The following is a 72,089-nucleotide window of genomic DNA, read 5'->3' as shown; positions in this document are numbered from 1 at the left end:
ACCATCCAGAATTCTATTAATAAATTCTACAAAATTTCTACAGAAAATTGCTTTTCATATATGATATCAATTTTGAAAATTAGCCCAGCAGCAGGACACGGAGGAGCACTGAGTTGTTAGGCCTCTATGAAAAGATACAATTAATTTTTCCTCCTTTGTTCTCTTTTATACAAAGCATATCAGCAGACCTGAAGACACAAGAGAGGAGGCAAAGCTGAAATGCTTCAATAACCTATATACCAGGAAATCAATTCATAAGAACTAAAATTTAGCTGAACCAGCTTTTAAGACATATAAAATATCCTTCCTTTTCCTGTGATATAGTAAGATAATTTATATCTGTTTTTACTTAAAGAAGTATTTATTAAGGGACAATATTATTTAATAGTTCAGAATAAGAACTCTGGAGTTAAACTGCCTGAATCCAAATCCTATCTTTGTCATCCACTTGCTTAAGTCACTTCTCTATGCCTCAGTCTTCTCACCTGTGAAATGAGGGCAATACTACGATCTACTCAGTAGGGTTTTATGAAGATTGTCTGAATTCATATGCACAAAATACATGGAAGACTATGGTACAGAAATGCTACCCATTACTGTTTTTATTTTTATTTATTGCATTTTGTTGTTTCTGTTCTCAACATTTATGAGTATTTCCACTTAGAAGAGAGCATGGCTACATTCTGGATGAATTTCTTCTCCCTGCTCAGCAGGTCTCTCTTATGCAGCTTCCTTCCCATTCCACCTGCCACACTGGCCATACTCACTTCCTCTCTTAACCCTTTCACTCATACTGCTCACAACTGAAGTTCCTAGTCTTGGAAACTGGTCTCATCAAGAGCAGAACCAGGAGAGGAGAGGTGGAGAAGCCAAGACCTCGAAACAGTGGCTCTTTATCTACGTTTCCAATGCTCTCTCTGCCCACCCCGTGAGGGAAGGGACTGTGTCTTCCTCGTTCACATCTCAGTGCCAAGCCCCTAGAACAATGTCTCCTAAACAGAAGGTTCCCATGAAGATTTATGGAAAGATGGAATAAAGTGCACAGGGAAGCAGAGGCTAGTGTGAGAGGGAAGCATGAGGAAGGAGTGCTGAGTGCACCAGCAGCTGCTCCTCTGACCTCACAGTCAATGATCAATATGGAAAACGACTACACCAGCACATGGATTGTTGAAGACAGCAGCAGAAGGTGACAGTGAAGCAAAAATTAGGGCATGACTTTCTGGGGAGAATGGCTTCAAGGTCAATCTTGGGAATATTAGAAGTTTCCAACTCCAGACATATACATATAAATAAAGGCACCAGCTAATTAGATCAGAATCACATATATTACTCTTAATTTCAGGTAAATAAGCACCATTTATACTTAATTGGTCAGATAATTTCTCATTCTTCTGGTGTTTGGCAATCGTTTATGTAGCTAACCATTTATTTGCAATTATTAATTCAAAATAAGCCTATGAAGAACATATTCAATACCACACATGCTACCACAGATGGGGCAATCTTTAAAAAAAAAAAAAAAGGGTAGCATGTCATTCCTGCTCCTGTTCTGAAGGAAAGCCACTTGAAAGAGTTATTCAGAATGACAATGTAACATGCTAAGTGCTAATCGGGGCAAGGAAGAAAGGTCATTAGAGAACAGAGAAGGGAATTAGTATGTTCTCCTGCAAAGCAGACATCCGTGATGACTTTAGGAATAGAAGCTATTCATTGAACTTGGAAGCTGAAATCTGCCAGCCAGTGAAGGTGTGAAGTGCAGGTCAGACAGATGTGGATAGGGTGAAACAAAGCACATTTTGCAAATGGCAAATGATCTGAGTGCCTAGAATATAGAAATCATACTGCATGGCAGCAGAAGCTGAGGTAGAGAAGAAGATGGCTGAGGCCAGATTGGTAAAGATTTAGCTGGCAAATGCACTGAAGTCATCACAGAAACTGTAAGGAAAAGAGTATTGTGTGAATCCCAGATAATTCAACTCTGATGATTTAGGGAAATTCCCTGATTTCTGTTTCCATAGAAACAGAGCTTAGTTTCCTCACCTGTACAGCACCACAAAGGTGCCTCTCACTTACATTGCTGTGAGGACTGAATGAGTTAATATATGCAAAATATTTAAACATTGCAGACTCAATGCAATGTTTCTCAAGTAGTTGAGAAAACTTATCTCTTATCACTGTCTCCAAGAGTGACCTTCTCCTGTTAAGACATAGCTGGAAGATCTACCATTTCCTTACTCCTAGGTCACACAGAACAGTGCACTAACAAAATATATGCTCTGTCTTGAGTACTGTTCTGTCAAGACCCCATGCCAAAGTAAAAGCCGTGTTTGCTGAAAATACATCAGGGTGCTGAGAGCCCAGTGTGTGAGATGACAAATTATGGGCAGAACCAGCTATTAATCACTCATGCCAAACAAAAGAGAAGGCTGTCTACAAGTTTCTGCAAGGTGATTCCTTACGCCATTACCTAAACCAATATTATTTTATGCTGTGTTTTGCTCCCTTTAGGATTTCCTTCTGGAACATTTTTTGAAAGCAATCTTGCTCATCAGATTTGTCATAATTTTTAAAAACCTTCCTCCTCTGATGTTTTTCATCCTGCAGCTATCCCTGAACATCCTGAGTGCCGAAGTTCTAGGGATTGCCAGAAGAGAAAATGGATTTCCTTTATTATATGAAATCTGACCTTTAATTTTCCCCCTATATTATATTGGTATTGGATGTGGTTTTCCATTTTTGAAAGCACCAATATGGCAAAAAGAAAGTATCAGTGTCTGATATGCTAAATGCCAATTCTGGGAATTGAGTGCCCAGAGGCTAACCTGGAAATAGCTATCTTTGTTTACTCACTGCAACAACCTCAAATGAGAAATTATCTCATCATACTGCCCATCTAGGTTATAGTCCAGAGAGTGGTCCCTTAAAATGATTAAGCCTTGAAATAATTTGATTTTGGCCCAGAACATTTATATTGGCCCACATCAATATGCCATGGTGTTCCCCTTCCTACTCCACTCTGCTCTGCACAAGGTCAATCAATAACACCAAAGTGCCACCTACTTGCCTTTCAAAGGGCCCTCAGTATCCCCCTTAGTCTGGATTTCACAGAACTTAAGTGATTTATTCATAAATTAAGAAGTGAAATAATGTCATTGCCTGGATTATTTACCTGATAATGTTAGAATGGACTAGATTTATACCAACTTTTGTGTAAGAGATCCTTCAAAATCCCTAACAGACAAAGGAGAGAGTACAGCTAGCTGTGGATGCATACATGACACAGATGGATACAAAGTGCATTTCTAAATACAACCTCTAGGGGCGCCTGGGTGGCTCAGTCAGTTAAGCAGCTGCCTTTGGCTCACATCATGATCCTAAGGTCCTGGAATCGAATCCTGCATCAGGCTCCTTGCTCCGCAGGGAGCCTGCTTCTCTCTCCGCCTCTGCCTGCTTGTGCATGCTCTCTCTCTCTCTCTCTCTCTCTGACAAATAAATAAAATCTTCAAATACAGCCTCTAACTTTTTTACTTCTGTGCCACAGGTGAAGTGGATTAGCAACAGGACTATTTTGCTCATTCATTCAATCACCTATTCATTTACTTCTTTACTAAGTTAATACCTGAGGAGAGCCATTCTATCACTGCATGCTTTCTTCTCTGTATTCTTATCACTCTTTGTAAGTCACTTATAGCATAATTCATTTTTAGTAGGTAACTCCTAAATATCTCTAAACTTAAGGAAAAGATGCACTGAGAATTTTTTGTGATGCTAAGATTAATGTCCAGTTAATTTAACTGTGGTATTTTTTACAGTAAAAATGTAGCAACAAACTAAATATTTAGCAGTGGAAAAATTGTTAAATAAATGATGGCACATGTGTAGATTCCAAGTGCTGTAAAATCAGCTCAGTGCTCATGTGAAATGTTTAATGATGGCAAAATATTGGTCATATGTTAGTAGAAAAAAAAGATATAAAAAACTTTTTTCTCATTCCTCAAATAATTCAAGTTATAATTAAATATTCATGAATAAAATATACCGACATGTTAAGTGATCATTTCTGAATTAGACAATTAAGACTATTATCTGTTACCTTCTTTATATATAATAAGCATATATAACTTTTATAATCCCAAAACAAAACCACAGAGGGTTGCTTTTCATGTACGTGTGTGTTTTCAGTAAGCCCATTATGTGTATGATACTATGTTGTCTCTGTAAGGGAATCAAAAGAAAAATAAAATAGGCTGATTCTCCTGGAACTTATAATGGGGGACACCAAAGAGACAAATGATTTTTAAAAATAGCACCACAAAAGAGGATTAAAGCTGGAACCGATAAACATATTATAGAGTGCTACCACTGAGAGAATTAAGAAATGTGGATTTTGTGGGGGCTCCGGAACAGGAAATATTGCACGGAGGCAGACACAGCTGGCTCTGAATAGGTGGAAGAAATGAGGAGACTAGGGAATGCATCAAAGCATGGGGTCAGTCCCTATTTTTTCTTCTTTAGGAATCTTTATTAGAGAAGAGTTTATGTTACATAGTCAGGGCTCAGTTAGAAAAGCCAGAAAAAGAAAAAAAAGAAAAAGAGAAGCCATTCCATGTATTTTAAACAGAAAAGGATAGAATACAGGAAATTAGGCACTTATGAACTACAGAAAGGCCTAGACAAAGTCAGATCTAGAGGTTAAGAACCTGCAGAAAACCAATAACACTTCATAGTTGCTCCACACATCCGGGGAAGGTAAATAGCAAAGGAAAACAGAGGTCATTATAAACCTCATCTCTGTAAAGCCCTAGTCTACTATGAAAGTAAGAATAAAATAGCTTCTGCCTCCTTTCTTTCCAAATCTTGTATAAGTGTGTCTACGAGGCAGAAGGTCAAGCTATCCAAAACACTAGAGACAAAGTAGTCTAGAAAATGTACTTCGCAGGCTTGTAGCCTTTGCCACAATGAATAAGTCAGAAAAACACATAATGAATGAATGCTGGGTAGCTAACTCCTCACCCACATATTTACCACATATAATTACAAAAAGCCCTGAAAACCAGGGGAAAGAGTTTATCCTCAAAAATAAGCAAACAAAAAAAGTTTCCTTAAGCAGATGGAAAAAGACATACTGTGTTGTGAAAGGGAGTTTGTTAAGAAAAACTATCTTACTATGGCAAGTGTATTTCAGGTTGCTTCACTGTCACAGAGTACCATGAAAAATACCAACAACCTTCAAGAACCAAAAGAAAATCAGAAGGAAGTCCAAGTTATATGGGGTCAAGTTAAGGACCATGTGCCCAAATCTCACTATGGGTCTAGAGCTGGTTTACACACACCGTGTGTAAAAAAAAAAACCCTGACCCTTTCAATAGGTCGGTTTGTTCAAACAATAAATTCAGTATGAAAAGCAGGAAATCCAGCTGGTTTTTTAAGTGTTGCTCTGATAGCAACACAGACCCAACTTATAGCTTCTACAGTCAACACTGGTCAAATGAGAACTGTCGCGGTTCTGTGCTCTAGTCCTCTGTAGTGATGTCTGCACTTAAATACTATTTTTCCTATCATTGCATATCTTATTTTCAACATTTCTGCCTGCATGGTTTAAGAAAATTATATTTCAGATCTTTAATGCATTATGAATAGAATGATTTTAATATGAATTCTCACTTGCTGAAAGATAATTTCTGTTTATAGCAAATTTCAAATGGCAAAAAAACCCCCAAAACCCAAAATGTCAGAACCCTCAAACTCTTCTCACTTGTGGGTATGAGTGGGGTAGGTCATTCTTTACAATGGAGAAAGTCATGAAGAATTCTGAACAAGTTACCCTTCTTCCCTACTATCCTGTCTTTATGACCTACTGGTCTGTAAATTCTTTGGATGCAGATGGTGTGCTTTATGTTTCCCAATACTACTGACCTCAGACACTTGCCTACAGCTCTTGTTTGGTGAATAAATCTATTCTAATCGCCTCCATATCATTGCTGTTATATCACAAGTCTGCATGGAGACCTGAAATGATGAAACTTTCTTAGCTTAGAATTTTATTTAGAAGCCATTCAAAAGCAGCACTAAAGGAGAAGGAGATGGCTGAAGAGGAGGAGGAGGAAGAAAGCAAGCAAGAAAGAAGAGATGAGAGCCACTTGGGTGGCTCAGCGTGTTAAGCCTCTGCCTTTGGCTCAGGTCATGATCCCAGGGCCCCGAGATCGAGCTCTCTGCTCACCAGGGAGCCTGCTTCCTTCCCACTCTCTCTCTGCCTGCCTCTCTGCCTACTTGTGATCTCTGTCAAATAAATAAATAAAATCTTTTAAAAAAGAAAGAAAGAAAGGGAAGATTATGAGAGGGAAGGAGGTATGATACAAAACTTCTACCAAGGGACTGAAAATAGCTTTCCCAAAGGAATTATGGTGAGAGCTGGACGAAACATACAGTAGGGCAGGTGGAATCATATATGGTCTTGTCGAGACCCCATTATAAAAGATGTGTACTTAATACGCCCATATTTAGAAACCAAAGCTGAGACTATGGAAGATGTGTAGGTAGCTCCTAGAGTATGTTTATAAAGATGCTCTGAACCACGACAAATCTCTTGAGGGGAGGCAAATAGGAAATTCTATATAAAAAAATCATGTAAATAGTGTTCTCTGTGATCTATAATTTCCTAAATTGATTGATTTTTTTTTGGTAAGACTGCTCATATTATTAACAATATATATGTCTTATGATCTTAGCTCCTCAGCTCAGCTACCAGGAACTATGATCAAAGTAAGCACTTTTGCTACTTTTGGAGAAATCCTTTCAAGTCAATTTTCCTTGGATCAGCTTTCAACATAAATTTTGTCCCTTGTGGAGAAATTCAGTACAATGTATGCAGGCCCATAAAATAGGAAAGCCTATTTTCATCAAAGAAGTGGGGCGCTGCATATTTATGCACAATGCCCCATGTAAATCAAGAAACCACAAAACTAAAGGCATGAAAAACTCCAGGTCTTTCCACAGAATACTGTGGTTGGTGCATTTTTATATGAGAAGAAGTTAAAACGGAGACTCAGATTCTTCTGAGTGGCTGCAGTGTTTTGCCTTAATAAAGATCTGCAGCCAGAAAGAATTGCCATCAATTCCCAACATATTTTCCTTTCCAAAATTACATTTCTCTTATAAATATCCCTGGAAAACAACCTTAAGAATCCAATAAACTCTGAATCACTTTACCAGTGACCTTCTTTCTGGTTAAATGTTCTCGTCAGCATCCTGGAGGAAAAATTGAAATTTGTGATCTTTTCATGAGCCATGCAGATGAAACCTGTGATTGAGAACTGAGGGTTTTGAGATACTTTCTAAGCAGGGAACAGGGTTTCCATGTCCAGAATCCTATAGAAGGCCTATCTGTGCACTTTGTCATTTTGTTCCTTTTTGGTTACTCCACAGGCTCGGAAGAATTTGTGTGGTAATAGTATAATTAAACAGCAGGTTTAGGTTTAAATGCACCAGGAGGGATTTTTGTCCCCCCCCCTTTCTCTGACCCTCTCCTCCCAAACTTTTCCACCCCATGGGCAGCAGCTTTGCAAAGCTCACCTTTACTGTCCACTTGGTTTGTATTTTTATCTGATTGGGAATGATGTACCTGCAGAGGTTTTGCTTTTTATCCTCTCCTATATTTCAAAGCTTGTTCCTCCCTCAGTCCTGACACTGGCAATCCTTTGTGGTTTTTCTTGGACCTCAAAGGCTTAATGGTCCAGCACAGAACTTGAATCTTCGGAAATCTATCCCAACCACCCCTAACACCAGCTTCAGAGAAGTTCAGGGAGCAGTCAGTCAGAAGAGCAAAAGTGGTGCCCATGGTTAAATGTTCCAGGGAGGTTTCTGTCTTTAAAATCAAGTGACTATGTTAAAAGATTGCTTTAAAACCCACTTCACTACAGGTATGAAGATGAAACAGTCTCAAAGTTAGTTAGCTCTCTTCCTGAATGTTTGGTGGCCCCTTTCCCAGGGAAGGGAGTAGGGAAGAGCATGACTTGGGGGAGGAGAATTCCAGCTTGAGACCAGTGCTAGGGAAGTGGGGTAGCAGTAGATGCCTAGTTGTCTCACAGCACAGACAGTAATTCAATAAATGCAGTTAAGCAGATATGACTAAAAGAGGGATTCTATAATGCTCATCAAGGCTCCTCTTTAATACTTTCTTGAAACTTCAAATGAACTAAGCTACTATTTCAACTCCTTGGAGATTAAAACTGCTCGTTTCTTTGTCATGGGTTACCTCTTAGGGAAGGCCTGATGTGAGGGACAGGGGGAGAGAGAAAAAAGAAGAAGTAAAGCTAACATCTGTGTGTTACCAATGTGTCCAAAACTCTTCTTACAAATATTAACTTATTTAATCAACAACCCTTTGCACAGGATTATTACTCCCATTTTACAGATGAGGAAATGGAGGCACAGAAAGGTCCATAACTTGCTCAAGCATGTATAGCTAGCTAGTCAGTGGCAGAGCAGGGTTTCCAACCCAGGAAGTGTGACCTTGGAGTCTAAGCTCTTCAGCAACTAGATTTCTGAGGGCTACATTAGGGCTCTGTTTTTAAGGCCTGCTGGGACTAATCACACAGACATACCAACAGACAGACAGACACACACACACACACACACAAACACATAGGCTTCCCAAATCTCAATTGCTTAAAACCAGAAAAGTTAACTCCTCATGCTGGGTCCAGTGAAGGTTACTGGACAAGCTCTGGTCCTTGTGTCCACTGAGGGACTCAGGCTGTTGGGAGGCTTCATCTCAGCATGCACTTCCATAAAAACCACTGCAGCGAGGGCAAAGGTGGTGGTGGGGGCGGCTCACACCACAGCTCTTACAGCTACACATACCACTCTCATTCACACTGTATTTGTCACTGTAAGTCATATGGCTACACCCAGTCTGAAGAGAACTGAGAAATGCCATCCTACCGTGTATCCTTAAGGTAGGGGGACAGTAGGTGGGGGAGGTTAACCAAATACATTGGATGAACAGCACTAATGAAAGACAGCAGCACACCTCTGTGGGACCCACCCAGGTCTCTTATCTCCCCCATTTCCCTCTATATCTTTCTGCCCTTCCAGTGGGAAATGATTTTGAAATCTCTAAGGGAAGACCCACATTCCTTAAACTTTGGGTTTTCTAGTGCATGATTATTTATTGACAATATCTTTGTCCATGTTACCTTGAAGCCCAAGGATTTTTGAACTCATGATCCAGAAAGAGACTTAAAATCGATGGGCTTTCTGCTCTGCATTTCTTCCTTGTGGCAATGCGTATAGGCTATTATCTGCTTGAAAGTGAAGACAAACAGAAGTTAACATTTCAAAAATATTAATCTATCACACTACTAAATGATAATAAAATCTGAGAGCTCAGATATTCGTGCAAAAATTTCTTTACTTTTTCAGTCAAATCACCTTTCAGTCATTAAATTAAATCTCAGTTGGGATTTAATTCATCTCTGCTTCTTCCTAGTCTTTCTCCCTCTCCAGTCTCCACGTGCACTTTCTACGCCCCACGTTCGACTAGCATCACAGCCAGGATTCAAGCTCTTAACATTCAGTTCTGAGGGCCAAGGGCAGACCTTTCATATGCATCATTGATGAAGGGTTTGTCAACTTCAGAGTGAAATCTTCTAGGGCAAAAACAAGCATGTGTCATGTCAATAATGATAGTCTTTTGCATAGCGTTCTTCCACTGTTGTATTAGCAGGATTTCTATCCCTTTCCTCCTATAACCAGGATACCAGTCCCAGGAGGGATGAGGGAACACTAAACCTGCATCCTACCATTGACATGAGTACTTAGCACGTCCTGGGTACATGACAAACTGTCTCCCAGACCCATTAGTGGTCTCATCCCTTTAACACTAGCACCTTTCTGAGCTAGTAAGTAACTGAAACATGGGTGCTGTCTAAATCTAATATCTAGTAGTACTGCCTATATCAGTACTTTTAAATATGCCTAGGTCAGCAGTTTGTAAATATGAGGATTCCTTTCAAAATAAAAATATAGTTGAAAAAAGATATACAGATGGAAAGTATGCACATGAATAGATGTTCTACGCATCATATGTCTTCAGGGAAATGCAAATTAAAACAACAATGAGCTACAACTACATACCTATTAAAATAGCCAAAATCCAGAACACTGACAACACCAAATGCTCGTGAGGATGTAGAGCAACAGGAACTCTCATTCATTGTTGATGGGAATGGGACAGTCACTTTGGAAGGGAGTTTGATGATTTCTAACAAAACTAAATATAGATCCAGCAATTGCACTCCTTGGTACTTATCCAAAGGAAATGAAAATTTATGTCTACACAAAAACCTACACACAGATGTTTATAGCAGCTTTCTTCATAACTGCCTCAATGTGGAAGCACCTAAGGTGTCCATCAGTAGGTGGATGAATAAATAAACTATGTTGCACCCAGACCATGGAATATTATTCAATGCTAAAAAAAAAAAAAAAAAAAAAAAAAAAAAAAAAAAAAGCTATCAAGCCATGAAAAGACACGGAAGAAGCATAGTTGCATATTACTAAGTGAAAGGAGCCAATATGGAAAGGATTTCATGATTTACACCATGCTCAAATGCAAAGCTTTGGATGCAGCAGCTCTTAATCTAGAGATCTATGAACTAAAAAAAAAAAAAAAAAAAATGCAGGATATCTGGCCCCTCTTAAACTTAAAGTAGAAAGTGAATACAGTTTTTATAAGGAATTGACAATGTTCCAACACCCAGAGTCCAATTCATTCAAAGTCCAGAATGTTTTTCTTGTCATCAAACCAAAATAAGCTAGCAGTATAAAACTCTGCTAGTTGCTCTTATACTACCTTTTTTGTTTTTTGTTTTGTTTTGTTTTGTTTTGTTTTACATCCAAATTCCTCCTGGTTTTATTATTCACTGAGATGGGACATGATAGAGCTGAGTGTATTTGATAATGCCCAACCATTTCTATTAGAAGGGCATGGACTATAAACTAGAGCTAATATTACCAGCCACCACTTGCTATGAGGTCCCCAGTATAGGCCGTTCCTTGGAAGGCTACTAACAATCATGACACTAGGTACAGAGGAGGCTCTTGGTACTAAGTTAGGGAGGAAAAATAAAAACTTCAAAAATGAACGTGGATCCTAAATTTCTAGAGAGTAGTTGTGTTTATAAAGACTTTGTTAGACTCCTAAAACTCTGTTTTAACACATTTTTTTAAGAGGAAAGAAAGGATTTAGCACAGTTAGCTCCATGGTATAGCTGTTATGTTTAACAGAGGTGCTGTTGTTTGATGTTACTTGTGGGTTTATTGATCCTTTTCAGTTACTGTGGTAGCTCTCTGTGAGAATTTTAGAGTTATTTCCCAGTTACCCACTGAAGCCTTATTCATCCTTTGTTCTTTTTTTTTTATTATTGCTTCCAAACACAATATATTTTCTAGCAGTAAGAATGGCATTCTGTTGGAAAAAATAACAAAAGTGAGAACTAAATTATTCTCAATAATTATTGGTAAGCAAATGGGTAACAGAGTCAATAACATCTGTTAAATTTTCTGTGTCTCAACCTGGAATTCATTCCCTTGCAAAACTGAAATCCAGGAGAGTTTTCCTGAAACCAGTACCACAGTACTGCAATGGAGAGAACACAATACCACAGTACTGCAATGGAGAGAACACAAGTCACTCTTCAGTGGTAGTCATTTATTCTACTATGCATATGTTGGCCAGGAAAGAGTGTGTCTCTTAAGCTTCAGAATTACTAGAGCTCTGCTAATGAGAATGGAACATTCTAGAGTTATACAAAGAGTTGATGGTCTCAGAACAGGAATAATTAAAATAATAGTGAAAAAAACAACACAAAATGAAACAAAGCCAACTCCTGGACTTTAAAAAAAAAAAACTCAAGCCTAATCAATGAAAGTAAATCTCAAAAACATGTCGAATAAAAAATAAGTTACACAGAAAACTATATACCATGGGATATAATTTATTTAATTGTCAAATATGTAACTATGCTATATTTATGAATACATACACACGGAAATATATATACACCAGCTTTAGTGTGGTGGCCTTCTCTGAAGTGGGAGCAGAGTGGTTCTGCAAAGCATTAAGAAATGATTTCAATTATACCTATAACATTTTATTTATTTTATTTATTGGATGCCTGCAATATTATTCCCCATACTTTCCTATATGCTTTATATATTTCATAAGTTAAAAAAATTTACAAAGATTCAGAGTGCTTTCCAAATAATATGCCAACCCTGTAATAAGGAACTGGCAATGACTGCAGACTAGCATAAAACCTAAAAGAAAAGTTCACAAAAAGTAACCAAAGAAGAACGTGGGTGCGAGAAGGATAAGAATTAAGAGAAAGTGAATTCTATGAGCCTGTCCCTCTATAGGTTTCACCAATGCCTAAGAGTCTTTGCCAAAAACCAGAGCACCAAATAAGAGTTTCTACACAACTGTCTATCTCATTACTCATTCTGGATTGCCTTACCCTTAAACATTGCTTAAGTTTGTCTAATATACATGCCCGAAGGGTGATCTAGACCTTCCCACCCTGACGCATCACATCCTCAGGTGCTTTATACTTGTTGGGCTGATGTTGCCACCATTTTCAATATCTGATTAGCACTGAGTGTAAAGGTATCAAAAGACAGTGAGTTCCCTGAAATTTAGATCTACTCCTTTCTGTCCTATTAGCACGGTAATAACCCTAGATCTACACTGGGATACAAGAATAAAAACTAAGCATAAGGTGAATTTACCCAACTAGAATGGTAATTCCTTTATTTGCTGGTTCAGTAGCACAAGGAGCCCAAAATATCCAAGTGGAAGTCACAGCTTCAAGCTCAATGGATGTGTTACTATATCCCTTGGTGAAAGCATCACTTCACCAGTCCTGAGGATAAGGACTTTTAATCTAGCACACTTTAAGACTGCATAGATGATAAACACGATTTCACAAGGGGATCCCTGGAAGAGATGATGAGAGAGCCAGTCCTACTTCCACACAGTTCCCGAATCCAGGTGGTTTAGCTATTGAGTACATAACATTTGAAACACTGATCATTAGTTCAATGTATAAACTCCAACCTTGTGAACAGATCCTGTACCTTGTGGAGAATGATACTCTAGCTTGTACCTTAACTGAGCTTTTAATAAGCCCTTCTATCATCCTACAAGGCAAGTTTTCCCACACGATGTGGATAAGGCAGTAGCAGTGGATCACATGGGTGGTCCTGCACCCAGAGTCATACCTTCTTTATGAGATAGTTTCCCAGGCATTAAAAGCCCTTAAAGGATAGTGTTGGCAGAGTCACTACCAAGTTATGAAACCAAATCCATAACTAAGTTATCGGATAATGGTTAACAATTCCAGGGTTGAAACAGATCTGGTATAATCAGCCTGCCCCTAAATGGTTATCTGGTGTCTCTAAGGGATGATATCCAGTCAAGAAGTTGGACTCAGTCAATTTGGGCTAGCAGAAGGGCAGCCAGACATCCTCAGCGTTAGTGATAGCCAGCCTCTATGTCCACCCACCATGATCACTACTCTGTTCACAGACCCATTATGTAAGTAGAAAGACTGGCTAACATCTGCAAAATGAGTCATCCTACACCGCAGATATACAGTGACTCTCTGAGGTAGATGTTGGTGGGATGTGAGACCTACCTATTCACAATTTCTGTGCCCATTATCATCGGTGTATCCATGTGTCTCTTCCTTAAACTTCATCATTGCTGGTCTTCTAATCTTGTTCTTTCAACATCCCTAAATAACCAAATAATTGATCATACCTTAGATCAATTCCTCACTCATAGAGTACAAACATTCAAGTGCATGCTTGCAGTTCTACCCACGGGTAAATGTCCCTTCCTAACTGTCTTTCATGTCCACATCTGAGAAAGCTGTCATGTAGTGGTGACTCACTCCTTCCCAGCAGTAACATATTGAGCTCTGCTGGTTGTTGAAGGAAACTTCACAGAAACCATAAATTTTTTGAGAGCAGTGACAGGAATGTGAACCACCTGTTCGTGTGATTTACTTGTGCCTCCTGCAACTGTGTGAACGTTTCTATCATAAAAGGATTCCTGATGTACCTGCCTGGCATCATCACCTTAGAAGATCTGTTAACACCCTGATCATGATGGGTGCCTCTGGTGGCATATTCATATAAGGTTCCTGCATCAGACTTTTAATCTCTTCTAGGGCATGGTAGCACACCACAAGCTGCTTTCAAGCAGTGAGTCATATTCTTCCCCAGAACACACTTAGAGGTCTGCACTGTGACTCTCTTGTGGGGGCTTTCCAGACACTGTGCAGAGCATCCCCGTACCCCTGTAGCACCACTGAACTTGCGGGGCCACATAATCCACCCAAGACACAGGTTCCTTAAAGAAGAGATTGAACAGGGATCCTTTTTCACATGGTGTATTGGGGAATGCTCCTAGAAAAGGGAGGTGAGAGTAGAAGATATGTTTACGTCTTAACTCCCCCGGTGCCTCAGAATGTGACCCTATTTGAAAATAGGATCTTTACAAATGTAGTCAAGTTGAGACGAGACCCTGAGGGGAGACTCTAATCCAATATGACCTTGTGTCCTTATAAAACATGGAAACTGGGACAGAGAGACAGGCCCACATGGAGAATGCCTTGTGAAGACAGCAGAGATTAGGTGACACAATTCCAAGCCAAGGGGTGCCAATGACTGCCAGCAAGCCAAAAGAAACTAAGAGAGGAACATGGGTCAGAGTCTTCCTCAGAGCCCTCACAAGGAACCAACTCTCCCAAACCTTATCTCAGACATCCATCCTCTAGATCTGTGAGACAACAAATTTGCTTAAGTCACCCAGTTTGAAGTGCTTTTTACAACAGCTCTGGCAAAATGATACAGAGCATGAGGGAAATTTGGGGTGTGGTAAATATGACCCTTATTTTGATTAGCATGGTGATTGAGTGAGTTCAAAACTCCTAGAGCTCAATACTAAAAGTGGCTCATTTTGTTGGATATAAATGATTCTTCAATAAAGTTTATTTTAACAACTAAATTTAATGGATTACTTACTATGATTTCAAAGTTATGGCTGCTGCTAATCATTTTTTGCTCTTCATGCTTACAGGCTACTTCATGCCAGTTATTAACTACTCTGATTCCTAATTGAAAATTAGTTCTGATTACTGTGAGAATGTAAGAAAGGACTACATAGTGGGTACAAGGAGGTTTGTCCAGGACTCAGTGATTCACGGGGCGCCTGCAGACACATCCATGGAAATTGGCAACTGCAGACAAAGCAGGTGCAAGGGTAATCCAGGCCGTCTGGATCCTGAGCCGTATTCAGGTACCACATTTTTGAAAATTAAATATTAATGAAAAATTGTAAAAAAGAATCACTCTCTATACCCCACTCCATACATATATACTTCAAATACATCAAAATCCTGGGTAACTATATTTTAATTAAAAAAAAAAATCTCCAGGAGACAGACTTTTGTTCATGAAGTTTGAGGTAAGATTTCGGGAAGGGAGTAAGAGAAGACTAAGACACAGGAGAGACTGGATAAGATATTCCTTAATTAAAGGCTAGGGTTGCGACGCCTATTCAGAGTTAGGGGTTTGTAGTGCATGTCTCAGTGTAACAGAAAACCCAATCCAGCCCCTTGCATAAAGCTGAAAGAAGGGATAACACTGTCCTGCCCCTGAACCTGGTCCTACACTGTATCTTACTGCCACTCACATACAGTATCCATGATTAAATTATTCTTTATAAATGTTGGTACTTAAGAATTTCTTAAAAAAAAAAAAAAATACCGGTAGAAGAATAAGTCCAAATTCTAGTGGGGGGAACTGATGTTTATTTTGGAACTTAATGAGCTTGAGGAGTGTCTGGGACATCTGAATGTCCCAAATATCCAACAAGCTTACCTGGAGAAAACTGAAGATAAGTATAACCTAATGATAAGGACTGGGAGGCAATAAGGGAAAGGCTGGAAACATAAAAGACACTGTATGAAACAGGACAGTGGGCAGAAGTCAGAAGCCTGGGGCACCTGGGTGGCTCAATGGGTTAAGCCGCTGCCTTCGGCTCAGGTCATGATCCCGGGGTCCTGGGTTCGAGTCCCACATGGGGCTCTCTGCTCAGCGGGGGCCCTGCTTCGCTCTCTCTCTCTCTGCCTGCCTTTCCGTCTACTTGTGATCTCTGTCTGTCAAATAAACAAATAAAATCTTTAAAAAAAAAAAAAAAGAAGAAGAAGAAGAAGAAGTCAGAAGCCTGGGGTTCGCCAACACCTGAACAGTGAGGATCAACGGCCACAGACAGGGAGGCTGACTAGAAGAAGGTGGTGTTACCTATGCTAAGCGCAGAGTAGGCAAGTGTGAGCAGAAAAGCCTGGAAGCTGCAAAGGGAACAGGCTCACTGGAACTGGCAATGAGATGGTAGCTGATAATCTCCAAGAGCAGTTTCCAGCATGTGGGAGGTTGAAGCCAATCACAGCAAATTGAGCAATGAATGCTCAATGATGGAATCGCATGCAGTTAATATGATAAGAAGAGAAGGGTAAGAAGAGTCTAAGAGACATTTCCATGAGACAAGAGTTGAGAAGCTACTTCAGATGGGAGACACAGTGTCAAAGCCAGGTAATGTGAAAATGGGAGACACCTGAATTTCTTCAAATGTGAGTGGGAGGTGCGCCTGGGTGGCTTCCTGGGTTAAGCCTCTGCCTTTGGCTCAGGTCATCATCCCAGGGTCCTGGGATCGAGTCCCGCATCAGGCTCTCTGCTCAGCAGGAAGCCTGCTTCCCTTCGTCTCTCTCTCTGCCTACTTGTGATCTCTGTCTGTCAAATAAATAAATGAAATCTTTAAAAAAAAAATGTGAGGGGGAAAGAGCACAGAAAAGTTAATGAGGTGAGAGGGAGAAATGTTAGTAAATGGAATCATACCTGCCTGAATGAGGACGGAGATGGATTTAAGGCAACAGATGAAGAAGTGGCATAGGATAAGAAGAAAGACCCCCTATTTTCAAGAAGTGTAGGAAAATCCATCACAGGGCTGTAAATATGGATAAGCCTCCCAGTAGAGAAACAAAAAGTTATCTGAAAGAGAGCGTATATGGAGTCCTTGAAGTAATAAACATGATTTAAAAGATATCAACCCCAAAAGAATGCTTTGCATGACAGAAGTCTATTTTTTTTTTAGATAAAAGTCATATTATATCAGCCACACTGAATCCAGTACATTTAGAGATTGTTTTGTATACAAAAACATATTCACAAAATAAGCCTCATGGGTAAAATTAACTGTCACTAAAAAGTCTGCATAGGAATGCAAAACACAATTTTCTTAGTGTATCCTTTCCCAAAGGGACCTACTTTGATAGAAGATAGAACTGGATCACGCAGAGTCATATAGCCTATATCTTACAAAATCACTCTTAAAAAATAATATCATTTCTCTGGTTAAATATTAAGTTAGATGTGGAGGTGCATGTCTGCACCACTGTCGAAGCGCTGTATTTACACAGCAGGGGGTGGATACAGGTGTGGAAGAAAGACAGGGGTTGGAGGGAAACCCTATCCTTCACTTGTTTCCTATATTATGGACCACAGCAAAAAGTTGCCAGCTACCAAGAGCCACTGCCTCAGAACTGGATTCCCCTTTAGCTCAGAAATTCTAACTGAACTCTTTCTCCTTCCTGAGCTTCCTTTCTCTTTAGATCAAATACCTAATTACACCCCAAGCTTTAGATTTGCCCTCCAATCCCTCCTACAAACTGCCCGCATCCAGCTTCGTATCTTTGTCCATTAATGCAGAAGACACACACGTCAAACTTCACGCAATAAAGGGAAATGAAAAACAGGTTACAATGGTTGTTTCTGTGTGCTGGCAAATAGCATTTGAAGTGAGTCAACACGCACCTTTCCCCAACCTTCCTTTACCTAGCGTGTGTGCCTGTTTGACACACAGCATCAGTAAATCAGGCAGTTTACTGACCTGATTGTAATTTCGAGCCCCTCAATTATACTGTTCTTTCCTTCCCTCAGATGGATTGAGTAAGATGGGAAAAAGTGTTAGCAGCTAATGTAAAACAAACATGCTGGCAGGTTAACCATTCGGTTCTTTAGTGAAACTCCCTCTCCTGTTGTTATGATGGTCCACAGAACAATCACCCATTAAGCTGGGACTTGGAGAGGTTCTCCAAACTTAACAAGAATGATACATTGCTGTCCGAGCCCCACACTTCGTCTCAGCCAGTATGCCTGAGGTTTCCTAGGGCACAATTTCATACCACTTTCTGTACCTCCACACATCCGAAGTGGGAAGTAATTCATACTGGACATACCACCAGCTCCCTACAACTCGCTATTTTGAAGTAATCAGGTATGAAGCAAATCTCCTGACCACAAGTTAGCACCTTATTGCCCTGCCTGCCATGGAGTGCTGAGAGTCTGAGATATGTACCCTGACCAAATGGGATTACGTGAATAGACATTTTCTAGAAATTATGACTTACGAGTGCCGGCCTCATTTCCCTTTGCCTGGTGATACCCTCACAAAGGCCATTTAGAAAGGATTCGGCAGCTTGCAAGGTAACAGAATTTGAGTTCTCAAGTGTCCAAAGATCAGTGAATGCCATTTTTTTTTTCCTCCTCTGAAGCATTTCTAATCACAATTTAGTTACTGCCGCCTAGATGCTGACTGAGATAAACCTATTTGGAACTCCAAAAATAGCATCTTCTGAGCTACATCTCTGTCTTCTGAGCTTCCCAAAGGAAAGCTCTCTAATGATTTGCAGCTCATTACAACCAGAATCTTCATAAATGGGATAGTTATTATTATTTTTTTTTAAATCTTGGAAGATGCCAGATTGACAGTGCTTAAAACTCGGGTCTTTGATTTGAGATTACACCCATGGTAACAGAGAAGTTAAAGTGCCAGTGAGTCAGCCAGTCTCTGCCTTCCACAAGGCACTGAAAAGCAGATTTCTGAATCCGAGCTGAAACAGTGATGTCCACATTCATTATCTGGCCACCTTCCTATGGGCCAAACGGACTTTCCAATTGAGATAATTAGGGAAGAACCAACATCTCCACCTCCTGGGGAGTCATGCCTCTGAAGATTTAACCAAAAACCAGAAAAAAGTCACAAGTTCTATAGCGCTTCCTACACATCACCATTTATAAAACTGAACCATTTTATTATACTACATCTAGGCCAATTATTTATGGGTTACTTATTTCAGAAATAAGATACGGAGGCATCACAAGAGGGAGAAGACCTTGTTTCCCTCCCTGTTCTATCAAATTAAGTCCCAGTTTCACCATTCCTGAAATACACGAGTGTCACATTTACATCCATTGTTCAATGAGCATTCCTCCCGCCATTCACAGAAACTAGAAAACCCTTAATTGCATAGTATGGTCCAAACAGGAATGGCACAAAACAGAATTTCTCAGAGAAAGAGGGAATGGTCGATTAGCGTTTGTTCTGTTCAGGTGGCTCGTTAATTTTCAGGATGGTTCTAAGAAAAACCTGCTACTAAGAGCATTAAGACGAGAGGGAATATCAACTTCTACAAGAAGAAAACAGTACTCTTAAGACATTAATTTTACTCTAGAGAAAATTTAAAAATCTCCTCGCTTCAAGCAAGTTCAAAAAGATTATATTCTTCTATTGACAGAAATGCAACCTCTCAGAGCATGAGAATGTTTCCAATAGAACTTCTGGTCCCAGGTTATTAAGGCTATACCTTTATACAATGCTTGCTGGCTGACCTATGTCTTCATGCACCTTGGACATGGCACTCTCTTCCCTCCTATCCTCATTCTACTAGTTTAAAAACAAAAAGAAAGCATACAAAAACAATGCTTCCCTAACCCACTTGATTGGTGATTAAATTTTCCTTCATAGATTATGAACATTTCATTTCCCAATTAAAAGGATGCCTTAATCCAACACCGTTGGTTACTGGACATCAAGACCTTACCTAGGAATTGGTTTTAATAAGTGAGAGGGCCATGTGGGACAAGGGTAACTGTTTTGGAAGGACAGATGCCATAATGAGGGAAAAAATGAGAAATAAACAGGAAGTTAAAGGATATTTAAGATAGCTAGGTATCCCACAAGTAACCCAGGACCAGCTTTACTATTGAGACTGGCTTGTTCAAGAAGTATTCTACAGTCAGACATGCTTTGATCCAAATCCCATCTTTGTTGTACTTACTGGTCTATGAGACTTAGGGTGAATCATCTAATGTCTCTAGACCTCCTTTCCTCTTCTATAGAATATGTTACCCAGCCCTTAATGGAGATTTCAGTATATAATACCACTATAGATATGTGACTGTGTCAGAGCCCCACAGGAGGGACCCAGAGGAACCCTCAGGTGAGAGACACTGGCAATGAATGATGGTATCAACTATTCATTAGAAAACAGAAGAATTATACATACAGAGATTTTTCCTAAAATTCCTTACAGACGATCTGAACAGTCATTAAAATGTGAAATTGGCTGAAATGCCCTATTTTCTCAGACGGTCATTATGGCAAGGAGGATGTTTAGCCCAGGCAGACCCATGCAGAGGTGAGCAACAGGTTGTTTTGCTCCTGGTCATCATGATCAAGTTGGTCTTCATGACCCCCTCAGCTTGACTGTGCTTTAGACAGGTTTATTCCAGAGTCCAAGCCTCTGGCCTTCCATTTCTCCAAGAGCATATTTTAGAAAACTTGTCACTGTAAATTCTTTCTCTACCCCTTTGAAATAAATGTAAACCTCTCAGCCTCCTGCGAGTTTCACAACTTAGGAAATGTTTTTCTTAAGGGCCTAAGAATCATTCTTGAAATGTAGACATTGGGGAAGATAGCACCCCTCTCTCCCAGTCCCTGTGGAGGACAGAAGTCTAACTTCTAGGGTATCAATTAGCAAACACAGGAAGGTTATTCCCAGAAAAACAGCATTTGCAAGTTCCGGAATAACTAAATACGCTCAACACCTCCATTGGCCCACCTCCTTTCTTAACATCTCCAGTACTTTTCCACGAGCTCATTCTCAGGGCTTAAAACCCTCCGCCTTTTGTTTCCATGAGGCTAAGTATCCAGACTTGTTCTGGGCTCTCTGCCCTGTCGCTGGCAATAGCACCAAAAAAAAAATTTAAAAACTCAGCTTCTGTCTGTTCATCTTGTCCAGTGCCATTTATTCCCTTTAACAAGCTCCACTCTCATTTTAGAGCCTCTCTCTTGGCCATGAGCACCTCTGTCAACATCTACTTTAGCACAGTTTCCAAAACCTCTGAGAGGTAATGATTTGCAGGAGGATGAAGCTTGCAATAAAGGGGAGGTTCAGGGAAGTCCATCTACACTTGAGCTTTTTAAGATCCACTCTAGAATGTCTATGCCCAAATAGCTTCCTCTTGTGAGTTCACCTGTTCATCTCTCAGGGGTAAACTGGTATGGAGAAATGTATCAGTAAAAGCCTCAAATATGTTCACACCTTTTTATATGCATTGTCTTTTGCAATGTGTCTCAGCCACCTTTTCTATCAAGAAATGCAGTCTCCTTCTTCAACTCTTGAAATCTAAGCTTGGTCTTATGTCTTTCTTTAGTTAACGGGACATTAGCCAACAAGCCAGAAGCAGAAACTTCAAGAGCGTCCATGGGGGGCCCGCCCCTGCTTTCTCCTGGGACCCCTACGGTCTCCAAATAATAAGGAAGTACATAGAGAGATCCCAGCCATCACCAGTTTTCTAGCTGTTTCCAAACATGAGAATGCAGCCATTCTACCCCAGCTGATTCATCACAGCCCAGAACGTTTAGACAGTCTACAGAATCATGATAAATGATCAGTTACTATTTTTTTCAAATACAGCAAAAGCTGATACCATTGGGATGCTACATTTACTGAGAAAGCATGAATGAACGCCCAACCCAGAGAAATAAGAAACTAGCTGGAGAAGGAGGGACATCCAAGAAAACATTCTTTCATCATTATGAATCTCAAACCAGAAATGCTAGCTAGAATTTAAAAGAAGTTTTTTAAGGTAATTCGGAATCTCATAGAAAATCAATCTGTCTGTAGGACTAAAAATATCTCAGCTTTGAAACACTTTTTTCATTCTTATTAGACTTGAAAGCATGCCCATTGATCTAGCAAGAGCAATTTGCTAATAATTAGGCTGGCAAGGCAGGCTCAGGTTTGTTACCAAAAGGGTGGGTGAGGGGCCCCTTTAGTTCACAGAAGCCTCTGTCCTAACAAGTCAGAAAAGATGAAGCAGCAGCAACCGAAAATGCCTCTGTTCTCAAACCTTCAGGTGAGATTAAACTACATCACAGAAAAATAGTGTCCAAGCAAAAGGCACCCCATTGTGTACTTGATGCCTTCCCAGAGCAAACAGTCTTTAAGTCAGGTTCCCTTCCCAAGAGATCCCACAATAAATACTCATATTACTTTCATGTGGCACTTACTTCTTTTTCTTCTTCTTTTTTCCCTTGGTCTTCCATGAGTATAAGTGATATGCACTGATTCACTTCTGCTATTAGACTTGAAGTTCCTTGAGGGCAGGGTCTGTGTTTAATTCATGCTTTTTGCTCCTACAGAACGAGACACAGAGAAGACGCTCAATAAATATTTTTTACATAAATGAATGGAAGAGGGCAGCTTCTACGTCATACGGGGGCTATCCTGATGACTACAGGGAGCTTGGCAAAAAACGGCCCCCTTCTTTGCGTCAGAAAGTTTACATTATAAAAACCTACATCAGTCATGACAATGTGTCATGTTTTTTTCATAAGTGTGCCTGATATTCCACCAGAAATCATGATACTTGACACATCTGTAATGTGTTTTCCTTTGAGCGAATGTGAGACATAATCTGTTATTTGCATTTCTTTTTGTCTGGGAGACCAGAATTCCAAGCAGGGGACAGGCTTCATGAAGTGCCAAGACAAAATTTTCTCCCTGAGATGACACATCATCAAACAAGTTGCATCTTGATGCAGATATTTCTTGGAAACTCAAACTACCTAAAAGTGGTATTGTTTTGTTTTCAAGTGGTTATTATGGTGAGATTGTTTTTACTGCTTCAGTTGCTCATACCCCAAAAAAGAAAAAAAAACTATCCCTTCCCTTATAAAATATTTATTATTTTATATTTTAAAAGAAAGAACCAAATCAATTCTGTTTTGAAAGGCACATTAAAAATGTAAGCACAAAGTACAGGGCACATTTCACAGAAGATTAGAACTGCTAACAGTTTTTTCTTGTTTGTTTGTTTGTTTTTTCCCCCCATCTACCAGAAGAAATCAAATGAAGCCAGTTTGCCTCTGGGGTTTTAACATCATTACTATTCATCTTAATAATGAAGTTAAAATTAACTGAAAGAAGACAAAATGGAAAAAAAAATTCACTTCACTAACATGGGTTTACTCACATGAAAATGGATAAAAGTAATATCCTTTGGGCACAGTTAAAGAAAAAAATCAAAATAACCAGGTACCCCACGATGGAAGCAGTACCTCAAAGTCATTTTTTGTTTATGGAAGCATAAACTAATGCATAACACACACACTTCATACCCATATATAAACATATGTTTGGGGGCACCTGGGTGGCTCAGTCATTAAGTGTCTGCCTTCAGCTCAGGTCATGATCCCAGGGCCCTGGGATTGAGGCCTGCATCGGGCTCCCTGCTCAGCCAGAAGCTCAGTCAGCTTCTCCCTCTTCCACTCCCCTTGCTTGTGTTCCCTATCTCGTTCTCTCTCTCTCTCTCTGTCAAATAAATTTAAAAATATTTATAAATAAATAAATAAACAAACAAACATATGTTTGGACACAAGTATATATACATTAAAAAATAAATGCGGCTACGTAAAGATCTTTAAAATTATATTCAAAAAGATTACAAAGAAGATGCTCCACTCACCAGAACTGTTTCTGAATCACACATAACTAAGTGCAGGAACTCAGCTCTGGTTCATGTCAGCTCCCTATATTTTCTCTGTGGAATCTTTCTGTTGAAGAATGAAAAGACAATAGAAAGGTAAAAAGGGGCATCTCCACTCCACAGGGTCCTCAAAATGAGCACTCCTGCTTTGACTTTCATCCTTCCCCTCTGAGAGAAAAAACAGGCATCATGATCCTGGAAATGAACAGGAGTTTTCTTTAACCAATTAAACCCTTTTCAGAAAACTAAAGCTGTCATATTGGAGATACAATGATGGTAACAATAATGAATTGTAGAGCCAAGTTAGATCCTAAAAGATACTGTGTTGGCTTGGCTGTAAGGTGGGAACAGTGCTTACTCATTCACAGTCTTCTAAGGTAAAGTTTAGAACTCAACCATTTCTCTTCAAACCAGTAAATTATTTTGGTTTGGACTGGGGAAAAAAAAAGGTACACTTCCAGAGGGCGTATGCAAAACTCCAAATTATAGGACTGAATTGATTTGTGTGTGTGTGTGTGTAAATTTGTTTTGGAGAGATCTTGACTTAACAGCTTAAATTTTCTTCATTTTGGAGAAACCAAACATAAAGAGCAATGTGAATCAGGACACAGTGGAAGCCCAAATTCTCATGGAGTTTTTATCTTTTCAAGTACACAATTCCAGAAACGTCAAGGGTAAAGTCAAGATTATCTATTCACAAATGATGGGATCATCTCCCCCCTGCCAATAATCATCACCCCTAATTCATCAGTTTCCACCCTCTCACTCTGATTCCTTTCAATATTTAACTTTTTTTATATTATGCTAGGTGCACAATGATAATAAGATATCAAAAAAGTCACACTAGCATATTATCTATTTTCTAAGATTTTACCACAGTAACCTGGTCGTATGGTTAATTCTAAGTATAGTTTGAGGAAACACTCAAAGTTACACACAACCTGTAACTGGGTAATATATGCACAGAAATCTTCCCCACAAAACATATATTTGCATAACAAAACTAGAGATGACTTAGGTGGATAAATTAACATGACTGGGAACTGATATCTAAGTAAAGATTTTAAATGATTTAATAATAACTTTCCATTGAAAGCATAAAGAATCATAGAATGATAGTGAGCAGTATAAAATATGATACAGGGTAGAAAGCTATGGAATCACAGAGTTCTAAAATGCATACATAATAGCTTATATGTCACCACCAACTGAAGAATAAAAAAGGTGCTTTGTATTGCACAATTGATAACTTTGTGAAACACAAGGTATTCATTATGTTTACATGTAGGAAGCAGTTTTTCACAGTGGTTTGGTGCAGAGACCCTAAATCCATACTATTTGGATTCAGATGCCAGGTCTTCGCTCGCTAGCTGTGTGAACTTGCACAAGGACCTGAAAGGCAATGAACGGATAGCAGGCACATTAATAATAATGGGGTTGTTGATAGTATTAAGCACGCCAGTTCCTATAAAGCACTTAGCACAGACCCTGTGACATAGTAAGTATATCTCTTATTCATTCAACAAACACTTAAGCAGCACATATTATATTCCAGGTACTGTACTAAGTACTAGGAATTCAATGCTGAACAAAACCAACATAGTTCCTGTTTCAAGGAGTAATAATATGAGCTATAGTATTGTACCTTTTAATATACTTTAGATAAACAGCAGGTCCACAATGTTTATTGTGTGTGTATGTGTATGTATATGTGTGTGTGTGTGTGTATGTGTTTACATACTGTTCTAATGCAATACCATAATTGTTCTTTTCCTGATTTTTTTCTCTCTCCTGTGCCTGCCTGAGTCCCCAGTGCTCAGAGATATACACGGAAGATGTAAGGAACACATTACTCGACACTGACTAGATATTCATCAGAGCTTCAAGTGACCATTTCCCCCAAGCTCTACCCGTCTGGAACATGGGAAAGAGGAAAAGATGGCCAAGTATGAGAAGACCAGCACAACTGCCTTAAGATTGTAAAAACCATGTACAGCTTTAGAGATGTGGACTCTTCAACATTGTTCATTCTTTTCTGCTCTTATCTCTTGAGGATAAGAGCCAGACATTTAGAGGAGTAACTGCAAATACCATCAGGCTTCTATGTCTAAAGTCACCAAGAAAATTCAGTGCTCAGCCATGGGGCCTAGCATCCAACAATGGCTTTTTTGTTAGTGTCAGATGGCACGGAACAAGACAAGTGTATCCAAAAGTCACAGATGGAAGATCAGTTACATTTTTAAATGGCATTGTTATGGGCATTTGGCCAACAAACTTCTGAGATTCTGCTGTGAGGCAGACACTGGATTCAATATTGGCGATTACACAATGAGCAAACATGTAAGGGCCCTACCATCCTGGGGATGAGAAACACAATTAATGAAATGATCATGCTAATGATTTAGGAATATCATCCCAAGGGAATATGCAATAAACAAACATAAACCAGAGGGGATGATCAGAGAAGGATTCATGAAAAAGTGATACTTTAACTAAGAAGAGTAAGTAGCCATTACTGAGACAAAGATGGGAAGTGGGAGTAGGAAGAGGATGGGGCCAGTGCTGACTTTGGGCTAATCTGTTACCCAGAAACAGGTAACTAATATGCCCTTGTACAGCAACTGATCTGAGAAGGGCAAAAAGAAAATGTTTGTTTTGTTTTGTTTTGTTTTGTTTTGTTTCCTTAGTAAAACCTAACAGGATAATGACAAACTAAAGTGTGCTGCTTTCTTGGATGTCTCATGCCTGATTGATGATCTGATACCTATGCACAGTGTTTCCAGCTTTGCTTTCAGATTTTATAGGAAAAAGACAAGAGTAAACTCTTATGTTCTTACCATTTTCAAAGTCATCGTCTACACAGAATGTGGTACCATCAGAAATGAGAACAAGACCTATATTTTCCCTTCAGCCAGACAGAAGTAACATGTAGGAACACAAACATAAGGCTCTCCCCCTAAGAAACTGGCCCTACCTTTTATTGATAACTGGCCCTACCTTTTCCACCTTCTTAAAAACAATATAAAGAAAAATGAAAGTCCAAGGGACTTTGCTCTCATACTTATACCCATGCTAAATTAGTAAAGAAACTTTAGGGGGAGACATACCATGAGAATCTCCACATTTATTTCCAATATATTGATAAGGCTTGATCTGGTTGTACCCTTATAAGTATTTCGTTCCATTAAGCAAAATCTGAGAGCTATAGTAAAAACTCTTGATTCAAAGTGTTTTATTTCTTCTAAGTTAGAATACTCCAAAGATGAAAATAAATCTCTGCTCTAGAAACAGAGAATGGTATCAAAAATTGAATGGGAAAGCAGTGACAAATTTTCACTCTGAAATAAATGTGTGAGACTAGCTGACAACGGGGAAGCCGATTCAGATTCTCACTCCTTTGGTGGTGTGGCTTAACACCAAATCTAATAGGCATTTAGCTGGCTGACTAGGGCAGGAAAAGGGGGTGTGCAGCCTCTGATGCCTGCATCTGTGAGAATGCACTGAAGCCACTAAAATTATCAATCAAGACTTGATGTTAGTGTCAAATTTGGTGATTTTTTTTTCTTTCAAGGGGATAAAGCTAGAGAAATAGATAACTTTTGGCTCAAACAGTCCAAAGGAAAGTAAAAATAATCTCTGATAGCATGAATAGGGATTATCAAAATTGTTGTGTCTGCACAAAACTTGGAGGTTCTCATTTCTCACAATCAAGTGTCTACTGGAGATTACAAATTATTTTCATTTTGCTACTGTCAAGGAATAAAGTCGAACACCTGTGTCTTCAAGTGTTCCACCAGACAGCTACTTAGGTTTTAAAAAAAACATTACATCAGCACAGTGCAAGAGTAATACCAGTGCTTTGGTGCCTGGAGGAAAAATAGTACTACAGTTTTTTTAAAAAATGTGAATTACTTTTGATTTTTCATTTAGTATCAGGATTTTTACTCTTTACGCAAGTGACTGCACATGCAGCCAAAGGGGAGTCGGGGTGGGGTGGGGGGAGCATCAGCTAAATGTCCATTTCAGCTGTGCTGTAGAATTCACCTAGGTACAGTGGGCTTGCCAATAATAAACAGCAAAAGTTATATTTTCTCCTCAAGAGAAGAAAAGCCATGAACATCGGTCTCTATTCAATTCTAATCCAGATCCATGGAAATGAAGGGAAGGAAAGTTAGGGATTATGGTCTGTTTAATCCGTTATATCTGCAGGGTGAATGGCAAGGATAGAAAGAATATGCCATCTAATAAAAGATTAATGTGAGAACTCTTCTGAATGATAACCATATTGCTTCCTCCCGGAGCTAATTATGCCTTTGAATCACATTCAGAAGAGAAGACACAAAGTTACCTTCAGCAAATACTTATTTTAATTGCTTAATAGTGAACACTTCTTTTTGAGCTAATTGGGTTATTTTTCTGGGAGGTACACAAATCTCTCTGTCCTGGTAGAATACTGAAAATGAATAATCTTATTCCTTTGGAAGAAGGATTTAGAAAACTATAATTATTGACAGATAATCAGATTATTTTCATCAAAAGACAATTTGAAGTTGAATTTATTTTGACTACTGAATTATTCTATAGAGTTTTTGAGTGAGTCAGATCTCAAGAATTAATCCACAGCTGTACTGTGTCTTCATGAAGAAAAGAGATCTTCTGTAACCTCATTTCTATATCCCCAGACAGTTGAGAACCTAGGGCTGAGATTATTTTATCATCCAACCTCACCTGGCATCCTAAGAAGATACATGCAAACATAAGTATCTCTCACAAGAGAGATTGGTATCTTCTAACTACTCACTGGTAATACCAATATAGAAAGGATGAGAGTAGGTTATCTGGCAGGGTAGAGTACTTTATTACTGAAATTGTTAAGAATTGGTGGTACATAGTGTTAATAAAGTATAACCTAACTTTTAGTAGGTATTATTATTTTTTAATTTTTCTCAGGTGGGACACCTGGATGGCTCAGTTGGTTAAGTGTCTGATCTTGATTTCATCTCACTCATGATCTTGGGATCCTGAGATTGAGCCCTGCATCAGTCTCCATGCTTGGGGGGGTGGGGGCAGTGGGAGTACGCTTGGGAGTCTCTCCCTCCCTCTGCCTCTCCCCTGCTCATAGGCACGCACATGTACTCTCTCTCGCTCTCTCTAAAATAAATAAATAAACCTTTAAAAAAGCTTCTCAGAGAATGTATCCCCCACAATTACATCTGGAGCAGACCACTCCACCACCACTATCCTGGTATATTTTAATTATTATTAATTAAATAAATAATAATTAATAACATTAATTAATTAATAATATATTAATTACTTGGTGTATATTATCCGATTGAATTCTTTCAGCCAAGGAAAAGAAACTCGGAAGGTAAGTAACTCACCTTACACTGTTACTCAACTAGTTATTCAACTAGTTATTCAACTTGTTAAACAAGTAACTATTGTTACTCAACCAGTTAAAGTCACTCAACTTATTCAACTAGTTTTAACATCAATTAAAACCAAGAGCTTCCTAATGCCACTAGTTACGCTGTTTAAATGAGGAGTCTGAGTCTCCTAACCATCACCTCCTTCTTTATTCCTTAAAAGTCACATTCCCCTTGGAAGTGCTTAGGCCAATGAAAAGCTAAGAGAAAAGATATCTGTGCCCCAACTTGCCTTCCATGAATCCTGATGTTGGAAATAGCCATATATGCGGGACGGGGTTGTATATTGGCCTCTCCTCTACCAAGGACAGAGCAGAGAGAAGAGAATGAGTTTGTACAGATACATATATATCATCAAAGCTACCCTCATGAAGAATGCATTTTCCTTAACTTGAAGAATAAGTAGACCCACCATCACCTAACTATCTCAAACTCAGTTTGCTCTCCATTAGGTAAAAAACAAACAAACAAACAAAAAATCTTGGTAGGGAGTAAAATATAACATCAAAGTGTACAAGGATTCTCTATTTCCTTTATTGTCTATTGATTTCAAAATTAAACTCACTTTTGGTAGGGATTGCATTTAATGTGTATATTGCTTTGGGTAATATAGACATTTTAACAGTATTTGTTCTTCTAATCCATGAGCATGGAGTGCTTTTCCATTTCTTTGTGTCACCTTCAATTTCTTTCATGAGTGTTTTACAGTTTTTCAGAGTACAGAACTTTTACCTCTTTGGTTAGGTTTGTTCCTAGATATCTCATGGCTTTTGATGCAATTGTAAATTTTGGGACTGATACCAAAAGTTTTTTTCACACGAGAACAAATAATCCAAAAATTCATATGGAACTACAAAAGACCCCAAGTAGCCAAAGCAATCTTGAAAAAGAAAAGAAAAGTTGGAGGCATCACAATTCCAGACCTCAAGTTGTATTACAAAGCTCTAGTGATCAAAACAGAATAGTACTGGCCCAAAGACAGACACATAGATCAATGAAACAGATTAGAAAACACAAAAGGAATCCATAACCATATGGTCGATTAATCTTCAACAAAGCAGGAAAGAATATCCAATGGAAAAAAGAAAGTCTCTTCAATAAATGGTCCCGGGACAACTAGACAGTAACATGCAAAAGAATGAAACTGGACATTTTTCTAATACCATACACAAAAATAAACTCAAAATGGATAAAAGACCTAAATGTGAGACAAGAAACCATTAAAATCCTGGAGGAGAACATGGGCAGTAACCCCTTTGACATCAGCAGTAGCAACTTCCTACTAGATATGTCTCCTGACGCAAAGGAAAAGAAAAGCAAAAATAAATGATTGGGACTTCATAAAAATAAAGAGCTTCTGCACACCAAAGGAAACAATCAACAAAACTAAAAGGCAACCTATGGAATGGGAGAAGATATTTGCATAATAATAAAGGGTTAATGTGCAAAAAAAGCAAAATACATAAAGAACTTATAAACGCAACACCTAAAAAACAAATAATCCAATTAAAAAATGGGCAGAAGTCATAAATAGACATTTTTCCAAAGAGGATATCCAGATGGTCAACAAACACATGAAAAGATGTTCAACATCACTAATGAGGGAAATACAAATCAAAATCACAAGGAGATATCACCTCATACCTGTTATAATGGTTAAAATTCACACAAGAAACAAGTGTTGATGAGAATGTGGAGAAAAGGGAACTCTCTTACACTGTGGGTGGGAATGTACACTAGTGCAACCACTGTGGAAAACAGCATGGAGTTTCCTCAAAAAAGTTAAAAATAAATGCACTCTATCATCCAGCAATTTCAGTACTAGGTATTTACTCAAAGAATACAAAAATGCTAATTTGAAGGGATACATGCACCATGATATTTATAGCAGCATTATTTATAATATCCAAATTATGGAAAGAGCCCAAATGTCCATTGGCCAATGAATGAATAAAAAAGATAAGGTACATATATGCAATGGAATATTACTCAGCCATAAAAAAGAACGAAATTGCCACTTACAATGACATGGACAGAGCTAGAGAGTATTATGCTAAGCAAAATAAGTCAGAGAAAGACAAACGTCATATGATTTCACTCATACATAGAATCTAAGAAACAAAACAAATGATCACAGGGAAAAAAGGAAAGAGGCAAACTGGGAAACAGACTCTTAATTAAAGAGAACAAACTGATGGTTATCAGAAGGGCGGGGGGGGGGTAGATTAAATAGGTGATGCGTTTTAAGGAGTGTACTTAATGTGATGAGACCAGGTATTGTATGGAACTGAATCACTAAATTGCATACCTGAAACTAATATTACACTGCATGTTAACTGGAATTTAAGTAAAAACTTAAACAAACAAAAACAAAATTAAACTCACTAGAATATTTTCATACTACAAACAAGGATGAGGTTGATAACCCAGATTGGAGAAAAGTACATCTGAAGGCTTGTATCATTGCCTTGTCAGGCTACAAACGAACCAGACCACTCTGAGTGGGTAATTTACTTAAAAGGGAATGAATGTTCTCACAGCTAATAGTGTGGGAAGGATATAAAGAAGAAGCTCTTAGAAAGCGGTAGAGAGAAATGCGCTTCTTTCTTAGGGAATAGGATTAATTTAGTTTGGACTCCTAGGTATGGAAATACACAGTTCTCTTATGGTGATGGTTCGTGAGCTGCTTCAGTTACATGCAGCCATGCAGGGAAGGGTTAGGAAATTAGCTCTCCAGGGTCCCTAGGACAAGCTTAGGCAATAGCTTGGATCTGAGCAATCTCTGAGCTCAGTAGACCACACAGCTGAGTAAGTCAAGATGCTGATCACTGGAATTCCCCCTTGGTGGCTTCTGTCATAATCACTGCCATGAGATTGAGGACGCAGATGCCTCATGTCTTCTATTGGGTTTCTAGTGTTTCCTAAGTTGAGCCCTATCTCCCCACAATACTTCCTCATCCAATAAATGATTCTGATGCATGCATTTGCGATTCTGAGTCCCACAAAGACAATCCTCAAGTCTCAGAGTGTAGCCTCTCTTTGGGTCCTCATTTGCCTATGCTATAGCTACAGAAGATTCCCATTCAAAAACTGGGGGCCTATACAACCTCCTTGGAAATATGAGCACCAATATCTATTTAAAAAGGATCATAGGGCAGCTGGGTGGCTTAGATGCTTAAGCACCTGCCTTTGGCTCAGGTCATTATCTCAGGGTCTTGGGATCAAGTCCCTCATAGGGCTCCCTGCTCTCTGGGGGGCCTGCTTCTCCTTCTGCCTCTCACTCATGCCTTCTCTACCAGATAAATAAATAAATAATCTTTTTAAAAGGATCATAAACACAATCTGTGGTCTAATAATCAATCACACTTCCAACTACATACTCAAAAGAAATATGTGGGCATGTTTACCAAGAGACTTGTACAATAATGTTCAGAGCAACGCTATTTATAATAGTCAAAATCTGGAAACAATCCAAATAGGATGGAGATATAAAAGGTTTTATACACAAATAATGGATTACTATACAGCAATAAGAATGAACAAACTAGAACATGTAATAACATGGATGAATTCCACAAACATAATAAGAAAAAAAAAAAGCAAACACTAAAGAATTGCATGTTGCCTGATTTCATTTTTATAACATGTAAATAGAGGCAAAACCACGGTACATCTTACAAACCATGATAATGGTTACCCTAATGGGGAGGGATAGATAATAACTGGAAGTGCTGGTAATATCCTGTTTATTGAGATGGGCCTTTTCACATGTGTTTGTTCATTTTTTTAAGCATTCATGGAACCATAAGCTTATGAGATGTATACTTCCATTATTACTATATAATGTTACAGTACTTGAATCTGAAAAGTTTATTTTAAAATGATAAAATAATGGAGGTTTTAATGTCTGGAACTCTGTCTTGCTTTTGCCAACATCCTCCCCCATTCCAAATCTTACCACCTTTTGCTTTCGGAGTCATGGGAAGACTAATGAGCACATCCTTTGGAGTGAGGCTTGTTAACCTCCCTAGACTTATAAATCCTGCCCTGTACCGAACTTAAAGCAACAGCTAGAATCAGAATATCTTCCACTTGTCTGTATTATTACTACAAAATACAAGTTCCATGAAGATTAAGTCTTGCTTTCTCATCTGAATGCCTAATGTCAGTTCAACCTACCTATATCTTTCTTCTTTTCATTTATTCATGTATTTTCTTATTAAGTTATTTTTAATTATTAAATTATGTTGGGCATTATGCTCAACTATGGAGATAACAGTAGCAAATAAATTCATAGTCCATACATCCTCCCTCTGCTTCACTTTATTCCTGTAGCTTCCTAGATGATGATGACCTTCTTCTCAATGAATCCATCTGGTATCTGATAAATCATGGTGTGGCAAGTCATCTCTACCATAGTTCACAATAGGTAGACACAGAGATGCAGATGGACCATGGCTGTTAGAGTGATTGAATTATCCAGATTTATTTTGAAAGATATAGGGAGTCATGAGTCCATTCTATGATTCTAGTGTACATAAATAAAATTTCTAAAGAATGAATTAAAACCAGAAATAGGCTTCTATTTGTCTGCTTGTGATTTTCTTTGTGGGAATAATCATATCCTAAATGTCTAGCAATTTTTAAATGCCTTCTTTATCTCATTCCCATGTATTAGGGAGCCCAGTTAAGTGGATTGTAGACTCTGGGAGCTATATTTTTAAGACATAAAAGAAAAGGAATGCATAGCATTTCTCTGTGGATTTATCAGCCTCATTAATTAATAACTTATTCAGTGAGTTTAATAATGTCAAGTAATAATGCAGCCCATTAACAATGATTTCAGTTTTTCAGAATAATAGGCATAGTTATATGTGTACCAACCTTTTGAGTAAAACTCATGAAAATGTTATAGTGTTACTATGTTGCCAGATTCTGTCACACTCCCCAGAAACCAGACAATTAAAAAATCTGAGAATACCCCTGGGGATAAAAATATATGTTTATAAAAAAATAAAAAATTATATTAAAAAAAATGTGAGAATACTCTACATTAAGATTTGTTGGGGTATAGATTTGGACAGTATTTGCTATATCAAAATGCAACAGGAATTGTAAACACTCTTTTGAACCTACAGTTTCCAGGCCAGTTTTGGTAATGACTAACATTTATATTATAAATGTTATCACAGAAGAGTAACCAGACTGTTAAGGCTACAAATTGTCTACATTTGTTTGGAAAGAACCTTTGACATTTCCAGTTATACACACCTTCACTTTGCTCTTCTGCCCTTTGCTCAGAGAAGATATATTTCCAGACATCTATCCTACAGATGACAAATACAGATTTCACTTTACCTCTAATCTGATCTTTATTTCAACTTCCCTTTTCTTTAATTGGCCTGAGCAATCTTTAGACAATCTTACAAACAGTACCCTTCCTTTCCTTTCTTTTCCCTCCCTCTCTCCTTTCCACAAACATTTATTCAATGCTTCCTGTATTTCAGATATAGGTGATAAAAAGACAAGCAAAACACTTTCTGACCTGTAGCAATCTACCAATTTCAAACCACTCAAGTTCCCTTAGCACCCTGGAATCTGATGGTTTCTGATGCCTAATCTAAGCTTCTTTTAAAAGCAAGTTTTGCCACAGATTTTTTTTTCCTTTTCTCAAAAGCTGCCAATGAAATAATAGACAAGCATTCCTGAATTTCTTCTTTCTTGCTCACAACATTTCCTTCACCACCCCCTTTTCAGCTACTCCATGAACTTTCATGGCCAGGTTGATCAAGTGATTTCATAGGGAACCCATTCTACTAGAAGAAAACACTTTTTGTGTTGAGATTTTACTGACAATTATATCCCATAGACAAGGACTGGGGATAAGATTCAAGGCACAGAAACCTAACACTGACACAGGATGAACCTCCCACCACCTGGGTCCTACCTCTGGTGCCTGTTTACTGAGCCCTAGAACATTTATGGAGATTTGTCATTTCAGAGTTATAGTGATGAGAAAAACAGCCTCTAATTTCTTGGTAACTATAAAATCATGAATAACTATGTTACAACTATCCCAACTGATTTTTCTCCAATCAATTCTCAACTTGATTTCATTTCAGGGTCAACTCTGTGGGTCATTTTATATGCAGAAAATGTCCCTGAAGTGAATTTATTGCCTCTCAGTCTCTCAACAGGCTTACCACTCCTGGATCAGAATTTCAATTGTGCCACCATTTAGGGCTACATGGTCTTCTGCTGCTGGCTGGCAATTAACTCTAATGACATGTGAGTTGTGGCATAGCTTTAAATTCTTCCAGTAGATTGATACCTACCCTTAAACAAAAAGCAGTAATGCTATTTTTTTTTTCTTGCTTAAACAACAAACATTTATTTTCTCAGAGTTTTGCAGGATATAAATCCAAGATTACAGTGTCAACAGGATGGTCCCTTCTAAAACCTCTCTCCTTGGCTCATAGATGGCTGTCTTCTTGTGTTTTTGCATGGTCTTCACTGAGTGTAACTAGCCTATGTATTTTAATGGTTTCAGGTAATGATAATGATTTGATATTTATATATATTGCAAAATGATCACAACAGGTGTAGTTAACATCTGTCACCACATATAGCTAAGAAAACTGTTCCCTTGTAAGGAGACCTCTTAAAATCTATTCTGTTAGCAACCTTCAAATATGCCATATAATACTATTAACTATGGTCACCGCACTGTATGTTACATCCCCATGACTCATTTATCTTGTAACAGGGAGTTTGTACCTTTTGATCACATTCATCCCTTTTGTTCATCCCCCCCAACCTCCATTCACCATCCCCAGAAACCACCTGTCTTTTTTCTTTATCTGTGAGCTTGGATTTTATTTTTTCTTTGTTTTAGATTCCACTTGTATGTAAGATTATGCAACCTTTGTCTTTTTCTGACTTATTTCACTTAACATAATGATCTCAAGGTTTACCCACATTATCTTAAGTAGCCAGATTTCATTCTTTTTTACAACTGAAAAATATTCCATTGCGTGTGTGTATGTGGTGTATATATATACTTAGTCATTCATCCATTGATGGATACTTAACATTGCTTCCATGTCTTGATTACTGTATATAATGTGGCAATGAAAATGCAGGTGCAGGTATCTTTTCATGTTGTGTTTTTGTTTCCTTTGGATAAATACCTAGAAGTGGAATTACTGGATCATATGGTAATTCTATTTTTAATTTTTTTAGGAAACTCCATACAGTTTTCCATAGCGACTACACAAATTTACATTCTACCGGCAGTACAGAAGAGTTCTCTTTCCTCCGCATCCTAACATTTATTGTTTCTTGTCTTTGCATAAAACCCATTTAGCAGGTGTAAGGTGATATGTAATTACGGTTTGGATTTGCATTTCCCTGATGATGGGTGATAGTGAGTTCCTTTCCTTTTGCCTGTTAGACATCTGTGTGTCTTCTTTGGAAAAATGTATATTCAACTCCTTTGTCCATTGCTGAATCAAACTATTTGGCTTTTTTGCTACTGAGCTGTATATATTCCTTATATACTTTAGACAGTAAACCCTTATCAGATATATGGTTTTCAATGGACATGTGAATTAACTTTATTGTAGTGATCATTTTTCAGTGTATTTGTAGATATCATATCATTTCAGACAACTTAAACTTATACAATGTTATATGGCAATTATATCTCAATAAAGCTGGAGAAAACAAAGAAAGGAAATAGGAATTTAGAACAAGGAGGGCAAATAGAATACACTTTTAAAAATTACAGATTTCAGTTCAAATATATCAACAATTATATGACACATAAATGGACTAAGTGCTTTAATTTTAAGAAAAATTTGATCAGACTAAAGAAAATTACAACCCAATGTGATTACAAGAGACATCTAAAACACAGATACAGAAAATTTGAAAAAAAAAAAGAAAGAAGACCCTATATATACTAACCAAAAGAAAAACTGATAAAGCTAGATTATAGCCAAGAAATTATACTATTAAGAGGAAGTATTATTAGGGATACAGAGAAAGATTTCAAAATGATAAATTCAGCATGCAAGGAAAATATTTATATCTATCTAAAATTATGCTCTCAAAATATGCAAAGCAAGAATTCACAGAACTAATAATAATATATGATCTAAATAAAACATTTCAGCGGCTAGAACACTCAATAGTGTAAAGCCTTTTACAAACTGATTTAAAGAATTACTGTAATCATAATCAAAATCCCAGCAACTATTTTCTGAAAATTCACAAGTGAATTTCATATTTTATTTAGAAGTGCAACCATTATCTATAAATAACAATTTTATATATTTTTCCAATCCCATCATTTATGTATACATTCATGCTACAATTTATTGACGTTAACTTGCAGAATGATACTGAATGAAAGGAGCTCTACTGGACCTCCATGTCTTGATACCGATCTCGGAGGGATTAATATAATTAAAATTGATGCCTTTTTTAAAATGACTTTTTATCAGAATTAAGGGAGTTCTCTTCCAATCATTGTTTTCTACATGTTTTCCCATAAGTGTAAAATGTATTTTTTCAAAAGTGTTTTCTGCATCTATTTGGATTATATATGACTTTTCTTTTGTATTCTGTTACTGTGATAAATTACATCAGTTGGCTTCCAGATATTATATCAATCTTATAGTCCTAAAATAAAGCCAACTTAATCATGGCATATTATCATTTTTATGTATTGCTAGATAGGATTTGATAACATGTGGTTTAAAAGTTTGGTATCTATGTTTATGGGTGAGATTGACCCATAATTTTTCTTTTAATGCCCCTGTCAGTCTAGCTTTATAAACTAAGTTTCGTGAGTATTCCCTCTTTGGCTTTGTATCTTTTTTTGTCTTTTGAGATTTGTGTTGTTTCTTAAGTATACATTAGAAAGGTATGCTAAAATATGCCCCTATGAATGTGATTTGTCTATTTTTCCTTTTCGTTTTGTTAATATTTGCTTTATACAGCATACACATTTAGAATTATTACAGCTTCCTGGTGAAATTAATATTATAGCGTTACAAAATATCCCAATTTGTCTTTAATGTTTCTTGCCTTTGGCTGATATTAATCTAGTAAGACCAGCTTTCTTGTTGGCATATGAATTACGTATCTCTTCCTACCCTTTCACTTTCAAACTTTCCCCATCTTCTAGTTTATGTGCATCACTTATAAGCAGCACATAATTACTGTGTTTGAACCTGGTCCCATAGTCTTTGTTTTCTAGTGGTGTCGGATAATTCATTTGCATTTAGTCATGAATGATACATTTGCAATTAAATCTCCATCTTATTACGTGTTTTCTATTTGTCTTGTCTACATTCTGTTCTTCTTTCTCTCCTATCTTGCCTAGTATCTTTTAATATTCCATTTTCCTATTTTTTTTTACAGATTTTATTTATTTATTTGACAGACAGAAATCACAAGTAGGCAGAAAGGCAGGCAGAGGGAGAGAGGGAGGAAGCAGTCTCCCTGCTGAGCAGAGAGCCCGATGTGGGGCTCAATCCCAGGACCCTGAGATCATGACCTGAGCTGAAGGCAGAGGCTTTAACCCACTGAGCCACCCAGGCACCCCTCCATTTTCCTATTAACTCAGTAGCTGTACATTCCTTTACTATCCTTTCGATGATTTCTGTAGATAAAGCAAGCTTCATATACTTACTGAAGTCGAATGTTCCCCCACTACTAGTTCCCACCACTCTTCCAAGACGACTCAGGTACTTTAGTACATACCTCTACATCTCCTTCCTTCTCACTTGCACTCTGTTCTTATTATGTACTTTAATTCTATACCTGTTTTAAGTGACAGCTGACTTAATTTTATTGTCTTATGTAGTAATGCTCCTTAGACTCATCCTTATAGCTACCAGTTTTTGCTTCTTCATTCTTCCCTGCATGTCAGAATTTCCATCTAAAATCAAGTTTTTGTTTTTGTTTCTTTGTGCTTGAAGAAGATGTTTTCTCAGCGGCTGATCTGCTGTGAAGGAATTGAAACATAAGTTTTATAAAAGCTTCCTGGTAAGGGCCCTTTCTAGTGTGTCCACATGATTATATGCTTTTATAAAATTTGCACAATAGGATGCTTTAGCCAAAATGAGCTAAGACCATAGACTCTTAAACTCATGTTTCCTCCCCATCAAACTTCCTTCCACAACAAATAGTACTTGATTGGATACAAGCTAAGAAAAGGCTGAGTTGCACAGACATTTAGCTTGGATTTAGTGGAATCTATTTTTGTGACTATTTTTGTCACTTCTGTATATAGCTAAATAATTCCTAACCATCTTGGGATATTCCTACCATCTGTTTTGCTGATTCACCTGGTACCATGACACAAAGCTGGAGGACCAGGGTTGTATCACAAGAATACATCCTATGGTGCTCTGTCTGCATTGGAAGTATGTGGTTATGCAATAAATAAATAAATAAATAAATGTATATAAAGTAAGAACAAAGAAGAAAAGATTGAAGTGCTCCAAACAACCAGCTGGTATGTGGGAAATTCTTTGATTCATCAGACACACAAAATCATAAATGGAAGATTAGGTTCTAAATGATGATCAATAAAATCAAATGGTTTCTCTTATCAAGAATAGGTTAAATTAGAGCATAATAAATAAACATGCACATTTTCTTTCTTGATGGGAGATGTGTGAGGTAAAATGTATCAGAATTTCTGTTTGGGAAACATAAATATGAGTAATATACAAGCATCAAGCTTATTTGCGTGTGATGTTTTATGCATATCAACCGAAAGAATCATATTTTAGAGTATTTGATGCACATTTTCCTGATAATACTAGTAGTCTAAATGAAACAACAGGCAAAATATTTAAAAGAAGGATTATAGATATGTTTAGTAGTTCTTTAATTTAAATATATAATTTAGATTTGGGAACATCTGTAAGGTTTTTTTTGGTTTTTCTTTAAAGCATTTCTTTAATTTTATTCCAATAAAGTTTACTAATTAACTTAACTTTATACTCAAAACTTTGTTTCTCTTCAACAGGGACCCAAAGTTAATGAGTTGTAGGTACCATAAACCTTGAATCCAAATGATCCCTTTAATGGTTTATTCAATATTAAATATTCTGGCTTTTTGCTTAAATACAAATGTCTTCAATTCTCCATGAGAGGGGGAGATTTACTGGACTCTGAATTCTAGGTTATGAATTATTTTAATCCTTTGAAGATATTTCTCTTCTTTCTGGTTTTCGTTCTTTCTGTTGGAAGTCAGCTGACACTCTGAATGTTGCATCTTTTTAGATACACTATCTTTTTTTTTCCTGGCTGTTTTAAAGATTTTACTTTTTCATCCGTTTTAGTGGATTTACTGTGCTGTATGTCTTATTTATTATTTATAGTGCCTTGAATCTGTGGCTTGGTGTCTTTCACATTTCACAGAAAATTCAAAACAATTCTTTCTTATTGTTCCTGTTCTTGCCCTCTCTCCTTCCGTTCTAGAGTCCCAGAGGTGTAATCCTTTATTAGAAAGTTTTACGAGGGGCACCTGGGTGGCTCAGTGGGTTAAGCCTCTGCCTTAGGCTCCGGTCATGATCTCAGGGTCCTGGGATCGAGCCCCGCATCGGGCTCTCTGCTCTTCAGGAAGCCTGCTTCCCTCTCTCTCTCTCTCTGCCTGCCTCTCTGCCTACTTGTGATCTCTGTCTGTCAAATAAATAAATAAAATCTTAAAAAAAAAAAAGAGAGTTTTATGCATCCCTATTTTGCATTTTCCCTCTTTTTGTCTCTGCATGCTTCATTCTGTCTATCTCCTTCTGAAATGTCTTCCAATTTATTATCGTCTATTCAACTCTAAATAATATATTTTTAACTCATCCATTAAATTCCTAAACTTAGATACTGGTGTGTTTTTTTGTTTGTTTGTTTGTTTGTTTGTTTTAGTTACATAAGTTCTGGAACTTATTACTTTTTATTATTTTGGCATCTTTCAAAATTTTCACTCATTTCCTTAAACATACTGAACAGAGTTATGTTAAAGTCTATATCTGACTTTTTCACTTCACCTAGCTACAGTATGTTGTCCCTCCTGGGATTTGGTCATATTTTTTTTTTCCTCTTGTATGTTTAGGTATTTTCTGTTGAATACCAGCCACTTTATATAAAAATAATGACAATTTGAGGCATAGAGTTATGTTATTTTTATCCCAATGAGAAATTAATTTCTCATTTAGGGACACTAACAAACCAAGAGAAACTTAATTATTTAAAGAAAAAGACTCAAACAAGGCTTCACCCTGAGAGGACAGGACTGTTTCCAGTTCACTCTTACCTTTAAGAAACAAATGTCTGGAGTTTCAGCCTAGGGAGTTGACCAAGATATCACCATCTTGGGAGGTTCTGAAATCCAATTTTTTAATGTAAAACCTGATGATCCCTTAAGAACTCTGGTTAAATGAAAAATAATAATAATAAGAGAAAGTCACAGAGGAAAGGGAAAAATGAGAAAACACCTGACTCAAGAACTATAAAGTTAACTATGTGGAAAATCCCTAAGAATCTACAAGAAAGCTACCAGAATTACTGAGTTTAATAAAATCACAGGATAAAAATTCAGCACACAAAAATCAATCACATATACTAGCAATGAATAATTGGAAACTTAAAAACAATACCATTTCTAGTTGCAAAAAATTAAATACCAATGTTATAAATCTAGAAAAAAAGAGCTCTTATTAAAAATCCTTAAAATTCCCTTCTGCCCGTGGATGCCGCCGAGTAAGCATCGTTAAAGTCTCCCCTCCCATCGCCGTCATGTCTAAGTCAGAGTCTCCCAAAGAGCCTGAACAGCTGCGGAAGCTCTTCATCGGAGGTCTGAGCTTTGAAACAACCGATGAGAGTCTGAGGAACCATTTTGAGCAATGGGGAACACTTACGGACTGTGTGGTAATGAGAGATCTGAACACCAAGCGCTCTAGAGGCTTTGGGTTTGTCACATATGCCACTGTGGAGGAGGTGGATGCAGCCATGAATGCCACACAAGGTGGATGGAAGAGTTGTGGAACCAAAGAGGGCTGTCTCAAGAGAAGATTCTCAAAGACCTGGTGCCCACTTAACTGTGAAAAAGATTTTTATTGGTGGCATTAAAGAAGACACTGAAGAACGTCATCTAAGAGATTATTTCGAACAGTAGGGGAAAATCGAAGTGATTGAGATCATGACTGACCGAGGCAGTGGCAAAAAGAGGGGTTTTGCTTTTATAACATTTGATGACCATGATTCTGTAGGCAAGATTGTCATTCAAAAATACCATACTGTGAATGGCCACAACTGTGAAGTAAGGAAAGCGCTCTCTAAGCAAGAGATGGCTAGTGCCTCATCCAGCCAAAGAGGTCGAAGTGGTTCTGGAAACTTTGGTGGTGGTTGTGGAGGTGGTTTTGGTGGGAATGACAACGTTGGTCATGGAGGAAACTTCAGTGGTCCAGGTGGCTTTGGTGGCAGTCGAGGTGGTGGTGGATATGGTGGCAGTGGGGATGGCTATAACGGATTCGGTAATGATGGAAGCAACTTTGGAGGTGGCGGAAGCTATAATGATTTTGGCAATTACAACCATCAGTCCTCAAATTTTGGACCCATGAAAGGAGACAATTTTGGAGGCAGAAGCTCTGGCCCTTATGGTGGTGGAGGCCAATACTTCGCCAAACCACGAAACCAAGGTGGCTATGTTGGTTCCAGCAGCAGCAGCAGCTACGGCAGTGGCAGAAGGTTTTAATTACTGGTAGGAAACAAAGCTTAGCAGGAGAGGAGAGCCAGAGAAGTGACAGGGAAGCTACCGGTTACAACAGATTTGTGAACTCAGCCAAGCACAGTGGTGGCAGGGCCTAGCTGCTACAGAGAAGACATGTTTTAGACAATACTCATGTGTATGGGCAAAAAAACTCGAGGACTGTATTTGTGACTAATTGTATAACAGGTTATTTTAGTTTCTGTTCTGTGGAAAGTGTAAAGCATTCCAACAAAGAGTTTTAATGTAGATTTTTTTTTTTTGCACCCATGCTGTTGATTGCTAAATGTAATAGTCTGATCATGACGCTGAATAAATGTGTCTTTAAAAAAAAAATCCTTAAAATTCTAAAGAAGAATTAAATGATGACCTAAATAAAGAGATATATCATAATCATGGATTAGAAGATTCAATATAATAAAGATGTCAGTTCTTCCCAAACTCATCTATATATTCCTGGGGGAAAAAACCTCAAATCTTAGAACACCACATTTTTTAGAATAATATTTTATAGAACAAACTGGTTCTAAAAATTTATATGAAACAATAAAGAAGCTAGAATAGCTAAACAATTCTGGAAAAAGAAAAAAATATGTTGAAGGAAGTGAATCTGACACTTTACCAAAGATAGAGTGCTACTGGTGAGGGAATAGCAAACAAACCAATGGAACAGAAGAGAAAGTCCAGAAATATTCCTACACAGTTGTGGCAATCTGATTTTTGACAAAGATATGCAAAATTTAATGGATAAATTAGGATCTTTTCAACAAATCGTACTGGAGCAATTACACACCAGTATGCAGGAAAAAAATGTGACCTTTGACCTAAGCTTATTTATACAAAAACTAATTCCAAGTAGATCACAGATATAAATGTAAACATAAAATTATAAAACTTATAGAAGAAAAAAAAGGAAACATACCCATGACCTAGAGTTTGGTGAAGTGCCCATAGACATTATGCTAAAATCATGAGCCATAAAGAATTAGGCTTCATTAATATTAAAAATTTTACTCTGTGATAGTCTGTTAAGAGAATGAAAAATCAAAACACAGACTGAAAGGAAGCATGAAATCACACTTAAGACACAGGATTTATATCTAAAATATATGATGAATTCTCCTTCCTTATGCTGGGGTAGAAGGTATAAAGGAGAAAGAGTAACACTTTCTCTGCTCCCTCTTTATGGAAGAAAACCTCAGGAAGTGTTTGCTACTTGCAGTCACTAGTTTTTCATTCTCTTAACTACTGAGCTTAATCATTAAGCCTGTGGTCAACCAGGGCTGAGATTTTCCCTCTCAGGGCAGGAGAGTAAGCCTTCAGGGCAGAGCCCTGCTCCCATCTTCATTAGACCACTCTCCCAAGGCCAGCCACTGCTCTTTTATGTTTTATCCAGGGACAACTTGTGCACAGCTTAGATTTGAGTCCAGTATATTCTGGAATTGGTCAGAAAAGAGGATTAATTAAATCAATTCCACTGTGTACTCAAGGCTGGAAATAAAAGTCTCTTCTCTATGTTGGTTCTCAAGTTACTTCTAGCCACATTATCCAAAACAGCAAATCCTAAATCCTGCAATGATATGAAATGCCAACATGAAGACACTTGAATAATAAACTGCCAACATAGAGATGGACCAAGATTCAATATAAACCGCTTCCTATTATCACATTCCCAGAGAGAAAACATCAGAGATTAAATTTACTTGCAAGTTTAAGTCCAAAAACATTCAAGTTCAAAAACACTGAACTTCAAAATCAAATTTTCTTGCTCTTGAGAGTTAAAAGCCCCAAAGAGCCTCCTTCCAGATTTTCATTCTGTTCAGTCTCAGTCAGAGGCATTCTTAATGCCTAGCCCAGACAGCATGCTGATTTACATATTCTAGGCAAGATTATGTGCTCAAAAGAGCACTTCATTTTCCAGACTAGACAGAGACTTGGGGTTATCTGAATAAAAAAAAAAAAAAAAGGTGAAGAAGAATGTTGGTCACCTATGAACATAAATTAAGAAAAATCTTGCATCAAAAGTTAATAATATCACTGTGCATTCACCATTACCTAGGGGAGAAGAGGGAATCTATCTGTGCACACTGCCTCCTCTTCAAAAGAGTGGCACATTTGAAATATACTTGCCTTAACAAAGGCGGGAAATTCACAATGGTACCCCAAGATCTTGGTGAAACACAAGCACCATTACTGGAGCACAGAGTGGAAAATGTCAATTCACAGATACTCTCCATGGAGTGTCGGGGTCCCAGAAACATGGAGCTTCGTGTGTTGTAGGCTGTGTAGGTAGGTTGCTTTGACAGAGAGGGAATCGGGTCAACGGGAGACAGAATAATGTTTATAGGTACAGAAGCATGTAGGCTGAGAAAACCCTTATTTAAATAAACCCGAAATTTCTACCCCCACCCTTTTTTAAATCACATCCTTTTCAGCTGTACAACCTTTCCTCAACTTCTCTCCAAACTGAAGCCCCTACAGGACAAGTTGGTTTGCTCTTCATACTGGCTTTGTTTGCCTGAGTCTTGTTTTCAATCTGGTATTGGTAAGACAGGAAAGAGGCCTGTCGTGAAAGTAATTAGGGACGAGGCCTGCACAGTTCAGTCCTAGCAACTGTGTACCTGTGTGCCTTCGACCAAATTTCATCCTGAGTCAAAAAAGCACACATTCTACAATTTTCTTGTAGAATCTCACCTTCTTGACCTGTTGTGCTCTTTTACATGTGGTCCTAAAACTACGCATGTCCTTTTGGCTTTGTTAACTTATTATATCCAATATCCCCTAAAGAAATTATATGTATGTATATATCAAAACTAATATTACCAAGCAAAAAGAAGTAAAAGAGTTTAAAGAAGCCAGTCTTTAGTTGAGAGAATCCAAACTTTTTAGTTAAAATAACACTGATTTTCAATGATACATAACATGTATATATATGATTTATATAATTGTGTTCTATGTATGTGTATGTTTTAGGATTTTTCTTCTAATTAAATATATCAGTGATTTTTTTTATAAAATGGTAGTCATTTCTGTGTCAATATGTAATAGGTTAAAGAAATCTATAAAATCAGGTGGTAAACATTTTGAACTGTTTTTATTAGTCCTATAATAACAATGTGATATCCTAATGTAATTTTTGTTAAAATTCCTGTAATCCAAATAATAAAATATATCTTGGTTTTGTGTATCTCCTTACAAATATCTCTTAGGTATATAAGATCTTGTAAACCTTAGAGCAACTCTATGAGCTAGTGTATTATTGTTTCCATTTTATATATATTTTTAAAGATTTTATTTATTTATTTGACAGAAGGAGATCACAAGCAGGCAGAGAGAGGGGGGGAAGCAGGCTCCCTACTGAGCAGAGAGACCCTGGGATCATGACCCCAGCCAAAGGCAGAGGCTTTAACCCACTTAGCCACCCTGGTGCCCCTTGTTTCCATTTTATAAATGAGTAAGCTGAGATTTAGGGCTAGATTTTCTGTACTCCAGATATGTATTTATTTTATTTGTTTGTTCATTTATTTATTTATTTAAAGAGATTTTATTTATTTACTTGAGAGAAAAAGAAAGAACACACCTGGGGGCAGGCAGAAGGGGCAGAGAAAGAAGTAGATGCCCCACTGAGCAGGAAGCCTGACTCTGTGCTCCATCCCAGGACCCTGGGATCATGACTTGAGCCAAAGACAGACACTTTCATTGACTGAGCCACCAATGTGCCCCCTCCAGATATTTAATAAATAATCGATCTTGGGTTTAAAAATAAGTCTGATGACTCTTAACTCTTTGCTTTTCCTGCAACATTCACTAAGACTGGGAGAATTTTAGGGAATCATCATTATTAGCACAATATTCAGCTAATGCCTTAATAATACCATGTAATAAATTACCCTTAAGTTGAGTGTCTCACCTTCAATGTTATTGATATTTTGTGCCAGAGAATTCTTCGTTGTATGGTCTATTCTCCTCATGGTGAGAAGTGTCACGGCATCTAGAAGCCCTGAAGTAGACAGAGTAATAGCTATCCAAACATGCCCACATTCTAATTCTAGAACCTATAAATATGATACCTTTGATGCAAAGGCCTTTGCAGCTATGACAAAGGTGATGGAATATTACTCTCAGGATCATATTTCATAATGTAAGATTTATCTTAACACACTGGAGAAAGAGATCCTCCTCTTGGCCTTGAAAAGTAAATAGTCATATTTTGAACTGCCTATAGAGTGAGCCGCATGATACAGAATGGCATGCAACCTCTAAGACCTCAGATATCCTCCAGATTACAGCCAGTAATAAGCCAAATGAGACTAGAAGTAGATTCTTCCCTAGCCGAACCTGCAGACAAAAACACAGACTGACTACACTTTGCACACTGTTGAGACAGCAGAGAACCAAGATAAGCAATGCCCACAATCTTGACCCACAGAAACCGTGGGATAATAAATGAGTGTTGTTTTAAGCCAATAAGTTTCAGGTAATTTGTTATGCGACACTGAAAACTAATGCACCATGACAGTGAATAAGACATGCCTTAAGGCAATGAATGGTAGTTCTGGCAGGGAAAGCAAATCAGTACCCAGAGTTAGTGTCTACCCTAATAAGAACAATGTGTCTCTTCCATGATGGAAGTGGTCCCATGTAAGCAGCTAACTAATTCCCCTGGAGCACTGTGCTATCACAGGAACTTGAGGGTTGGTCTGCTGTCAAAAGGTTGGGCACTCAGCAGTGGCTGTACCCCAGTCAGCCTTGGTGAGTAGAAATCCCGTTTTGCTCAGCCGAAAGCCAACCTCTAACCCTAACACAATAGGCACTTTGTGACCCTACTGGACAAGAACAGACAGGGTTGGGGAAAGAAAGAGGTCTCACTGATATCCTTAGGACATTTCATGTGACTTCTTAAACAAAAGCAGTCATTTTTATCTCTGCTGCTTTTTCTCTTGAATCGAGTGAGGACTTGGCTTTTTTATTTATGGTCTTTGATGAGGTTTCAGTCTTAGGTCAGGTGGGGCTCTATTCATCCAAAGGTTTGACTGGGTCTGGAGGATCCACTTCAAAGGTAGATCACTCACATGGCTGGCGAGTTTGAGTCCTGGCTCTGACCTTGGCATCCCTATTACTTGAGCACAGCTGCTTAAATTCTATGAGCTCCAGTCTACTTGGTTGGTGATCACAAGTCAGAGCACGTGACAAAGATGATACTCAATGGAAGGACACTACTCCTATCATACAGGAGAGGAATGGGAGCTCATGTTGGCAGTGTGACCAGGAGTCTGTGCTTGAGGAACAAGCCCCCCAAATTATTAGAATGTGACTCAAACATAAGAACCCTGATGGTCCCAGAGAGCTAACTCCTTTATCGTCCTTCTACCGTCTTCTACCACAATGCAGTGTAATTAATTGTCCAGCAGCAAGGACTCAGCGCAAAGCCATTTAGCCCATGCTTTCTGATGAGTCGATCCCTTTCCATCCCCTAAGGTGAACCAGAGATTTCCACATAGCTTTTTGCTGTTCCTTCCTTACTGCTAGTTAAGTCCTTGTCAGTCGTACCCACTCCATGTGTAACCTGCTGTTACCTCTTGTGCTTCCCACCTGTCTCTTTGCTCACGATGCTCCTTCCTTGTCAGAAAATCTACACTTGTTTCAGGGTCCGTACTAAATTTCACTACCATCTTTAGAATTAATCCTGACAGAGTTTTCTTTCCTTGGAAGTCTCTTAGAATATATTGTGCCTACATCAGTCTAAACCTTATCTTCCATTACCCTAGAAGCCCCCTGACACAGGGGTGACAATGTCTTTAACATTCTTCATGGGGCCTAGTACAGCATGCTTTTTCTAATATACATTTGAAAATTCATTTTGAGTATTAGACTACCAATTAATTCTTGAAATTACTTCAAGAATTAATTCACATCTTTGCAGTAAACTGACATTCATCTTCAGTGTGAAAATCACAACAATGCTAAACATTTGTATTCCTGTGAAAAGTAAACACTGAATAGGAAAGACCCTTTTTTATTTCTTCTCTTTGAAACAGTTTTTTTTCTCCATTTTACATGAGCACCAAGAACACACAGTTTCCTGACACTATTTAATGCCTATGGCATTCTAATAAATTCACAATAGTCCAGAAGGGACTTTAAAGGGTAAAGTAAGGCACCCTTTTTCTGAAATAAAACTGCAATTAACTCTGCCTAGAAAAGGGAATTTTATATAAATATATAATATATATAAGAATATTTTATGTATATATATATATATATATATATATATAATACATACACATACACACACACTCTTAAGAATGTGCTTTAGAGAACTGGATTAGAAAGGGAAGTCAGAGTAGTCAGTCTTTCAACCCTGATTAACTCCTTTCTGTTTCCACAGTTCCTGTCTTTGCACTGATCCTCCCTGGGCTGCCTTCTGGCATTCCCAAGGAGAATATGCTCAAGGAGAACATATATATATATATATATATATATATATATATATATATATATATATATATATTCTGGTTGCTATTTTCTGTCCCAATTTAGAGCGAATGGAATTCTCTTTGTATTCTTTAAAACAGTTCCCAGGCCCATGTCTCCTGAATCAGCATCAACTACTATACAGCAGCAATTTTTCATTCGGGGTAAAGTCACTTCATAGAACAGCCATCAAGGTAAAGCCAAATATTAAAATGTGAGGACCCTAGGGCTTTAAGAGGTCTTCTAATTTATTCCTCTGACTTCAGGTATAAACACACAATCCATCACAAGGGAGACTCTCCCAGGTTTCAAGATTTTAGGGGGAAAAAAAAATTCCAATCCCCTGTGTCCACTGATTTCCAACTTCATACAACTCGCTGTGCTGTTTCCTGGTGTGACTGATGGTGGTGGCCTGGTTTAGTTGGGCTTAATGAAGTTCGATTTGTTTTGTTCTTTGACAATCTCTTATTAGAATTAGAATTATAAGCTAATTGCAGATAGGATAGCCTAATTATCTTTCAGCATTTATTTCCTAACTCAGTTTCTTGATGCTCAGAAATCACACTTGTCCACTCTTCATTTGGCCAGTGCCTTTGGATCTGTCTCTAGATTGTCCTCAACCATCTCTGGGCACTACCAATGGAATAACAGAGATGACTCTAGTAACTCCATACATAAGCATGGCTGAGTTTGCCACTGAACTTTCCTCCTTGCCAGTAATTCCAACTTCACCCTTCTATTCCATGTGCCCAGCCTCCTAATGTTGGCACCATGGACACTGAAGAAGTCTAGTCAAGTTGCAAACTAGATTCAGATGTTATGGTCACAACTAACTGCTCCCTCTTCTGTGTTCCCCATGCGCTTTATACTTATGTTTATTAGAAGACATGTTTGTGTGTGTGTGTGTTTTATTTGACAGATTGAGATCACAAGTAGGCAGAGAAGCAGGCAGAGAGAGGAAGAAGCAGGCTCCCTGCTGAGCAGAGAGCCCGATGTGGGGCTTGATCCCAGAACCCTGGGATCATGACCTGAGCCGAAGGCAGAGGCCCACTGAACCACCCAGGTGCCCCAGATGACATATGTTTTTAGATACATATCTGTTTCTTATACATATTAAAAAATACAAACAGTCAAGGACAGGAACCACGAGATTGCCTGTCTAGAATAAGTGTTCAATAAATGTGAAAAAGCAAAAGATGCAAGGAAGAAAGGAAATTAGTTTAGAACTGGAGGAGTTCACAAGAAAAGTTTAAGTCTGACCATATTTTATGAAGAAAGAAAGTTAGACAATAAGAAATTAAGTGAACCAAAGCCATGTGCCCATTAGTGAGAGGCTGTTTTGGGCATTAATGAATTCAGAAGCACCCCGTATCCATTCCCATGCAGTTGGTAAGAGCACTCCAACCTTAGATCCTTAGTCATCCTTTTTAAACTCTTAGGGAAAAAGGAGTTTCCCTGTCTGGCAGCCTTGAGCCTGGGAAGATTCAGGACAGGGGCTACTGGCACCCACTGTACACCATTTGGAGACTGAGAATAAAGTTGACACAGAGAAAACTAAAAACTTGAAAGTTAAAGAGAGACTGGGTCCATGGATGCTTTTTACACCTGAGTCACGACAATCCTGTAGAAGGATTATATTTCCTTTTTTCACTTAACTGGGACCTGTGCTTTCTGACTTGGTCATAAATGAAATCATGCAGTACTAGAACTAATAACGTCGGGTCATCTAACTCTCAACCTGTGTTCTTCTCACTACCTAGGTACTGCCTGCCCCCTTCCCAATATTGTTTCCTTTTTCCATTATCAATCAAAGAACAAATCAAAGGATGAAGCTTCTCTGGCAATTCTACTCTGAATGGGAAGCTTGTAGCTTTTATTTTTTTTTTAAGATTTTATTTATTTATTTGACAGAGAGAGATATCACAAGTAGGCAGAGAGGCAGGCAGAGAGAGAGAGAGGAGGAAGCAGGCTTATCCACAGAGCAGAGAGCCCGAAGCGGGGCTCGATCCCAGGACCCTGGGATCATGACCTGAGCTGAAGGCAGAGGCTTTAACCCACTGAGCCACCCAGGTGCCCCAGCTTACAGCTTTTAAAGGAGACCTCGGTTATGTTCGCATGGGCCTGCATCTGATGGGTAGAAGGAGTACCTCACCATCCCAATGCAGCTCGATCCCTGTTTATCCATCCCCAAAACATGCTTGCTAGTTAAAAAATAAAAGCACAAAGCTCCAATATTCCCAGAGCCTTCAGTCTCATTCCAAATGTGTTCCAATTTCTGTTTATTCAGAGTTGAAAACCAGAGCCCTAGGGAGCCCTGAGTTCTGGTACATACATATGTATGACCTTATGAATGCAGAGGCAGAAATTCTGTGCATCCAGAAAGCTCTGCGTCAGAGGTGGTTCCTAGACTATTGTTGGAATTGATTTCCTCAGGCTGTTAAGATGACTTTTGTGACCTTACTATTATAGCAGAAAGGGCCTTATTTGCTCAGTAACTGATCTAGTAGCTTTGCGTAAACATACTCTCTTCCCTGGCTAGGTTGGTACCAGCTAAACTAAACCAGAGGGAAATCCCACCTCCAGAAATCAGCACAGCACTCTGATCTATAGTTAATATTTCAAAAAATAAAATACAATAGTCTGCTGAAGTTTTCTGCCAGGCCTGGGAGAAACCTGCAGCCACAGCGGAGGAGAGATATAAGAATCAATTTACATTATGTCAGCTTATGATTTAAAAATAGTTTACACTTTAAGATAGAAGAATATTCATTCCAATACTGGGTTGGCAAATGAATCACAAGAGCCTAAATCCCCATCAGTAGAAAGCTGGTTAAGTGAATTATGATACACACCTCAGTGGGCTTCTATAGAGCTATTAAAATGAAGAAGGCTGGGCTCTGTGACCTGATCTGAAATAATCTCTGAGGCATCTTTTAAAATGAAAAAAGCAAGGGGGCAGGAGATTGCACGCACAATCTAAGTAGTCATGTTAAATGAAGGGAGAGGGAGCTCTATTAATATGCACACACACACTCTCACACACACACACACACACACACACACACACACACTTTGATATGCTGAGAACATTCCAGAAAGGATCCGCAAGCAAAGAGTATCAGACATGACTTCAGGGAAGGGAACTGGAGAATACCTTTACAATATATTTCCTTTTGTGCTATTTGAATATGTGTTACCATGTCTTCACATAGCCTATTATAATAAAAATAAAGAACAATATTCCAAGGTCTGACTTTGATTTAGAGTTTAACAATAAAAACATTAAGATTTTATATTCCTTTCTTCCTTTAAGGCAAAAGCAGGCCTTTCCCATCTTTGTAACTTGCCTTTGAACAAATAGGCTCTAGTATTTTTAGACTTTCTCCCTGGAGTCCAAAGCTCACTGTATTAAAGCAGCCCGGGAAATATAGAGGAGTTGGAGCCCAGGTTCTGTGTCCTAAATGTTTTTTGGTCATGGATAAAGTAGCTTTTCCCCTATAGTGCTGGTTAGAGGAGTAGGACATGCACTGGGGTAATTTCTTCTTTCTTGCTAGATTAAAGGAAGGGTTTAATTTTTTTTTTTTTTTTAATTCTCTCTCTCTCTCTCTCAGAGAAGGTTCTGTTATTCTTTTCCTCAAAGTGAACACACATCTGAAAACAGCTCTAGTGCATTTCTGCTGGAAGGAGCAAGAAGCTATTAACAGCAGCACTTGAGGCTGCTGTGAAAGTCCATTACCCCAGAAATAGATTAAGGCAAGTTTGCAAAAATGTGTTCCCCCAGCATTATCACTCTTACCTGAAAGAATGTGGCTCCTGTTTAGCAGGAGACAGATGTTCTTATCTCATTTCACTGAAGAACTAAAGTGAGACCCAAAAAAAAGACAAAGTCTGCCCCCTGAGCCTTTGCTCTGCTTCTTTCCTTTGGAATCGCATATTTTAGACGGGGTCATTTTTTTCTCTGCATACCTCCACCCCAGCCACCTCCTCGGAGGTCCTTCATAGCAGCTGCCTGGGACTGTGGCTCTGAAATATCTAGCTTGAGTTTACACCCAGACAGCCCAGACTCGGGGGAACTGGATCCTCGAACAATGAAGGGAAGGACCAAGCCTAAGCCTTTGTCACTTGTGAGGCAATTTGCATAAACTCAACCCACAGCTGTTCCTTAGGCACAGAACTGTACTCGTGTCAGCTCCAGACAGACTCTAACTAGTGACAAAACCATATAAGTAGAAACATAGTCCTGTGGCTCCTCTACTTTTTCTCCTCCTCCTCCTGACATCCTGCCCTTTGCAGCACTCCAAAGGGCAAAGGATAAAGTTCAACTGGGCCCTGGTTCGTGTTTCAAAGAGGACTCTGACAGGGCCTGGGAGAAACCTGCAGCCACAGCAGAGGAGAGATGTAAGAATCAATTTACATTATGTCAGCTTATGATTTAAAAATAGTTTACACTTTAAGATAGAAGAATATTCATTCCAACGCTGGGTTGGCAAATGAATCACCAGAGCCTAAATCCCCATCAGTAGAAAGCTCAAGTCGAACCTTGCCTCATTCCCAAAAGATGTACAGTTCTCAGGAAGTTCATGTCCAACACGAATCTAGCGTCCCAGATTTCTTCCATTTAGTATATAGGCAAGAAAATCACGAGTCAAGACCAGAAGGCTTATTTGTCAAGCTTGAGAAGAAGGCTATGTATGGAAGAAGACCACCCCCCTGTAAGCTCTACCCTGTCAGGACTACACTTCAGACATCAGAGGTAAGAAGGGATAGCCCGTCATATACAATGAATAACAAAATTTGAGATCAAGAAAGTAGTAAGATTTCCCCATCTCCAGATCAGTGATTCCTAAATCTGGCTTCATCCCCATTTCACAAGCCTGAGACTTTCCTGTAGAAATTCTGACAAGGTGATACTCCTCAGGATCCTGCTGTCCCTACAGGCTTCTGCCATCTGGCCTCAGCTGAACACGCACAGTAGCTCTGGCCGAGGACCCTCAGCCACTGGGACCGCCTGATGCTCTCTCCCTGGTGACCAAGACTGATCAGACACACCCAGACATTTGCTACCTTCTGCCCTGGATGGCACTTTCTTGAGTGTAGTGTACTGTCTCATCATAGCCCTGCAGGGTAGGCAAGCAAGGATATTTATCTCCATTTTACAGGTGAGAAAACGGAAGATCCAAGAGACTTGCTGAAGTTCAGAGCATACTGAGTCAGAAACAGATCCGGAATTCCCAAAAAAGCCTCTATAAATAGTTTCCCTCTAGCATGGCAGCTTCCTGTAGGTTTACGGTCCAAGATGAGCTGTCTAGATGCTGGCAACCATTTTGCTTCCTAGGACCAAAGGGAAAAGCATGAAATCCTGGCCAGAGCTAAAGAGGACAACCCTTTAATTGTATAGATAAGGAAACTGAAGCACAGTGACTTGCCCAAAATTGCACAACCAGGTGGTGGCAAGAAAAATAAACAACCGTGGGATTACAGTTAATGCAGACCAAAAGCAGAGCAAGATGGAGGGGAACTGTGTATCTCCTGCTCGGTGTTTCAACAAAGTCGAAGTGATTACTACACAGAGAGCTGCTGTGTATTTGGAAAACTGCCCACTCCATTGAGAAATGGACCATGGCAAGGAGTAGCCATACAAATCACTGAGGTCACCTTGATGGTCTTTATGAGTGTGCCAGCCAGTCTCTGACTACTTGTGTGTGTGTGTGTGTGTTTTGTGTATGCTTTTGTGTGTTGTTTAGTTGCCAAGGGGATGCTCAAGCAAGCAGGAGCCTGTATACATTCAGCAAAGGTAAAAAAAAAAAAAAAAAAAAAATCCCTGGAAAGTGTTAGCATAATTACCCAGCCAGTCTGTTTCTTACCTGGAGGTAAATGCAGTCTCTACAATTCCTGTCAGTTGTGACGATCATTCATGATGCAGAAGTGTGCAGGGAAAAGGTCCCCCCTCTCTCATTCCATCTAATTTCTCTAACCCTCTAGCGTAGCTAGAGATGAACCCAACTCCTATAAAACAGAAACAAACTTCAAATCCATGTCAGAGCCTGCCAGAGAGAATGATTTACAAACTGCCAGCAGAACATTGGTGTAAACAAGATAATGCACATTAATTCTCTGCGAGTCAATTAGCATTCAGTTATTCTGAACAGGGTCTGACCTTGATGCTTGAGGATCTGAACAGAATGCAACCTGTAGCTTAAAGGAAAATGCCACCTTTTCTTCTCAGATTGGCAGGTCTCAAGGATTCAAAGTCTCAAGAAGCACTCTTCCTCATAAAGACGCACAAAGGGACAAACCCTGTCTCAACAGAACTCTTGCATTTCACAACTGATGTCTTTTTGCCTTTGAGGCCACAAACACTTTGATGACTCTCACCTTTGATCTAAATTTCTAAAGGATCTAAGTGTTATGCTGCATTCCAGAGGCATCTTTCACTTCAAGTCATCTGAAGGTTTAAAAGGTCTTAAAATAAGAACTGCACACATTTCTTTGGATATTTCTTAAATTGTTAATTCAAAGAAGAGGATTTGTTTGTATTTGTTATGCTTATTAGCATTATCTGTGCTTTGGGGGGGGGGTTCCTTGGATCTGGGGAAATGATCAACCAGAGTCCCTCACAATATTTTCCTATTCCAGATACTCTAAAAAGATGTGTGACCCACTTGAGTCCACTGGAGCAGAGTTTCCCAAAGTTGAACGTGCACATGAATCTCCGTGGGCCTTTTAAAAGGAGATCACCCCAAAGATACAGATGTAGTGAAAAGAAGGAAAACATGCACCCCAATGTTCATGGCAGCAATGTCCACAACAGCCAAACTGAGGAAGGAGCCCAGATGCCCTTCAACAGATGAATGGATAAAGAAGATGTGGTCCATGGGCGCCTGGGTGGCTCAGTTGGTTGGACGACTGCCTTCGGCTCAGGTCATGATCCCGGAGTCCCGGGATCGAGTCCCGCATCGGGCTCCCAGCTCCATGGGGTGTCTGCTTCTCCCTCTGACCTTCTCCTCGCTCATGTTCTCTCTCACTGTCTCTCTCTCAAGTAAATAAATAAAATCTTTAAAAAAAAAAAAAAAAAAAAAAAAAAAGAAGATGTGGTCCATATATACAGTGGAATATTACTCAGATCAGAAAGGATGAATACCCAACATTTGCATCACCATGGATGGAACTGGAGGAGATTATGCTAAGTGAAATCAGTCAAACAGAGAAAGTCAATTATCATATGGTTTTACTCATATGTGGAACATAAGTAATAGCACAGAAGAGCAGAGGGGAAAGAAGGTAAATCTGAAGGGGGGAAATCAGAGAGGGAGACAAACCATGAGAAACTCTGGGCTCTGGGAAACAGACTGAGGGTTTCAGGGGGGAGTAGAAAGGGGGATGGGGTAGCCGGGTGATGGGTATGAAGGAGGGCACCTGTTGTGAGGAGCACTGGGGGTTCTATGCAACTAATGAATCACTGAACACTACATCAAAAATATATTTAGAAATATATAAATATATATATAAGCATATATATATATATAAATATACATATATAAAATAAAATAAAAATAAAGAGAGGTTCTGATTTAGTAGATGTGGAGTGGAAGCTGAGATTCTACAAATCTTATAAGCTCCCAGCTGATACAGATGCTGCCGGTCCAACCGCCACACTGCAAGGCACTACCTGAGGCACTTGTCTGAGAGCCTTTTTCCATGGAACATGTAATTCTTTAAAATTGGGTCCTTTTGGGGTGCCTGGGTGGCTCAGTGGGTTAAAGCCTCTGCCTTCGGCTCAGGTCATGATCCCAGGGTCCTAGGATGGAGCTCCACATCAGGCTCTCTGCTCAGCGGGGAGCCTGCTTCCTCCTCTCTCTCTGCCTGCCTTTCTTCCTGCTTGTGATCTCTCTCTGTCAAATAAATAAATAAAATCTTTTGTAAAAAAAAAAAAAATGGTTCCTTTCACAATTTCAAGACTCTGCTATTTGTAACAGAGGTGTTCACTAAATGCTATTCCAGATGAGGGGTCTCAAACTTTCCCAGTTCATAATACCCTAGGCATTCAGGTTTAGAGGAACTCCTCCAACACCAACCCCTGCATACCCAGTGGGCCCCCATTTGAAATAAGTGTTCTGTTTGTTCTTGTCAGTTTGCTTACTGTTTATTTGTTTTGCAGGGTTCATAGTTGTCCACCCTTGTTAACTGGATAGAGACAAACCCCAATTTTTTTAAACATATATATATATATATATATTTTTTTTTTTTTTTTTGACAGACAGAAATCACAAGTAGGCAGAGAGAAAGGAGGGGACAAACCCAATTTTAAGGATATTGATGGCCCTTGCTTCTACTGGACTACCAAATCATAAAGAAAATACTGATGAAGACAGCAGATGTCAAAATATTCTTTCCCTCAGAGGTTGCAGGATCAATTGGCTGGGTCCTGGGTGAAGGCAAAGTAGATTCTTTACTAGACACAGACAAGGCAGTTGGCTGCTGGGGATAAATCTGACAGGGAACCAGAACAGTGTTCTTTGTGGAGCCCTTCTCTAGTGCATTCAACAGACAACCTCCAGGCAACACTTTGCCTCATGCCCAGCCTATCCTTCCCCAACACACACACACACACACACACACACACACACACACACATACACACTTCCTAGGCAATTTCTCGGGAATCATTTTAGAAGTCTCTGTGGTCCCATCTGTCCATAACATCTATTCCCCATCCCTTCTCAGGATTCCAAACAATAATAATGTAACAATAAATAATAATAATTACCACTATTTAAATCATAATTACAACCCTTTAAAATAGGTATTATTATTATTATTCTTTTTATGCATGAGAACTCTAAGGCATAGAGGGGGTAAACAATTTCCCCAAGGTCACACATCTAATAAGCAGAGATACAAGCACAGATAATCTGGCACGAGGGTCCATAAGCTTAAATGCTCCATGATACTTATCCATACTCTTTTTTAAAAATTATTTTTATTAACATACATTATTTGCCCCAGGGGAACAAGTCTGTGAATTATCAGGCTTACACATTTCACAGCACTCGCCATATCACATATCCTCCACAATGTCCAAAACCCAACCACCCTCTCCCTACCCTCCCTCCCTCCAGTAACCCTCAGTTGGTTTTGTGAGATTAAGAGTCTCTTTTGCTTGTCTCCCTCCGGAGTTAATCACTTTACCAAAAAGAGAAAGAGAGACAGAGACAGAGACAAACCTTATTATCCTCTTTATCTTTTACAGTGGATGGCTCATTAAAACCAGAGCCAAAATAATTAGCAACCAAATAAATTAGTTTCCTTTCCAAGAGCGTGTTTTCAAACACTCCCCTGAGGTGAGGGAAAATATTTGCATTCTGTCCCTGTTGGTGGGGTGTGTGCAGTGAAGTGCATTCCCTAAGAATGGGTTGGGTCCTTCTAAGGAAGCAGAAAATAAGAAGGAAAACAAAACAGTTGTTTCCATAGTAAAATATGTTGGCTCTTCTTACTCCCTTACATTTGAATAAATTCTATTCCCTCTTTGGGCATACAGGTCATACTGCCTTTGTGAAGCTGCAATCATTACACCAACCCCATTCCTTCCCCCATTTTTTTAAAACCCACCAGTATTATTAGACTATCTCTGCATGCCACTTGAATATATGCATCATATGCTTGTTGTTTGTTTTTCACATATATTTTTCTGATCTCTTCTACTTGATTCTAAGCATTTTGGTTTGAACACCTACTTTGGGGCACCTGGGTGACTCGGTCAGTTAAGCATCTGCTTTCAGCTCATGTCATGATCCCAGGGTCCTGGGATGGAGCCCCACATCTGGGTCCCTGCTCAACTGGAAGCCTGCTTCTCCTTCTCCCTCTGCCTGCCATCCCCCCTGCTTGTGCTCTCTCCCTCTTTCTGTCACATAAATAAATAAAATCTTTTAAAACCATTAAAAAATAAACACTTACTCCTAGAATACTGGGTACTACTTTTGGCTCTTTATATGTATTAAGTAATGGGTATGTTCGTGCTTTCTTGGGCAAACACTGTCCTTCTCCTTTGCTACCCTGGGATAACTTAGCTATGTGTGATTTGCTAGGATGGTTAGAGCATCAGTTTACCTGTGCCTTCATAGTCTAGGTCACAGGCTTTCTATGTAGCCCCACTACCTGTATCATGACAGAACTATGCATGGCAGCTCGAAATCTAACCAACCATCTCATACCAATGCATCATGGTCACAAGGATACTGAGCAAAGGATGCAGGCTAGACCACAGCACATTGAGCGACACAGCACGGAAAAAACAAACTGAGAATTCAGCCTCCATGGATAAAGGTATGGGTCATCTTAAAGTTTCAGTTTAGGCACTGAGGACGTCTACTCCATTAAACTGATGTGGGCCAGCTGGAAAATTCAGAGAAAAGTTCTACTACATCCCATGTTCTCTAGATTAGTAATTCACTCATGTGTCCCTGAATTACATGAAGGAGCAGGTGTTTAAAAGACAAAAGTTAATTTAGCGGCACAGGGGTGGCTCTGTCAGTTAAGTATCCAACTCTTGATTTTGGCTCAGGTCATGATCTCAGAGTCATGAGATCAAACCCTGCACTGGCTCCACACTGGGTATGGACTCTGCCTGGGATTCTTTCACTCTCTCTCCCTCTGCCCCTGCCCCCTCATCACTGCACATGTGCACGCACACACACACTCTCTTTCTCTCTCTCTCAAAAAAAAAAAAAAAGGCAAAGTTAATTTTCAGCATTTGTCTGATGGTCCAGGCTGAAAAGATACTAGAAGAGATCATATGAAGACCCATTTTTGGACACTTTGAGAAAAATAAGGGTAATGTTTAGAATTTGTTTTGGACACTCTAAGAAAAATAACGGTAATGTTTAGAATTTGTTTGGTCAGGCTACCTTAATGTTCTCTGGCAGAGTGAGGTATCCTGAAAATGGATAGAGATAATAAATCTTGATTTTACTGAGACTTTAATTTCATCCTCTATGGCATTCTCATCGATGAACTGGGCAAATGTGGTCTGAATTATGCAACTGTGGATTGGACAAACAGACAACTAAAAACAAACTAAAGGCAACTCAAGGCTGCTATTAATAGGTCTGTATCAACCTGGGAGTTCCACTAAGTAATGAAAGTATACTGTCAACATGTTATTGGATACAGTCATTTACCTAAATGTTGACATTAGAATATTATTTACTTTTCCTACACAGAAACATGGGAGCAAACTTGCCCATTTCAAGAAACTCACTTCCCCCCACCCCTCACAAGAGCTTGGAGAGATTTAAAATGGGATAGGTTTTTATCAGTGGAGCAAAGGAGGTCTTGTGAAACTTAAAATGAAAGTGAGTTGATAGATTAAGCTACCTGCAATTTTAACCCTTTGATTTCCTGGGTTTTGAGCTAACACCAACAAAAATCCATTACCATATTCATATCTATGTCTAAACTCCAAGAGTGTATAAACAGACCAGGCTAAGAAGTGGACTATAAAGCAGGTCTTACAACTCCTTGGGACACTAAAATCCCAATGTGACATTTAAGCTTCCAGAAGACTACAAGTAACCCCATCATCACCATGGAAATGACACTTACTTGCAAGGCAACCTGACCATTAAACTCAAGAGCCTCTGGAGTCTGTGGTCTTTGGGGATATAGTGAGACTGATATATTCTCTCTGACCACTGCCCTCCCCTTCTGTGTCTCTCAGCTCTTAACTCTTCACCCTTGCCACGTCTAAGTCACCGGGTTGTCACTCTGGTTCTGGATTTAACTTGCATCCCTCTCCAGTTTGATCTTCAAAGTTAACATTTTTAATACTGACCCCACTATCGTGCCAGAAACTCCTGCTTCCTCTTCATTGGGTTGTGTTAATAATCAAACAAGTTCATGTATGAGTAAGCAATGGAAAAATGTTGAGGTTATTTCTATTTTTGCTCTCATTTCTGGCACAGATGATACTACATGGCATATAAAAGGTATTCATTAAACATGTGTTGAATGAACCAATAAACAAGTGGAAATACATTCCATCCTACACATCAAAATCAGGCCAACATTCCTGAAGTTAAGCAGCAACCCCCCTGAAACAAAAAGTTGACTTTAATTAGGTGCTTTGTCCTAAGCAAGAATTATGTGAAGTTTAGCATTCTTTTTCTATGAAAAATATCACAGGAATTTTATTATGAATTACAGTGAATCTGCAAATAGATTTGGACAGTATGGGCATCTTAATAATACTAATTCTTCCAATCTATGTGACCATGGGATATCATCCCATTTATTTGTGTCACTAGGATAAGGATAGTCTCTTTAGTTTTTTTTTTTTTTTTTTAAATTTTATTTATTTATTTGACAGAGAGAGATCACAAGTAGAGAGGCAGGCAGAGAGATGGGGGGGGAAGCAGGCTCCCAGCTGAGCAGAGAGAACCTGATGCAGGGCTCGATCCCAGGACCCTGAGACCATGACCTGAGCTAAAGGCAAAGGCTTTAACCCACTGAGCCACCTAGGTGTCCCAGGATAGTCTCTTTAGTAAAAGTATTGAGAAAAAGGGAGTATCCAAATGAAAAAGAATGAAGCTGGACCTTTATCTCACACCATACACAACAATCAATTCAAAACTGATTAAAGTTTCTCCACATCCTAGATGAAGACATATACTGCATGATCTTACTTGTAATGTGGAAATCTAAAAAAGCTAAACTCATAGAAACAGAGACTAGAAAGTAGTTGCCAGAGGCTGGAGGAAATAGGAGGATGTTGGTCAAGGGATCTAAGCTTTTAATTCTAGGGTGAATAAATTCTGGTGATCTAATGTATAGTATTGAGATTGTATTTAATAGTTAGTAATATGCTGTATACTTGAAATGTGCTATGAGAGCAGATCTTAGATAGTCTCACTACCCCAAAAAAGAAAGTTAAATAGGTGATGGACAGGTGAATAAGCTAGATTGGGGTAATCATTTCACAATGTATTAATATATCAAAACATCACATTGTATACCTTAAATAGATACAGTGTTCATTAGTTAATCATATCTCAATAGAGCTGGAGAAAGAAAAAGAACTGTGGCCTTTGTTTTGTAGAACAATGGAACCCCTTAGAGAATCTTAAGCAGTGGTATGACATGGATCAGAATTGAATTTTGTTAGGGTGATGAGGCTGGGGTATGGAAAAAGAATATGAGAACAAGCAAGGGTAGAAGGAGGAAACCAAACGGGAGGCTGTGACAGAGCACAGAGTAGAGGAGAGAATCACATGGATCATCAAAGCAGTCATGGGATGAAAAGAAGACGCTGAATTGACAGGTAATTGTGAGAAAGAATCTGCAAATGATTATCAAATGGCATTAAATCTAGTTTAATGTGAAATGCCCTGAGGTGTAATTGGAAACATATTCATCCTTGTTTTGCAATTCTGGGAATGAGGTAGCTCCGACAACTGAGTCATCAATTACAGTCCATCTTTCAAAGGAAATAGTTTGATGGTATTTAGACTGAGTGTGAATGCACTTTGCCCATTTTATCAATAATAATAGTTCATGCTTCACCATGAGAGACTACGGACTCTGAGAAACAAACTGAGGGTTTTGGAGGGGAGGGGGGTGGGAGATGGGTGAGCTTGGTGATGGGTATTATGGAGGACACAGATTGCATAGAGCACTGGGTGTGGTGCATAAACAATGAATCTTGGAACACTAAAAAAATCTTTAAAAAATAACAGTTCATGCTTCTAAAATTCAAAATGATGAAGTAAAAAGGAAAAATACTATTCTCCCTCAAACAGAAAACTAAATCTCATTTAAATACAGACTTGTGAACTTTTTCCCCACTGGAAAAGAGTAACTTCTGAAAATCTGATTTTGGTTGATTAAAAATGTCACTGACAGCAGACTCCCAAACCAATTTTTATTGGGGGGTGGGGGATAAAACAAAAGCAAAGACATCATTTACTGAACAGATGTAACATATATTATACAATGCTCTCTCTCACCCAATGTCAACACACTGTCAATTTGGGGAACAGATTTGTCCTTAAAGGTGCCATAGAGAGGAAAGCATTCCTAATGCCCTCACCAGGTCTTTGATACCAAAGAGTTTGAAAATGAGAATGCACTGCTCTTTTAAAAACAGAGGCAGAGGACTTAAATGCCACTTTTCGATAGCACCCAGAGGTTTTGAGTATTAACCAGTTCTGAAAATATATTACGTGCTCTCTGAAGGAACATTAAAACACAAATCAAAATTGGTGAGGGAAACATCAGTGCCCTCCAGTAGCTGAAGAGCTGCACAAAGCTGTGCTCACAGCCAGTAACACAGAAACAACATTTCAGTGCAACCCAGCCTACAAAGGAGAGTGTAGAGGGTCACCTCCCAGTAGTGGTATCAAATCCTCCACCTTCAGCCCCTCTCTTCCCAGCAGCTCCCTTGTTCCCTGCCTGAACAGAGAGGTTTAGAGATCCTTCTGTAGGAGCTTTCAAGTTGCAAGCCCATTCCCCGCCCCCCCAACCCCCATTCCAAAATGGTAACTCTATTGTTAGTTACCAAGCTGCCAGTCATACAGGAAGGACTGTGCTGGGATGGAGTGTGATCCAGTTCAAAGGCAGATTAAGAAAATGCCCAGACTTCTATAAATCATTTAAATTCCAAAGATGACTAGAGAATGAACCCAGTACAGATGCAGCTTTGGAATGTACCTTGCTAATAAGGAAACATGATCGTTGTACAATACACATTACAATAAATCTTTATCTGAGAGTAATGCTGATATAAGCATTCTTCTGATTCCCTTTCCACCCTTCACAATCAAAACTGCGCATTTTTTTAGCCTGAAATTCAATATTTACTCATTCATCCATTCAGCCAACACATATTGGAGTCATACTATGGATAAGATATTTTGCTGGATTCTGTGAGAAAATTCAAGATGTATAAGACCCAGGGTTTTGACTATAGTGGCTTACAGTATAGCAGAGAGGTTAAATCCCTTAATTTCTGAAGGGGAAATAATCTTGAGTTTGCATATCAGGTCTGATTGTTGACCTTGGGGAAGCTATAGATCTGAGCTCTGGCTTACTTGTATGTAAAATGAGGATAATAATAATATATATCGTATAGGGTAAGCATTCCAAGAGGAGACTCAGAGCCACAGAGCCCAGCAAAGAAAATGGAAAAGTCAGATCAGCTGGCCTTCAGGACCACCAGTTGAGCATGAGCCAAGAGTAGTCAGGAAATGTGCCTTGGAATCAGACTATTCATGACCTTGAATGTCAGGCTAAGAGATGTGAGCTTCATCTAAAAAATGATTGGGTGTCTCTAAAAGCTATTTTGTGTAGGAGTAAAGATGCAGATAAATCTATGTACTTCAAAAGGATAACTACATATGCGATGTGATGAAGAAACTAGAAGGAAACTAGAAGCAAAGAAGCTATTTAAAAGGTGACAAAAAAAAAAAAAGCCAAGACAATGTATACTCTCAACCTAATCATGAAAAACAAGCAAACAAATCCAAATAAAAGGGCATTCTACAAAATAATTGGCCTATATGCGTCTCAAGGTCATAAAAGATGAGAGAAGACTGAGGAAGTATGACAGGTTGTTGAGAATGAAGGATTCATGACAACTCAGTGTGATGTGGATCCATGATTGGATCCTGGAACAGATCAAGGACATTAGTGAGAAAACTGGTGAAAGTCAAATAAAGACTAGAATTCAGTTGATAATATGGTTACCAATGTTAATTTTGATAAATGCATAAATGCATTTATCATTTGATAAATGAGCTCTCTATATTATTTACATAACTTTTCTGTAAACCTAAATTTATTTTTTTTTAAGATTTTGTATTTCAGAGAAAGAGAGAGAGAGAACATAAGCATGAGCAGAGGGAGGGGCAAAGGGAGAAGCAGACTCCCCCCTCGCTAAACAGGGAGAAGCAGACTCCCCCCTCGCTAAACAGGGAGCCCAATGTGGGGCTCAATCCCAGGACTCTGGGACCATGACCTGAGCCAAAGGCAGAAGACTTTTGACTGACTGAGCCACCCAGGTACCCCAAGCTACACTTATTTCAAACAAAAAGGTTTTTCGTTGTTTGTTTGGTTTTGATTTTTGGTCTTTTTTTTTTTTTTTTTCAGTCTAGGCAAGAGAAAATATCAACCTGAACAAGGGTAGTGGTTCTGAGAACTGGGAGAGCAAGAAGCAGAATTGGTAAGATATTAGATGCTGACTGGGGTTGGTAGGGTGACAGAGAAGTCATTTGAGAATATGACTCAAGTCTCACTGGCTGAGCTATTAGTAGACATTTACTTTTCAGAAGTCCCAGGAGGGAACAGGTTGTAGAGGATGGGTAATGAGTTCTCCCCTGCACACTTGAGTTGTAGATGTAGACAAATTAATAGGAAACTGGATATGAAAGACAGAGAAAAGGTGGGGTTTTAGATTTGGGAGTCAACAATATAAGGTAATAGTTAGAACTGTAGGAGTGAATACATTTACCAAAGGAGGAAGAAAAAAGGATGAAAACAAACACTTTTAGGAAAATATCCAAATTTAGGGAAAAGAAGAAAAAGGAGGGACCGCATTTTACCTCTAATTCTTTCATCAGGGGAAAGCTCATGTTTAAAAATATAATAGATCTGGAGTAAACTGGGGCTCTGGAAAACACGTTTTCTATGCCCATGATGGAGGTAATTAGTGATGGGAATTAAACAACAACAGAAAAAGGAAAAGAGAAAATCAGGGTCATTTGTGTATGCTTTCAAATAAATAGAAAAGCTTCAACAAGTATGTTATTGGATTGATCAAGTTTGGGATTTGAAATCTCAGCGGCATGTTTTAAAAGAATGTAACTGTGCTTTTTACCATTAGCCTTAAAAGTTAAAACCCCATCTCCCCCAAATCTCCTGGCTTCTTGTAGAGTTCCGTTATACATTTAGAAGAATAAAAGACTGCAAAAAAAAAAAAAAAAAAAAAAAAAAAAAAAAGAAGAAGAAGAAGAAGAAGAAGAAGAAAAGACTGCAACATGAGAAGAGCGGGATAGCCTGATTGCCACGCATTTTAGGAAAATCTGCTCAAGAGTAGTATGGTATTTTAAGTTTTCCTAGAAAAGAGTACCCACACACATATTTTAAACATGTATGCCCATATGTATGCCTCACAAATCTTAAGTTTACACTTTGGTGAACCTGTTTTGAACACAAATGGTCTTCTGCTTTCCAGCTTCCTGAAGTAGCTGAAGAGTCGCCTATCAGCAAGTCCCCACTTTGTAGAGAATTGCTTCCCCACTAATTCTAAATGGTTCTTAATGCCATGGTCCCATGGGCCCTGTGCTGGACCTCAGTGGGGTCAACCAGAGCTCCTCCTTGGGATTTGAAATGGTAACTGATTACTTTACTTAGATTCTATGGTGATGAAAGCCACAAGTCATGACACTTGGAAACTGTCAACAGCCATGGTCTCTGCAAGTCTGCATTTAAAAATAAGAATAAGGGGTGCCTGAGTGGTTCAGTGGGTTAAAGCCTCTGCATTCGGCTCAGGTCATGATCCCAAGGTCTGGGGATCGAGCCCCACATTGGGCTCTCCGCTTGGTGGGGGGCCTGCTTCCTCTTCTTCTCTCTGCCTGCTTCTCTGCCTACTTGTGATCTCTGTCTGTCAAATAAATAAGTAAAATCTTAAAAAATAAATAAATAAAAATTAAAAAAAAAAATAAGAATAAAGCTGAAACGCAGGTTGAAGCTGATGTGAGACATCCCGAAGGAGTTCTGGTGTCATCTGGTTACTGCTCCAGTTGTGGCTGGAGCACACAAGTATCACTACCCCCTTTCAGCTCTCCATGTGAGCACGTGACTTACTCCCAACGCCTTCCAACAAACCCCCTTGTCTTGCCCAAGGTACTTAGGAGTGGATTTGTGTCAGCGGCAACTGTAAGAGCCATCACTAGTACTCCTTAGGATTCTGCCTGGCTAAGAGGACTCTCTTCCTCATTCTTCTTTATAAGCCATTTCTCATGCATCCTTGTACCCTAGGACAGGATTTGTTCATTAAAGTTGAACTCGTAAACGTAGGGGGCCTCCTTTCTTCCTTCCTCCTTCCCTTTCTCTGCCTCCTTCTGTGTGTCCGTTTCTGTCTCTTTTTCTTTCTCAGTTAGCACTGGGGCTAAGTATGGCTTCTGATACCTAATCTAGGTCTAGAATTTTGGACCATTTGAAAGCATCCCTCTTATCTCCAACATGACTGTCATGTGAGGTTCGGTTTTCAGAAGAAACAGTCTTATTTTTAAACACAAAGACATAAATGCAATTGCTAGTACAGGAGCAAAGGGAGCTTTAGAGCCAACCAAAACTGCACACGTGTCTCTCCTCAGCCACACACTAAATCTGTGACCTTGACTAAACTGCCTAACCTTCCACATTTCTAAAATCTAACAATGAATAGTTTCCACTGTGCCAGGCACTGTGCTAGGCACTTCACCGGTCACCTTTACAAGGTAGCTGCTGTTATCCCCATTTTACATATGAGAATACTGAGATTTAGAAAAGTTAAGTCACTTGCCAAAAGACAAGGCACGAAGGACACCAGAGCCCACATTACCCACCAGGGGACACGATACAATACCCGTCCCAAGAAGGGAAAGAAAAACAGATACATGCAACAGAATCTGACACCACTTGGACAGGATTTTTTTGTTGTGTTGTTTTAATGTTCACACCATGAAATAAGAATCAAATTAATCCTTCTATAGACGGCAGCTACCCACTACAGGTAAGTGAATGAGCAGGGCCACTAGCTAACTACTGTACTTCCTATGACGTGGACACTGATCTTCTCTATTCAGAAAGAACACGGGCCCCAGAGGAGCAAGTTGGAGGAGGCCCACTTGCCTACTCAAGGAATTGACTCTTGGCTTACCCCATACTGCTTCCTGTCCTACCTCTTCCCGCCCTTGTGTTTGCCACACCTGTTCCTGATTGTTTGAGCCCACAGAGCCCATGACTTGTATCATGAAGAGACATCTTCCCACAGCTAACCGAATGAGTGAAGAAAATAAATGGTATGTGCTCATGTTATCAAGCACTTTGTCTCTTTATATTAACAAATTAAATGACAAAGTTCTTCCTTTGTCCACTATAGGCTAAACTGAGCCTTCTTTCTCCCTACTTTGCTCAGGGACTTTTCCCTCAGTCTTGCCCCTAATGTAAGTGAAAATTAAAAATCTTCTTTCCAACACTCAATATCAAATACTTTCTCTGTGTGCTCAGATCTCTGAGATGAAGTTTTACTCTGTTACCTGATTTCACACATGAAAGTTGCCTATATTCCTCTTCCTAAATAAATAAAAGGAAAAATGCAATTATAGGTTCTGTCATAGACTCTGCAGCACAGTATTAGCTCACTATACCTGTCACATAAATACCTTTACATTTCAATGGTAGCCACAGAGATGAGAGGGCAAATATATCCCTCACTCTTCTTTCCCTTTAAAAAAAAATGACTTGTCATGAGAGGGTTTTTTAAATTATAACTATTACTTTTCTATGTCAAATTAATCACTGAAATTTGACAATGACATTTTTGGCCACTCTACTATGGATTCAGGCAAACTAGTTAAATAAAAATTAATTGAAGAAGGGACACCTGGGTGACTCTGGGTTAAGCCTCTGCCTTCAGCTCAGGTCATGATCTCAGGGTCCTGGGATTGAGCCCCACGTCAGGCTCTCTACTCAGCGGGGAGCCTGCTTCCCCCTCTCTCTCTGTCTGCCTCTCTGCCTACTTGGGATTTCTGTCTCTCTGTCAAATAAATAAATAAAATCTTTCTTAAAAATTTAACTGAAGAAACAGAAATTACTTTCATCATATAGTACTATGCTGTATTTCTACAACATTATTCGGAAAGATAAATTTAAAAGTTCTGTCCTTGACACACTTGAATAAGTGTGCTTACATGTATGTTTCTGGGTCTGCACCAGACAATGCATTTAGTGTCTGAGGCAGCGCAGTAAACTACAATACTGTATTAAGTCTAGGGATTATTAATATTCATGAGACTCAGTTTACTCATTTGTAAACATGGGATGATAATGTCTTATAGATTTAATATCAAGATTAGCTATCACAAATATAACATATGCGGAGGTATATAATATTTAGTGAATGTTAGCTCTTGACATATGGTGTGTGTTTATATGTGTTGACATCACCTAGATGTGCAAACACACATAATATCCACACACACACAAGCACAAAACATCTAAAGCATATAGTCAGAGACTCAAATGAGGAATTACTGAATCTGCAAACCTCATATAGTTATTCAAGAACATTCAAGAGATGCTTCAGTGTCTCCAGCCTCCACAAACAGGAATCCTCATAGAAGGTGGGGTTGAAATTCACCGAGGCTCCAGTGATTTGGGGATGATGACTTTCAGAGCCAAAGAACAAGTGCGGAGACACTTGCTAACTTTATTCTGCTCATCTCTAGTCAGAACTAACATTGCTATTCATTTTGAGTGACCCTAAACAGTTCTTCACATTTGGATGGTGTTTGTGCAGCCATTAAATTGACTCCCTGGGAACAAATGGAAAAATAAATCAGCAACAGGCACGTATTTTGTCAGTTTCTATCAGCTTGGGCTGGCACTGCCTTTCCATTATTGGTCTCCAGGAGAACATGTGACCCATTGGGCAGATAACTAATGTGAGAGTCCTAACAGTTAACTTCGTTTTTCAGTATTTCCTCCAAATTTGCTCCTAGAAGAGTTCATGGGTAATGGGATGAGTTTTCAAATCAAAAGGACTTAAATTGGAACCCCAGGTGGACATCTCATGGACTGAGTAACTTCAAAAAGGTTATTCAACTTTCTGAACAGCAATTTCCTCATCTGAAATATATTCTACCACAAAGGTCTGTTCTTACAAGTCCATGTTCGTGTGTGTAAAGCACCCACTGTATACTTGGCAAAATGGTAACCAGCTGTTAGCAGTTTATTTCCTAGAAAATACCACTAGCATTTCCATCCACTCTAAAACCCTGTGATGGGCAACTGCTGAATCTAGAAAGATTCTCATCTAACAGAACAAAGGCATAAAAAGCTAAACGTCCTCAACAAGGAACACTGACTACACATTTATTAATCAAAGACTGTGTTGACATAGCTACTGAAAACTCATGATTTTTGCATGCACTAAAGCCATCTATATTTAATGCACTAGATAAAACATTTGACAAATGTCCATATTTAGATTTAACTAATAAGGGGACTTTCTACACATCTGCTTTGTTTATCTAATACTCAAGTATAGCTAATAATTTCAATGAAGGTGGATTGCAATTAAGCATCAGTTTCGTATCTGTAATACAAGGGCAGCAGTTCTTAGCTAATACAGTTGTCATGAAACTTAACATAATTTAAATAAAAGTGTTAAATAAATAAAGTTTGAAACATTTTGTAATTTGTGAGGTTTTCTACCATTAAGTCAACAATGATTATTTCTCTAACAGCAAAGTGCCCACTTCAGTAATTTGCTGATTGTCATCCCAAATTACATTGATTATTGACACTACAAAGTTTAAAATACATGATATTTTAAGTAGTCAAAAATACATCACAACAATAAATACCCTTAAACGGTAAGATGGAGCAAAACCCTATCCCATACTTCAAAGAACATCCTAGTTTCTGAAAAGTCAAAGTTATAAAATGACCAGAAGTAGCTAGATTTGTAAAAAGTAGATCAGTGGCTGATGGTGAATCAAATTCTTTTGTTCTGCAGTATTTCTATGTCCAATGTGTTGAGCAATCACTTCTTATACAAAGCCGCAGATGCCCAGTGAAATGTGCAAACGACATTCTCTCTGCTCTCCAGAAGTTAGACACTCTTACACAAGTTTTGTGAGGCTTTTCGTCTTGAAATTTATCAATTTTTGGCTTGTATGTATAATCCAATGTCTAAAATCTGCCAATTTAATCAAACACATCCCTTTATCTACTCAAATTGCCAGGAAAAATAATTACCATGATAAAAGATTTATTCCCTAGGCCTACTGAAAAGTGTGATGAAAACTATGGGTCTTCTCTGCATATACACACACATACAGGTCTGCAGATTCCTTCAGGAGATGGCCGACCACAGAGCCAACATTAAGCATTCTTGATATAGAAGTAGGTGTGTGGCTGGAAGCACGGGAAAGGCAAATTGTGAAGTCCATCTGCATCACATTCGTCTTTATACACGTTGTGACTAGCAGAGCAGTGTGACAAAGTAGGTTCTCTGTAAATGTTGGATCAAGAAAAGAATGAGTGAAAAATAAAATAGAAAGGATAGGCAGAGGACAGCAAAGGCCCCTGATTCTCTATTTTATGAGGGAATAACCAAATTCTCCCCTAAAAAAAAAAAAAAAGGCTTACTCCCTGTAAGACCGACATTCTGTGAAACTCTACTGTTA

General features: G+C 38.7%; 1 long non-coding RNA gene across 2 annotated transcripts; it reads right to left on the bottom strand.

Moving 5' to 3' along the window:
- Positions 1 to 12,195: 12,195 nt before the first annotated feature.
- LOC101685541 lies at positions 12,196 to 55,643 on the bottom strand. 2 transcript variants are annotated; one of them, XR_006608699.1, is made up of 5 exons: positions 55,506 to 55,643; positions 41,716 to 41,830; positions 23,938 to 24,025; positions 22,481 to 22,606; positions 12,196 to 13,796 (listed from the first exon to the last, which is right to left on the bottom strand). It is a non-coding gene; the product is annotated as an uncharacterized LOC101685541 (long non-coding RNA). The 2 variants fall into 2 exon arrangements; XR_200098.3 differs by lacking the exon at positions 55,506 to 55,643 and adding an exon at positions 47,078 to 47,185.
- Positions 55,644 to 72,089: the final 16,446 nt, after the last annotated feature.

This window comes from Mustela putorius, unplaced genomic scaffold, assembly GCF_011764305.1.
Source record: "Mustela putorius furo isolate JIRA1106 unplaced genomic scaffold, ASM1176430v1.1 tig00001063_pilon_pilon_pilon, whole genome shotgun sequence".
Taxonomy (NCBI): Eukaryota; Metazoa; Chordata; class Mammalia; order Carnivora; family Mustelidae; genus Mustela; species Mustela putorius.
The sequence above is the reverse complement of the archived record's forward strand: the minus strand, read 5'-3'. Positions and strand labels throughout refer to the sequence as shown.